At 45.8% G+C, this 72,089-nt stretch overlaps 2 protein-coding genes across 2 annotated transcripts; one reads left to right on the forward strand and one right to left on the reverse strand.

Annotated features, from left to right (window-relative positions):
• Window positions 1-6,389: 6,389 nt before the first annotated feature.
• LOC133347668 (venom phosphodiesterase CdcPDE-like) lies at window positions 6,390-43,586 on the forward strand. The gene is made up of 25 exons (XM_061560141.1): window positions 6,390-6,662; window positions 14,529-14,610; window positions 16,123-16,296; window positions 17,250-17,375; window positions 18,547-18,607; window positions 20,108-20,205; window positions 20,768-20,847; window positions 23,823-23,942; window positions 25,276-25,385; window positions 26,052-26,117; window positions 26,716-26,788; window positions 27,448-27,556; window positions 28,435-28,563; window positions 29,075-29,106; window positions 30,533-30,660; window positions 31,856-31,925; window positions 32,466-32,553; window positions 34,411-34,586; window positions 36,107-36,155; window positions 37,924-38,078; window positions 39,381-39,513; window positions 39,895-39,966; window positions 40,253-40,385; window positions 41,610-41,760; window positions 42,482-43,586. Exons 1-25 carry the CDS (start codon window positions 6,582-6,584, stop codon window positions 42,650-42,652), a joined length of 2,667 nt encoding a protein of 888 aa, XP_061416125.1. The 5' UTR covers window positions 6,390-6,581; the 3' UTR covers window positions 42,653-43,586.
• A 1,655-nt stretch (window positions 43,587-45,241) lies between these two features.
• On the reverse strand, window positions 45,242-51,708 carry CCN2 (cellular communication network factor 2). The gene is made up of 5 exons (XM_061560142.1): window positions 51,459-51,708; window positions 50,441-50,657; window positions 48,621-48,881; window positions 47,534-47,745; window positions 45,242-47,026 (listed from the first exon to the last, which is right to left on the reverse strand). The coding sequence occupies exons 1-5, from the start codon at window positions 51,663-51,665 to the stop codon at window positions 46,724-46,726; spliced, it is 1,200 nt and encodes a 399-aa protein (XP_061416126.1). The 5' UTR covers window positions 51,666-51,708; the 3' UTR covers window positions 45,242-46,723.
• Between the last annotated feature and the right edge of the window lie 20,381 nt (window positions 51,709-72,089).

The following is a 72,089-nucleotide window of genomic DNA, read 5'->3' on the forward strand; positions in this document are numbered from 1 at the left end:
GAGCCCAATGCATCTCCGACCAGGAACACATTTCCAGTGAACTCAAACACGTACGCCAAGCTCTTAAGGCTAATGGTTACTCCGACTACACAATCCGCAAAGCCATCACTCCAACCATCAAGAAGGATCCTGTTGAGGAGCCTTTCAAGACCATCACCTTACCCTACATTGCTGGGGTCACAAAAAAGATCTCCAAAATCCTGATTAAACACAAGATCCAGGTCCGATTCAACACAGTACATAAAATCCGTGATCTGGTACCGTCTGTAAAAGATGTGGTTCCAGACATACAGTACCCTGGCGTCTACAAACTAAGTTGCCTCTGTGGTAGCAGTTACATTGGGGAAACCAAACGACATGTCTCGGACCGCATCCGTGAACATAAAGCAGACCTGAAACACGGTAGGACAAACACCTCAGCCGTGGCAGATCACTGTTACAACTCAGTGGGCTCATATGACATTGACTTCTCCAAGACAGAGGTTCTCTGCAAGCCATCTGGCTATCATGAGAGATTCGTTCATGAGGCGATCCACATATACAAACACAGAGACAATTTTAACCGAGAAGATGGATTCTGGCTTAGCAATCATTGGAAGGACGTAATAAACCATTTCGGATCTTAACTGATTGTGTTCACGTTTACGGTGACTTTCAGACCGCGTTCCACTCACTGGCATGGTGCAGTGTGCAGAGTAATGTATGGTGTCGTAATTGTATAGTAAATATATAGCAGTGTGATACACATTAAGGTGGGTAGAATAATACATAGTGTTATATTAAAAATGGATAAGGCAGCAACTGCAGCAGCAGCAGCAACTGCAGCAGCAGCAGCAGCAACTACAGCAGCAGTAGCAGCAACTGCAGCAGCAGCAGCAACTGCAGCAGCAGCAGCAACTGCAGCAGCAGCAGCAACTGTAGCTCCCTTTGATGCTGTTAATCCTGCATAATGCACATGCATATGCAGTACTAATCACATTCCTGCATTTGCCATGAATATGCTAAATTCCTCTTGATATGCAAATTCCTTTGTTAATGCGCCCAGCTTATATATATGCTCCAAGCTCGTGTGCTGTTTCATTCAGACTCTGTCGCCTCGACGGACCTGGTTTTCACCTGAGGACGGCTGCTTGCGTTGTGGCCGAAACGTCGTGAGAATTATTTTATTATGTTTTATTTTTATTATTTTATTACTTCCCTTCTACGTGACTTTACCGAAAGAACCAAGAAGATGAATTCCTGCATTCACGAAAGCTTTAAATCGAAATTTAACCGCCTCTACGGGGAGGGTTTCCACATAACTTTGAGATCCTTCAACAAGCTCCGTGATAAGAAGGCTCAGCTAATCGAGTCTCTCACCTTTCTGAAGAGATGCCGCGACTCTAAGGTAATACCAAACGCATTTACACTAACATCTGCTGCTGTAACTTCTTCTAATGCGAAACGAATTCTGTCTAGAACGAGCTTAGCTCTCATCTCAGAGAAAATCAGACTTACGCGCACCGAACTAGATCAGTTAGACAAGACACTCTACAAATCACACTTATCTTTGAGTGCAACAATGTCCACATCGGATTGGGAACATGTAGAAAAAATGACTGCCTCTTCTGCTGCCGCTATGTCGACTAAATGTAAGGAAAACTTGATTTCCAAATTCAACCGCCTTTCAAACAAGAAACCGGACCCACACATTGAAAAGCTAGATGTTAACAAAGTCGTAATTAATCGCAGTAACAGTTCTATTTCTGAAGGTCTGAAATCCGTTTTAGCTAAAGGACTAAACTTTGCAGTCACACCTAGACACATACCAGTTAATGATATAATTGCTCGAGTAGATGTAGCTCTCAAGGGCTTGAGTCACATCGCTGCAGACGTAGCAAGATCTGAAATCTCTGCAACCCTCAAAAACGCTAAGATGCCAGCTAGGTTAGCTTTTGGCTACGAGCCTTCGTCATAAAATTCCTAACAAGCTTGACTTTCGGTGAACATTACATGCATATATGATTTATTAACCGTGGACATACCCCCCGGTACGAGTTTAAAGTTAGTAGAGGTGTTTGGTACTGCTCCACTCTCATGCCCGTTGAGTCACCGGTGGGAATTCTAAATTGCTATGGTAGCGGGCAGCCTCGTCACTGGAAATCCACTGTTGGCTCGCAATAAAGCGGCCGTCCATAAATGACGTCACGCACCTGGGGGGGGGGGGGTTGAGAAATGTGACGTCACATCAAAATGCGCAACTTTGAATAAACATAGACAACACGTTTTACTTAATTAAATATACTTTTTAATAAATGTTTTCTCCTACAACATCAGAGTGCAGCGCCACATTAAATACGCACCACAATGACAATAGTTTAAAGCGATTTGAAGCGTGTTTTATATTTTTTGGGGGGAGGGGGGGGGGCAGAGCTGTGTGACGTCATATTTGAGGGGGGGGTCTGACTTTTTGTGACGCCGTGTGACGAAGGGGGGGGGGTCAAACATCGTCCAAAATCGCGTGACGTCATTTATGGACGGCCCCAAAGTCGTACGGTACTCATTTGATTAATCCCCTCCACAACCATGAACAACAGTGAACTGGGGATTTCCCAGTTGATGCACACGATACGTTTAGGGGTAAGTATTTGTGCACTAAGTGAGTCAGTGGAAAAACGGTGGTGCAGTGGTTAGCGCACTGCACTCTAAATCTGGCAAACTGAGATTGATTCCTGCACCATGGTTAACATTAGAACTGCCCCCACACCTCCCACACCCTCATCACCAACCTACTCTAGGCCGACATGGTGAAGTATAGTAAAAAATATGTTTGGTATGGCATGGAGGCCTTCATACATCGGTATACTGTACTGGTAAAGGGCTTGTATATTTGCGTGAGTCAGTCATGATATTTTGCCTCATAGGTGTGGCCAAAACTTGAACTTCCAGAATCACCACGTATTGTAAGGAATTCCTTTGAGAACATGAGGACATGAAAGTAATGCTTTAAACCGAAAGTATACCGTGTTTCCTTATTATGCATGCGTACAGGCACGTGTGCGTTCCACAGGTTAACTGCATTGCAGGTACAGCAATTGTGGATCTTAAGGTATATGAGCCTAGTAATAGTTATATTACGTTCTATTTTATATACCCACGAAAGCCTCGCCGAGTATCAAGGATAAACGTTATGCAGGGCCCCACGTTGAAATTTTTGACCTCTACCATTAACCACCGAGGAGGCACCGACAAATCCATTCGTGAAAGACTGAACCGCCATCTCATGACCATCTTACAGCGTACAACCTCAAATATAAAAGGCGTTATTCACGCCGTACGCGCCCGATGATTGCTCAACAACGCCCCAACTGGCGTAGCAGCTTGCGCTAGTTGGAAATGAACACGGTGATATTGCGCGCACGTGTGAACGTGTGTGTGTGTGATCGCGTGTGAACGTGTGTGTGTGTGATCGCGTGTGAACGTGTGTGTGTGATCGCGTGTGAACGTGTGTGTGTGTGATCGCGTGTGAACGTGTGTGTGGGTCATCGCGTGTGTCACGCGTGTGTGTGTGATCGCGTGTGAACGTGTGTGTGTGTGATCGCGTGTGAACGTGTGTGTGTGTGATCGCGTATGAACGTGTGTGTGTGTGATCGCGTGTGAACGTGTGTGTGTGTGATCGCGTGTGTCACGCGTGTGTGTGTGATCGCGTGTGAACGTGTGTGTGTGATCGCGTGTGAACGTGTGTGTGGGTGATCGCGTGTGTCACGCGTGTGTGTGTGATCGCGTGTGAACGTGTGTGTGTGTGATCGCGTGTGAACGTGTGTGTGTGTGATCGCGTGTGAACGTGTGTGTGTGTGATCGCGTGTGAACGTGTGTGTGTGTGTGTGATCGCGTGTGTCACGCGTGTGTGTGTGATCGCGTGTGTCACGCGTGTGTGTGTGATCGCGTGTGAACGTGTGTGTGGGTGATCGCGTGTGTCACGCGTGTGTGTGTGATCGCGTGTGAACGTGTGTGTGTGTGATCGCGTGTGAACGTGTGTGTGTGATCGCGTGTGAACGTGTGTGTGTGTGATCGCGTGTGAACGGTGTGTGTGTGATCGCGTGTGAACGTGTGTGTGTGTGATCGCGTGTGAACGTGTGTGTGTGATCGCGTGTGACGTGTGTGTGGATCGCGTTGTGCACGCTGTGTGTGTGTGATCGCGTGTGAACGTGTGTGGTGTGTGATCGCGTGTGAACGTGTGTGTGTGATCGCGTGTGAACGTGTGTGTGTGTGATCGCGTGTGAACGTGTGTGTGTGTGATCGCGTGTGTCACGCGTGTGTGTGTGTGATCGCGTGTGAACGTGTGTGTGTGTGATCGCGTGTGAACGTGTGTGTGTGTGATCGCGTATGAACGTGTGTGTGTGTGATCGCGTGTGAACGTGTGTGTGTGTGATCGCGTGTGTCACGCGTGTGTGTGTGATCGCGTGTGAACGTGTGTGTGTGATCGCGTGTGAACGTGTGTGTGGGTGATCGCGTGTGTCACGCGTGTGTGTGTGATCGCGTGTGAACGTGTGTGTGTGTGATCGCGTGTGAACGTGTGTGTGTGTGATCGCGTGTGAACGTGTGTGTGTGTGATCGCGTGTGAACGTGTGTGTGTGATCGCGTGTGAACGTGTGTGTGATCGCGTGTGTCACGCGTGTGTGTGTGATCGCGTGTGTCACGCGTGTGTGTGTGATCGCGTGTGAACGTGTGTGTGTGTGATCGCGTGTGAACGTGTGTGTGTGATCGCGTGTGAACGTGTGTGTGTGTGATCGCGTGTGAACGTGTGTGTGTGATCGCGTGTGAACGTGTGTGTGTGTGATCGCGTGTGAACGTGTGTGTGTGATCGCGTGTGAACGTGTGTGTGTGATCGCGTGTGAACGTGTGTGTGTGTGATCGCGTGTGTCACGCGTGTGTGTGTGATCGCGTGTGTCACGCGTGTGTGTGTGATCGCGTGTGAACGTGTGTGTGTGATCGCGTGTGAACGTGTGTGTGTATGTGATCGCGTGTGTCACGCGTGTGTGTGTGATCGCGTGTGTCGTGTGTGTGTGTGATCGCGTGTGAACGTGTGTGTGTGTGTGTGATCGCGTGTGTCACGCGTGTGTGTGTGATCGCGTGTGTCGCGTGTGTGTGTGTGATCGCGTGTGTCACGCGTGTGTGTGTGTGATCGCGTGTGTCGTGTGTGTGTGTGATCGCGTGTGAACGTGTGTGTGTGTGTGTGATCGCGTGTGAACGTGCGTGTGTGTGTGATCGCGTGTGTCACGCGTGTGTATGTGATCGCGTGTGAACGTGTGTGTGTGTGATCGCGTGTGAACGTGTGTGTGTGTGTGATCGCGTGTGAACGTGTGTGTGTGTGATCGCGTGTGAACGTGTGTGTGTGTGAACGCGTGTGTCACGCGTGTGTCACGCGTGCCGTAGCGCATGCAGTGTGTAACGACTTGAGATTACATGCCGAACGGCGAGGAGTCGCTCTAAAGGTGAAGGGAGTGAGGAGAGGCTAGAAATGATAGAAACCCTGCTTTTAAAGCTGCCAAACCACCACCCGCAGCCACGACTATACCCACCCCCCCCTCCCGTGCCTACATAAAGCCACAACGGCAGATCATTATTTCTCACCTGATGACAGGACGCTTGTCTTGCGACCGAAACGTGTTATTTTATTATTATAATTTTTTCTACCTACGTGACTTTACCGAAAGAATCAGAGAGTATGGATTCCTGCAGTCACGAAAGCTTCAAATCCAGTTTCGTTCAGTTAATCGATGGCTTTCGGGCGCCGCGAACCTGCCCTGAGTTGTGATGCTCGGAGATCACCCATCAGTCCGAGTAGTCTCCGAACCGGTCCTGGTGGGAATTCCAAGTTCACGCAATACTCGGCCTTAAACGAGTACCTGGGTGCGCTGTGAAAACATCGGCACTGGGGCGACAAAGGCGGCCGACCTGGATACTGAATACAGAATAAATAGGTGTTTGCTAAGAGCACTTTTCCCAGCGTTCTACGTATTTGACTGCACGTGGAATTTCTCTGTTCCTGCAAGCTCGCATGTGCATACATGTGTGCAGTAGGGCAGGTGTGTGTGCGTGTCAGTATTTATCGTGTGGATGTGTGTGGATTATTATTTGAACCCGTCCAGGGTCTCAAATGAGTACTTGGCACGGTATGTAAACATCGCCACTGGGGAGACAAAGGCGGCCGGGCGTGGTGCTGGCCAGCGCACCTCCTTGTGTGCCGTGCCAGCCTTCAAATGTGCTCCCTAACAGCACCTGCCCCCAAAAAAGTCTGTTGAGGCTATACGGGGGAACTTTGTCTTTGTCGGAAGCACAAAGGTTTCGGAGGCGGGGCAGGTGTGGGGGAGGGTGTTGCGGGCAGGGTTCATGCCGCATAACCTCCGCGGGGAGAGCAGTAACGTGAGGACACCGAGGGAGGGGAGACAGATTGTGGAGAGACGGAGAGAGAGAAGCCGCAGAGCTGACCGATTTGAGATGCGTGTTTGCTGAGTATTGTTTTGTCGTTGGGGCTGCTGCTGCTGTTGTTGTTGTCACTGCTGCTGTTGTTGTTGTTGAGAAGCTGTGATTCGGTTTCGATGCTGCCATTGGACGAAATCGATTACCAATCGGTGACGCCGACCAAGGACAAGGTTCGACCCTACAAGATTGGTGTACTGGTGAGTACAGAGGCATGGGGGTGGAGCGGTGGCGCTGTGATTAGCGCACCGCGTTATGGATTTGAATCAAAGCTACGGCTAATAATCGCTGGCGAGTGATATGGGAGCCGGTACTGCCCCCCCGCCCCTCCACCGCGTGACCAGTACGTTGAAGTATGGACAGGGCGCGAGTTGCTTGACTGTAAATGGGAAAGGTCGTCTCGAGTACTTCATCATGAGACGCGTCGTTGATGAGCGCCTTGCCTGGAGCGTGCGCGCACGTGCAGCGAGCGAGTTCCCTGCGCTCACCTGATGGACTCCGCTGTCAATTGAGTCAATGCAATGTGCAGGGTGGTGCAGATTTTTTGTGAATCCCAATTAATTGTGACCCCCTAACTTTTTATTTTATTTTATATCGTTTACGTTACATTACACACCCGTATATTACGTTTCAGAGAATGCAATGGGGGTGGGGGGGGGGGGTTCATAAGACACCTGGGCCACTCTGTAGAAGAGTATGTGTTCAGTCATCCTCATCAACAGTAGCCAGGATCTATCCGCCGCAGGATGAATGGCTTCCCATCTTTCATTGTCTTATTTAACCCTTCTAGCCAGGATGTGTGTCCTGCTCAAGCCCACGCACCTTCTCTTCACACTCGATACGATGTCACAACCTGCCTGTGTTCCGTGGCCATGTTTGCTCTTTCTGTCTCCCAGCTGTAGTTCCACGTATGCACTTTCCCCGTGAATATGGACACGTCAATTTGTAAACACACTGTTGGATTGGGGTCCGCCCACGACGCTCCGGGTCGCGTGGGCGTCATTGAGCCATACGTACTTCATCATGTTGATCAGCGCGGGTTGGTGACGGTGAGAAGCAACAGATGTGGGAATACAGAAGCATATTGCTGTACAGTCGTGGATTGAGATGCACTGCCCTCTGCTGCCATGACATAGCGCAGCTGCGCAGACGCTCATGGGAACCTGTGATGCTGCTGTTGTTGGCAATGGTGCACAAGGACAATTCACAACCAAAAATATCAACACATTCGTCTGCAGCACTGCCTTAAAATGAACACATTTAATCGGCGAAGTTTTGGGCAATGGCCATTCTTCATAACACACAAATGAAAGTGGATAGCATCATTTATGGGCGCCACGGTGGCGAGATGTTAACCACCTCGCCTAGTATACAGGGGATCATGGGTTCGACCCCAAAGCTAATGCAGTTTGCACGTTCTCCCCGTGGTCGCATGGATTTTTATCCGGGTCCTCCGATTTTTCCTTTCGCATTGAGAAGCGTGCATTTAGTGGATTTGGCTGCAATACATTTTTACATGATAAGCCACTATTTTGAGCGATCATTTGTGCCCAGGGTGTTTCTGAAAAAGAGATATATAGCTCAGTGGGCCTTACCTGGTAAAAAAATGTTTAAAATAGTTTGATTTATCCACGATGAAGTGCCAATTCCTAAAACGTCGGCGATATTTTTTTTAAGCCAACGTTCATGACGAATGTGAATTTATCTGTTTGCGAATGGTCATCGCACATCCAATCATTATCCAGGCTGAAACCTTCTCAGCTTCTGAGTTCTCGAGATAGAATTTTCTTTTTTGAACGGCTTTGTGTGTTTAGTTTGTTGACTATTTGGAGCGTATTCTGGTTGATCTGGCCACAGGCCACCTCTCCACGCTTCTTAGCAAAGGGTGCAAAGAGCAAGTTAAGTGCACGTTATGAAGAAACACTTGCCGATCGATGTGTGGATGCTGCCATGGTGTGACGGTTAACCACAATATTATCGATGATTTTGTAGAATTCTTTTATTTGTCCTTGTCCACCACTGCCAATGCAGTATCACAAAATAATTAGAATGGCATTGGCCGGTTGGCTGAAGTCACACTTTTAATCAACATGGAGGATTGGCAAATGCATGGTGTTAAACCACTTTAAAATAATACTGTATAACAAAAGTTTTCTAATGTGAACCGGTTTCCAGAGCAAGTGAATTACAACATATTTGTAGGAGGGCTATTTGTTTATAAATTTACACACGATCAACTCACATTTGGAACTCCAGTTAAGCCGTCACGTACACACGTGTGCAAAGCGAATGTTGCCACTCCGAGAAGTTGTTTTGATATTACGCGCACCATGCCATGTTGTGGCATTGTGGCACGTCACAATCCTCACCGCTTCACTGACTCTTCTCGCACACTGCCATCACTTTGATTTGACGTGGGCAATTAAGCTCCCAGGAAGAGAAAACAACCATCGTGATAGTCACAGTGGCGCGACCGCTTGTTGTTGGATAGTTTTGACTTAAAACTTTCGTGACTGCAGGAATTCATATTCTTTGGTGATTTCGGTAAAGTCACGTAGATAGAAAATAAAATAAAATTAATTTAAAATAAAAGCAAAACAACCCACGACGTTTCGATCGCAACACAAGCGGTTTTCATCTCTCCGCCTGATGAAGACCGCTTCTTGTGTTGCGATCGATACGTCGTGGGGTTCGTTTTGCTTTTATTTTTAAAAAAATCTATCTACGTGACTTCACCGAAAGAACCAAAGAATATGTTGGAAAGTTTTTTTCAAGATGTCCTACCCCGTGCAAAACACTAACTTTCAACCGTCACGTCATGTCTGACGACGAGGCCAGACGAAATTGTACACTCCTCCCTTTCTCTGGTCATGGCGATCGCTTTCCTGTTGCCCCATATTGTTCTCTGTTTAGTCCTCCTTAATGCCGTCAATCCACCTCCTGCATAGATGACCTCTACATTTTGTTCTTTTCATATGGCAATGCAAGAACACTGATGGTAACAGTGTTTGATCTGCGTTTTTTTTTTTCTCAAAATCGAAGAATCCTGCATCTTTGTACATTTTGTACCAGCCTCCTATTGGCTTATGTCATTCCATTTATTCTCTTTTCTTATTTTTTGAAGCCTCGATACTGTTTTATTATAACTCTTAACATGAGATCTTTGTTGAGTGTGGTACCATGATGTAGCGAGTGGCAACTTGTTTATGATAGGGGCCATCGAGTCTTTGTTGTGATGCGCTCATAGCTCCCATGATTTAATGCGGACACACAAACAGGAGTTTATCTCCTTTGGTATTCATAATCCAGTGGTGGAAATTCCACATAACTGTGGTGGACCCCAGTCTGTCAATAGCATGCCACTGGAAACATCTCACAAAGTGGCCCTAATTCTATTGGCAGTGAACTGCATTTTGACACATTTTAAGTAGTGTATTTTAATGCATACTTGTGTAATAAAAGGACTCAGACACTTCTCTCTGACTCCGTGTCCTTTATTTGGGGTTCGCGTTCTCCTTCCCACACGGCACTCCTCCTGAGACTCTCTCCCTGGCAGCCCCACATCTGCCTTCGCTCCCGTAGCCTTCCACGCTCCTGCAGCTCCGCTGCAGGCTCTTGGTACAGCCCTCTGGCTGCTCCCCCAGCAGCTCCATCGCTGCTCCCTGTTCCTCCGTGCGTGGCGATCTCGCCACCTCCCCATGTCAGCCCTTCGTGGCCTCTATGGCTATCTCGCCATTTCCTACCTCAGCCCTTCGTGGCCTCTGTGGCTATCTCGCCATTTCCTACCTCAGCCCTTCGTGGCCTCTGTGGCTATCTCGCCACTTCCTATCTCAATCCTCCACTCTCTCTTCCACCCCGCTGGCTGGCGCCGTCATGAGCCCCTCAGCCACCAGGCTGAGGCACGGCGACCACCCAACGTGTTCACCACCCTTCACTCCCCCGACTGACCCAGATAGCTTCCTGTCTCCCCGCTATAACTTCTCCCCCACGTCACCCTGACTCCTCCCTCTCGGATCGTCATATCCGCCCCGCCCATTTACGCCCGCATTACACTACCCTCCCCCGTAGAGAAAATCCCAGCCGTCCTCGGCTGAAACAGAACAAAATAATGCGGGCGAAGGCATCACAATCGGGAGTCCCCCAGACACAACGGAGATTATAACAACAACAACACAAGCAACGAAAGGGGAGGTATCAGGAACTGGAACAGAACACCGGCCTGTCCTCCGCGCAACATCAACAAGAATAAGAATGGCACAATGAACAAAAACGGCAACTGACACGCAAGAACGGCCAACGCGCACAACCCAGAAATGTGATGTTTTAGTGCGTGTCCATGTTGCAGTTCCATCCGCTCGGCTCAAGTCCAACGTCAAAGAGCAAGTGGTAGAGCAGAACGACGAACGGCGCTCAATTGCTCCTTCAAGTCCTCATCCAGCTAGCACACCAGGTAACACCCAGTGCGACGGGAGCTGAAGAATCTGTGACGAGAAGGAGAATCCAATCCCCTGAGGCACAGCACAACAACGCACATCCGCATGTCGTACACGACAGCCACCCGGCCTCAGGGTAGTGGAGATGATGTAAATCCAGCCCGCTTAAAAAAAAAACTCCCCATAAATACCCAAAATAACGCAATGGATGCCCCAGTATTTACATTTTAACAACAATATTATTTACACGTGACAACAACAACAACAAAATTTTCTGCTCTTACCCACCAGCAGTCCTCCCTTGAGGACCAGCACAGACATCGCACGTACACAGCATGTACCCACGGTCACTCTCAGCAACCCAACAAAACGCCTAATCGCACACCCTCGCGTGGAGAGAGCCACGCTCCCCAGCGGTAATGTTTAACTCGCCCTAACCCCCACCGTGGTCGTCAACCCACAGCAACATCCACTGACCATACTCTCAGCTAGTGCAATTTCGGGGATGAGCAGCAACTCGGCCACGCTCCTCCCTTACTATCCCATCAGAGATGGACACACACCAGCCTCGTATAGTCCGATGCTTTATAGCCCAGGGAAGGTTCATCCCCCAGCAATGCCAGACCCCCTGTACTCCCCCCACGGGGCAATGTTCTCTTATAGAGACAATAACACCCTAACCCAGATCCCGTGAGCCCCCGGCACACCAGGTTCAGTCTGCCACCGCACAACTGAACCATGACTCCCCGAGCCATATGAGCACATGGCCCATTAATTTAAGACATACCACGGAGGTTTCGCCTCCGGGCTGTCAGGTCAGCCATCAGCCATAGCCCGATGTGACCACAACTCGTGCATCACCCAATCAACAATGGCAGGCATAACAGATGGAATATTTGCCCCACCCCGGTTTTTCCCGCGCGCTCAAAATGGCGTCCCCCTTCGCCCAGCGCGTTCGCGCAATATCTCGCGCGCACTCAAAATGGCGGCCCTTTCCGCAAAGCGCATCGTCGCCATACCCCGCGTGCGCGCAAAATGGCGGCCCAACGTGCGAACACGTGGCCAGTTTTCTCCATTCGTGCACCCCAGCTTCCCTTAGCTGGGGGTCACAAGACGCATCTCCCGTCACATTATAACAACCCCACCAACGATAGACGCACAGCCCCAGCTTGCTGCGCACAGCTGTCATATCGTGGAATTTTTAACCAATATTTTACCAACCACATTAGTTACACAACCCAACTCGCCAAGCAACTCGTGGCTGCATGCGATCAACCGAATACGCTGACGCCACTTGGCGCCAATTTACGGTCCCATTAGCATTAACCTTTGAGACACCCACAACGGCGTCATCACGCACCCTCAAAGCGCGCTCTCTCTCTCAAAAAGCGCAATTACCCATAATATACACGAAATCTCGTGTGCACAACACCAATACAACCGAATTTTAGGGTCCCCCTCTATAATATACACGCAATCTCGTGTGCACAACACCAATACAACCGAATTTTAGGGTCCCCCTCTATAATATACACGCAATCTCGTGTGCACAACAACCATACAACCAATTATTTGGGTCCCCCTCGAATTTGTTACCAATTTCCAACAGGTACGCACAATATAATAACAATCCCAATTCCAATAATCAACCACTGCATCGCACCCCATAACCATACAGAACGGTATAACAGCACATGCAATCAGCATATCGCGATCACACGCGCACATTTAAGCACAATAGCAAGCAGATCTGCAGGCAACCAACACACCATTAATCCTGTCGTAACTTTGCAGCAACAACACAATTATTCTCTCTTGCAACAATCGCATCGCACACAGCACCTCGCAGCACAATACACCAAAAAAAATATATATATATTTTTTCCAATTAAGCCCATCACACAAGGTAACCCACAAATAATACAGCGCAAGATACCCGACGCTCCCAAGTTAATAATTAACTTCACCATCAAGATAACAACTCCACGCAGCAGCGCACACACACAATTTGACACTCAGCAAATACAGCAGACTCTCCGTCCATTCTCAACACACGCACACACTTATATTGACACCAAGCAACAAGCAGATAGCGCGTTCATCGTTATTACACACACATACAGACAGTCCGAACCGCGCTCCGCACAATCGAGTCATAAGAGAAAACCAAAATAGCCCCCCCCCGGCCCTCGAAAGATGAGTGAGGTGTGTGTTAAGGCCGGGTGCGTATCGTTATGACTCGCCCGGGGCTGCAGCAAGAAGAGGACGGCAGGGTGGCAACTTGAGACGCCTCGCAGAACTCGTTCGGCGACTTGACGGCTCCGTTGTCACGCACCCGAACCAGGACGGGAAGCTCCCGCCCCAGCAGCTGCAGCATCGGCGTCTTCTCCTCGCAGCACCCCCTCGAAAAACAGCAGCTCACAGCAGGCTGCTCACCCCGCGGCACCTCCAGATGGCAGCGCAAGGCTGCCTCTCCGCCGCGATGTTGAAGATGGCGGCGTCCTCCCGCCGCGGTGAAGACAAGATGGCGGCTTCCCGCCGTTTCTCCCCTGCCACGCCCAAGATGGCGTCTTCGTGCCACGTGGCAATGGCGCTGGCAGCGCAGGAAAGGCAGAGGCCTGCGGATCACCACCGGGCCTCCCCGACGTCGTCCTCGGCGTGGTGAACTCACACAGTCGCGCCAGCACGATTTTCAAGGTCCCCATCTGCATCACCATCTGTCTCCATCGTAAGTTGGCATCCTCCGGCACAGACAAGTCCACCGACGCGGCGACACCTTGCTCACCCGGACCCGTACTCGTTCCAGAACGGATCTCCTCTTCCATCGCAGGCAGGTCCACTGTCTGAGGAAGGTCGTCGTCGTCGGATGATGTAGCAGGAATATTTTTTTCTTCTTTCTCTCAGTTGTTTTGAGATGCCGTTTCACTTCTGACTCCAGTGTAATAAAAGGACTCAGACACTTCTCTCTGACTCCGTGTCCTTTATTTGGGGTTCGCGTTCTCCTTCCCACACGGCACTCCTCCTGAGACTCTCTCCCTGGCAGCCCCACATCTGCCTTCGCTCCCGTAGCCTTCCACGCTCCTGCAGCTCCGCTGCAGGCTCTTGGTACAGCCCTCTGGCTGCTCCCCCAGCAGCTCCATCGCTGCTCCCTGTTCCTCCGTGCGTGGCGATCTCGCCACCTCCCCATGTCAGCCCTTCGTGGCCTCTATGGCTATCTCGCCATTTCCTACCTCAGCCCTTCGTGGCCTCTGTGGCTATCTCGCCATTTCCTACCTCAGCCCTTCGTGGCCTCTGTGGCTATCTCGCCACTTCCTACCTCAATCCTCCACTCTCTCTTCCACCCCGCTGGCTGGCGCCGTCATGAGCCCCTCAGCCACCAGGCTGAGGCACGGCGACCACCCAACATGTTCACCACCCTTCACTCCCCCGACTGACCCAGATAGCTTCCTGTCTCCCCGCTATAACTTCTCCCCCACGTCACCCTGACTCCTCCCTCTCGGATCGTCATATCCGCCCCGCCCATTTACGCCCGCATTACACTTGTATGGCTAAGGCTTGTAGGGTTTAAGCAATGACAATGCTGAATTAATCTTCTGCTTCGTTAAGACTCAAATTATCGATTGTCCCCATTAGGTGCTTGCTGCATGTCTTGTGGTGGTAACATTGAGTTTGGGACTTGGTCTTGGAGTACAGTTAAACCACTATAAAAATAAAGGTAAGGCACCCAACACAGTTAAAGACCCACTCGCCTCAATCTAAAAAATGTGAATGCGGTGTACATATACACATTGTGTTATCTATCACAAACACTTTCAGTCAACGGCATAGTTTTTCGCGGTTGTGCTTTATTGCTCTCCGATGTGTCTTCAGGGTGTGCCGTGCGTTGCTTGGCACGATGCTTCCAGCACGTGGAGCGAAACGTCGGACCTTGACTCCGAACGACACGTGGTACAAACAGGAAAACACTTAGGAGAGCTCTGATAGATCATGCATGTAGAAAAAAGCTTAACAGAGGATAGAATGTGTTAATTTGTAGTTTCCGCAGTAGTTTTAGATTCGTACCTTATTTTGAGTAGTTTTTTTAACATAATGTAACATTTTTAAAATAACATTTATATTGTAACAAATTCTGTGTTATAAAAAAATATAACTGACCGAGGAATAAAAAATGCACCACTGCCAAAATATAATTTGATTCCTGTTAATGGCTAACATCAGTGGCAAGTGATATCTGACGGTTCCTGGGCCTCCCCTTCACCAACCTGCACTGACCAGCGTAGTGAATTACGATTAAATAATCCCAACATGGACTTCATGCAGCAGTTCACACACAAAGGGGCTGTAACTATTAGCAGGAGCAATCCAAAAGCCTGAACCAACACACTTCTAGAATTGAGCGAGGTTATGCGAACTTTGCAAAAGGGATAATCGGAGGGAGTTCAAAAGCTGAGCATTGTGATGAAAATCGAAGCATTCTGTCTTGCAACATGGTAGCTAATTTTCACTTTATATTAGAGGAAACAACCAATCTGGTGCAATCGTAAAGGGTTTTCACAATAAAAATGATGGTAAAGTTGCCGAACATTTGTGTAGAGGAGTAGTGTGATGACGTCATGTCATGGGCACCGTACGGTGTGATGACGTCATGTCATGGGCACCGTAAGGTGTGATGACGTCATGTCATGGGCACTGCAAGGAGACACCCTCAAGAATGGGGGCTGGTCCGAGAAAAGGGAAGGAGCCGCGCAAGGGAGTACTTAAGGGGGGACCCCGTGATGAAGGCGAGGTCGTTGTGGGAGCTCGGGGTGCGGATCGGCTGAAGGAGGTCTCTCCCGCTCGTGACCGGACGGTGTTGGCTGAACCCCCGTCCCGACCCGAGTGAGAGAGCCCAAGGGGTAGCCGAGGTTAGGACGAGGAGAGCCTGGGGGTCCACGGGAAGGACCGAGCATAGCGAACACCTACCTTTGGTGTGAGCCGAGTGTTAAACCTTGTTAATGAACGGCGAAAGCCCTTACACGAACTTCCGTCTCCGCGTGGTTCCACGCCTCAACATTTGTAAGAGTATGAAGTCAATCGGTGAACAAATCTACTCGTCGATAAATACCAAATTGACATGTTTATTTTCAACAGAAATTGCATTCAATATACGTAAAGTATTCGTTTTTGTCTCCGTTGCATGTTGAGCCTTTGACACTGGAGCTGACGTTGTTGTACGGCTTCTTGACAGTGGCAGAGTCCTCCCAGTCGTCCTCGCAGGCCACCCCGAAGCTGCCCGCGCAGTCCTGCCAAGGCCGCTGCAATGGGCGAAGCCGGCCAGCGTCGCTCGACTGCGTGTGCGACGCCTCCTGCGAGGACGCAGGCAACTGCTGCCCAGACTACTACGACCTATGCCTGCTGCCCTGTACGTATGCCTTCCAGTGTATTGCATTTTTATTATATACATATGTAATGTAGCACTCAGAGATGCTGTCTTGCTTAAGTTATATATATTATATATTACAGTCCACCCGTCTTGATGACATGTTATCAGGTGGACGCAGGTTGACTATATACAACTGCGTGACTCTACGTAGCTGCTACACGACGTTCACTACATAGCTGACTCGACTATATAGGTGTCGTCGATGTAGTAGCCACGGCGAAGACATATAACTTCTTTCCCAGCCTTCCAAGACGACGAGGGCGATCCACCGTGATGACAGCGACGACGGTCCGGACCCCGAATCCCCCACAGCAGCCCCGAGCCCCGCTCCGCGTTGCCTTTTATTTCCCCTCGGCTCTGCCACGCCCCATTTTCACTAAGACTCTCCTTTGCCTCACTATAACGCCCCAGGGGGTTCCAGCTCTACCCCTCACATTGACTTCTCACCCAGTTACCTTACTTGACCCTGCCTGTCCTCATCGCTGCAATCATTATTTGCGGCCACTAGGCCCCGTATTGTCCTTACACATATATAACACTTTCTATTTGTCTGTCTGTAACGTGGGGTCATGACGATTCTCAGAAAGTTCATCCATGATGATTTAAATGTTAATGTAAGTTGTGTTGCGGTTTGGGACTTGTCCGCTACAAAAATGGCCACATTGATCAAAGCGTTGCCCTTAAGTGATGTCATGACGTGCGATGTCATCGCTCAACATCACATGCCATGCACCGTGTGACATTGTCTAGTTGTACAGCTCTTAATGTAATGGTATTATCGCTGATTAAATACTTCTGAGGGCAAACATGTTGGAGAGTGTTACAAAATCCACAAATGTGCAGGACTTTTCTTGTTCGTTTTTGATGTATTTGAACGTCTGTGCGTCTGATTATAATTGTGTCTGGCTGCTACTGCCACGCCGTTGTCACAGTGACATCCTGGGAATGCACGCGGATTCGTTGTGGGGAGGAGCGACTTGCGAACAGCAGCTGCCACTGCTCTGATGACTGCATGGAAAAGAAGGACTGCTGTACCAACTACATGACCACCTGTAAAGGTAATGCAACGTTGGCTGGGTGGAAGCACACATGGAGTGAGAATCGCAAAACGTTTCCAAGGCAATAACTAATGCACGGGAGTTCTTTAGAACTGCTTTTTGTACCGAGTTTGTTTTTTCCCCATCCTCCCCATCGCAACTCCGATAAGCACGGTGGGCTACGTACGGTTCGAAAGAAATTCGACATAAACACGTACAGAAACTAACAGAGGACAACTCGTGTATAGTGACATCATTGTAGGCTGGAAATAACTGGTTAATTCACATTATTTGAAATACAAATCTAGTATTTGTGTAAAAATGAGCATACAATTTGCAGACTATTTGCATAAAAACTATTTCCACACACGAGGCTCAAGATGAGTTTGAGCTGCACTGAGTTCCCCGTGTCTTTGGGGCCAGGATGGCTGCCGGCAGAAGGGCCTCTACCGGAGGGAACTCTAGAGAGCCCCTCTAGAGGGTATTTTGGCCATCTCTGCTACGCCGGTCAGACAATTTGGAAGAGATGAGATTACCCACCAACACAGGTGAGACAACCACAGCAATACATTTGCTGTGGTTGTTTCTTGCTGTGGTTGTCCCACGTGATGACGGACACGTGTGTTGCGCCCGGAACGTCGTGATTTAATTTATTTAATTTTATACCTACGTGATTTTAATGGAAGAACCAAAAAGTATGGATCCCTGCAGTCGCGAAAACTTCTAATCTAGACGTAACCTACCAATACGCTAACTGTGGCATAACCATTTATACTGCTGGGTGGACAGAGTCGGGAGGATATAAGAAACGTTCAAGCGTTGTTTCAAATGGCCTGCGTCAGGAGATTAAACCGGCGACCTCCGGGTTGCAAGCCGAGCGTGCAACCATTATACCGCTCCAGCATCGATTCTTTATCGTTGATGAATCGGTTTAATTGATTGACCGTTGCAGCACTTCATACATTGCATAGCTCGCAGCTCTTGTAGGCTCATGAAAAAGTATTTTTTTGTTTCCCGACGCAAACCCCCTCACTTTTGTTATATTTGTTTTTATTGTGGTTTAAATCCCACACTTTCTGTACACATTTCAACTGTGGACATATGCATACGACGGTGTATGTATATATATTTAAAATGTGAGCTCTTAAGTAATTTGTGGTTTTTGTTCCCGTGTCCTCCCAATAATGGACAGGTGCCAAAACGTGGGTGGCAGAACCCTGTGAAGATCTTAGCACTCCAAAATGTCCCGCGGGGTGAGGATGCATAATTTCAATACTTGCATTGGAAATTTTCATAATGATGTCTGCACTGTTGTTTTATTTTATGTCAAATACATTTTTATATTTCAACAACATACAGAAACACAAAAACTGTTTACACATTTCCGACATATAACAAAGTTACACGTAGCAGTCTCCAGCTGTCGGCTAAGGAGTGACAGAGACGTAGGAGAGAGAGAGAGAGAAGGAAGAATAGAGGAAAGAGAGAGATCGGGTAGGGGACATTAATAGAAAAGGTAACACGATGGAAGATACAACACTTGTGTGTAGTGTAAAGAGGGGGGAAATATCTAAAACATTCTGTTCGACAGTGAGATTAAAAAAAAGTTAGTTTTAAAAAAGATGTATTTAGTTGTTCACTTTATATTTATACGAGAAAAGGTTTGTTATACACTTTCATTGTACAAAACAATCATGGAAAGCGCCCATTGGACCTGAACATTTTTTCGTGTAAATAATGTTAAATGTTATTTGGTCTTTCGGTAAAGTCACGTATATAGAAAAATAAAATAATAATGAAAATAAAGTGAATATAAAAAATAAGAATACATTAACATGCTAATCTCTCTCACTTTAACACCACTAGCCCCACCCACTTCGTTTCATGACCCTTGGGCTGGGCTACACCCATTTCAAACCTTTAAAACAGCCTGCCTCAGCAGCTTTCCCCCCTCTTTTTTCACCTGATGACGATTGCTTGTGTTGCCATCAAAAGGTCGTGATATTTTTATTATTTTTTATTCACTTTATTTTTATTCTTTTATTGTTCTACGTGACTTCACCGAAAGACCCAAAGAATATGAATTCCTGCAGTCACAAAAGCTTTAAGGCAATAATGTTAAATGTTAACACTTTTTATTAGGTGTCATGCAGTAAACCTTCATACACACTCAAATTTAGAAGACAACAGTTATTTAAGTTTACGGTTGGAGAGGTAAAGTTACCCTTCCCATGGCTATAACCGTGTTTAAACTGCCGCTTAACAGCTCTCGCGATGTACAACAGGCTCTGCAAAACAAGACTTGTGTGATAGCGATAGTTACGAAAGCATATGTTGTCACAGTTGTGCTGCACAGCTCTCAGATGTGCTTTCAGGTTGTACCATGTGTTCTTTGCCACCATATCTGTTATTTCGCTCCATGATCCTGGAACTTCCTCAGGGACCGAATTCAGTTCTATTTTTATTTTACACAATGAAACGAAATTTGGCTCCTAAAGAAGCATCCTGTACGTGGATCAAAACATCAGACAGCATGCTGAACAACACGTGGTACAACCAAAAAACACATTGGAGGACCATACTGATCATTTTCTTGGTTCTTTCGGTAAAGTCACGTAACTTTACCGAAAGAACCAAGAAGATGAATCCCTGCAGTCACGAAGGCTTTACATCAAAATATACTGATCATTGTTCACTGCTGTCGGTAGATTAAGAGAGTTATCTTACCCTCTGTGCCATGTTTGATGTCGCAGGTTCAAGAGGCAGCCTCTCATTTTGTTCTCCCTGGATGGTTTCCGTGCCGAGTACCTCCAGACCTGGTCCGCTCTTGTGCCCAACCTGCAGAAGCTCAGTGAGTTACTGTCACTTTATAATTTGCCTCACCCTCGAAACATTTTATCAAGAGCCAACGACGCCGTACAGCCAGATGGTACCGTGGCTAAAGCTCTCGACTCGCAAATCAATGTTGAGGATTGAGCCATCATCGTGGTGAGGATCAGTTGAATGAGTTCCAACAAAGTGGCTGTCCTATGTGTAGACTGGCCCCTGTCATAGGAAAGTATCATTTTAATCACTAGCTCAGAGTCACCAACAGAGATGAACACTGCCACACATTAACATAAGCAGGGAGACACTTACTAATTGGCTGTTTCCGGTGGTGGCGGGTTTAATGACGCATTTATATTTACGCGAACTTACCGAAAACAAAAACTTTATTCTGGACAAGTAGGTTAGCAATGTACTTTTTCTACTCCCTCCTTCATGCACCTCCCAATGCGTCTCTCATGATCATAGCACAATCCACCAACCCCGGACTCCTGAGTCACCAAGTTACCAACGTGTGTCACCACACTCGGCTGTAGAGTGTGCATCATGAATATCGAACCTGCTGTCTAATCTGTTTATTCGAACAGGGTCCTGTGGCACACATGCCCCATACATGAGGGCAATGTACCCGACCAAGACCTTCCCCAACCACTACACCATCACCACGGTCAGTGCTAGGACTATATTCCTGCTCATGCCCTCTTCACAATGGAATTTACAACGTAAATATTGCTTATTTGTGTACTTTATCGGTAAGTTACACAGTAAAACACCCCTCCCTTAAAGTACATGTGACGCACATGCAGATGTTTTATGAAGCTTCACAGCTCTGCAATGAGCAAATAAAATCACCTGAGCCTAATGGCATTGTAACGTTTGCTTTCCTCAAATTAGTTTGCTTAGAGTAGAAAGCTTATTTGAAGTGGTTTTTTGTAATGATTTTTGCATACGCGGGGTGTCCGTAAATATGTCATCGTTGTTCATTATGGGCCTTACCTGTTAAATTATAATTGCGCAGCATTTTTCGCTTGGTCTTTTAAAAACGACGCACACGATCACACGCTCCTGGTACGAGTCCCATCTCTCTCGACCTCCGCTTGTCCACTGTGGCGTTGGCGCCACGACGTCGCATTGAGAGTTGAGAGAGAGGGTCCCAGTTGTTTCCCGATGTCTCGGAATCCTTCTGTCACGTCCTGTTGAAGATCACTTCAAGCTTTATGATAAAAGCAAAACCTTAAGTATACAATCTTGATTTAAAGTTTTCGTGACTGCAGGGATCCATACTCTTTGGTTCTTTCGGTAAAGTCACGTGGGTATAAAATAAAAATAAATAAATTATACCCACGTGACTTGTATTATTATTTTTTATTCACTTTCTTTTTATTATTTTGTTCTATCTTTGTGACTTCACCGAAAGACCCAAAGAAAAGGAATTCCTGCAGTCACGAAAGCTTTAAGTCAATAATGTTAAATGTTAACACTTTTTATTAGGTGTCATGCAGTAAAGCTTCATACACACTCAAATTTAAAAGGGAAGAGTTATTTAAGTTTACGGTCGGAGAGGTGAAGTTACCCTTCCCACGGCTAAGTCACGTAGGTATAAAATGAAATATATTTTTTTATACCTACGTGACTTTACCGAAAGAACCAAAGAGTACTTAACTATACAAGTAACTAGTGGCCAGCATTTCAACCTTGCATTTCAAGCTGATGTTTACTTTAAATATTCATCACAAATGACCCTCAGTGCCTACAGGTGAGAGGTTATCTTTAAGTTTGCAACTACCAAAATACCTGTAGCGAAGCTTTCGGCTGACAGAATCCCAGCACATCGTCATGGGGCTTCTGGGAAGCATTTCGTTGCTTCCGCTGTGTTGTGTGATCGCAATGCCACGCGACTCCATCGGGAAGGTTTGCCCTTTATTTCGTGGTCATTTACTACAGAGAAGTCCGTTCTTGTGGATTCGACTCGTGCACTCAACTTACACACACCAAGAAGCCCGTGAAGGAAAGGCAGAGCTCTCCAGAAAGAGTGACTGTATACGTATTAGCGATACATTGAAGTTACGCAAACCATAACAAGCCAGTGCGAGATCTGTTAAACACAAGTCAGCCCTGTGCTGTGGGTGACAGGAGTTGACTTTGGCGATCCTGAAAGCTTCCATTATATTTGTGGAAGTTGTGAGGAACCGTTTTTTGAAGCCAACCTCACACCTGTAGCACGGAGGTGATTTCTGTTTTATATAGCTTGTATTGGCTTGTGAAGGCCTCCATTATGGATGATGATAACATTATTGACACCATGTGCTGCAGTGGAAGGAAAATATCCAGCTAATTGGCATTGTGGAATGGTGGTCGACTCAAAAATGTGTGTAAATAAATCGGGGTTATTTAGCATAGGCTTAAAGGTGTGTCATACAAAATTGTCAGCAACCAAGAGCAGCCATATGAGGTAATCATTAATACATTTTGTGGAATTGTACAGGGTTGATAGGAACTTGAGTAAATAAATGATGTCGGGGAGTTCGAGGAGAGTAGGACGACGATTAATCTTCTGTCCTGCCAAATGGTGGCTTCATGGGCATAAAGGATATGAATCTGATTCCTTGACCTTGGTGAAGTTGTTAAGATGTGACGTTTACGTGAACAGTGGCGGTGGTTGCAGTGACAAAAGATTGACAAGGAAGTGACTGAATGATGGCGAGAGAGTGGCTGGAATGATTCGGTGGTGAGCAAAGCAGTGTAAGTCGACCCAACGTCTTTACGTAGCCTTCTATCAGTGATCGGATAACAGTTTTCCGTCCAAGCCTTGTGTAACACTCGTAAATTATAAATCAGAGGTGTGGAACGGTTTTGGCACAAAAAAGGAAAACCAGACTTTTTTTTTCGTCCTCAGTTAATCTTCAATTGGGTAGGGAAAGGGATATCAAGATTATGGAGGGAGCAGAGTGCATAATGAATGATCTCCCACTTCGAAAAGGTTGACTAGGGGTCTGAAACAGCCTTGGTTGCTGGAGTGGAAAGTGTGTGGTGGAGGTTAGAGTGCGATGAGTGTGAGAGAGGTGGTCATGGCCCAGTGCATGGAAGTTCTTAAAAACGGTGGGGTATTACATGTATTTCACAGACCATTTCAATGTATGCTCTATTCCTACATGGGCATGCCCATTAACACCTAAAAATGTTCATTTCAAATACAGCACTTCAAATTATATTAAATAGTACCAAACTCCCATCGAGAGTTTAAGTGACCCATATTGTGCCTTGTATGAGCTATTGTAGATCTCAGTGCAGTTATCACTTGGCTAACAAAAGGAAATGTAATTTGATTTGAGATGACCGCCATTGATTTAAAAACAAGGAGTCTGACATTTATCAATGTGTGCATGAAGTTCGTGTTTTCCGAGGAACATTTTTACGCCTCGCCATGTGCACACTGCTTGAAAGGCCCCCTTTGCGCTGGGAGGTAATACTTCAATATCGCAACGCGGCCGATGATTGGACAATTAAATTAAGAATTGCAATTACGGCGCATATTATGCTAAAACTCACAGTTCTGCCATTCAACTGCATTACTGCGAGGTCGATAACCCTACAGCCAATTAAATTTTCTGTGATTGTTTTGTTTTTGTAACCTGACATCAGGGCATGTATCCCGAGTCCCATGGGATTGTGGACAACAACATATATGACGTGAAATTCAATGCCAACTTTTCCCTTGGCAATGAAGAATCTGCCACACCGAAATGGTGGGGCGGCCAGCCGGTAGGAAACCCGTACATGCCGCACACACAACAGCACACACAACACACACGCATGCAAACGCACACACACACACGTGGTACAACCACCTCAGCCACTGGCCATAAAATCTCAACTCACGATTTGGAAGTCACAGGTCGAAACGGAAGGATTCGTCACCCTCGAGTTTCGACGACCTGTCATAATTCAGGGTTGGTTACAATTCAACTCCAGAATTTGCTCCTTTGTTATGCCATTGTGGTTGATGTAGCAGCCTCCAGCGACTGTGTAGTATACATGAACCTTTTACACGTGCGGCCGTTTTTTTAAAAATCCACTGCTGGATGAGGTCCTCTCTACGACGTGTGAGATTATTTGATGAAATGTCACTGCTGGTCCCAGTGTGGGTTGGCGAAGGCTGGGAGCATGAATGTGTTGGCACATAAAGGGTGCCACGGTGGCAAGATGTTAACTATCTCGCCTGGTATACAGCAGGTCTTGGATTCGATCTCAACCCCTGACACCTGTATATTTGGAGTTTGCGTGTTCTCCCCGTGGTCGTGTGGATTTTTCTCCGGGTCCTCCCGTTTTTCCCCTCGACATTTAGAAGCATGCCTTTTAGAGTATTTGGCTGCTATACAATACCACGTGACAAGCCACTTCGTTGAGCTGTCATTTGTAGCCAGATCGCTTCTGAAAAAAGAGCTATGTAGCTCATTGGGCCTTACCTGGTAAAATAAAAAAAAATAGTTTTTAGTTTTAAAGCACAGAATGTTGCTGTACTGCTCTCTGCTGACCACCGTGTAGCCCTGCAGCAGCCTACAATAACCTAATGTGTGCAATGATAGTGTAGAATGTTACTATCGTAAAATGATGCATCGTTCCACATTGAAATATGAGCGCATATAGGGCGGGGAGCGTATGTGATAAAAGACTGTTACTTCTTCAACCATTCAGCATCATCATCAGTCCTGATGATCAGTCCTGATGATGATGCTAATCCGTGATTTATCCACTGTTAGATGAAGGCTCCCCATACCTAAAATGAAAACGCATCTCCAAAATGGCTACGTATGGTGCAAAAGAGGTTCAAAATACATGTGTACATAAACGCGTACATACATACACGCGTAATACATACACACGTACATACACACGTATGCCACCGTCATCTCCCATGCCCCAGCGATGGAACAATCCATCCAGCAGCTGTTGAACACGAGCTGATCGCACTATTCTTAAACGTTGACCAGCAAGCATGTCCTGCCATGTTCACTTACTTTCACTATAACCAATCAATGAATGAGTTAATAAAGTAATGAATTAATTTATTTGAAATGCACTTGTTACTTTTCAGATATGGAACACGGTAACTTACCAAGGGTTGAAGAGTGGGACCTATTTTTGGCCTGGTTCTGACGTTAAAATTAACAACACTTACCCTGACTACTGGGCAAAGTACAACACGTGAGTAGCCAGCAATTGCAAGGCTTTGTTTGGGAAGTCTCATTGATTCGTGGTCAGAATAAGGGGGGCAAGGTGGAAAAAGACAAAAATGTTGTAATCTAAAAGAAAAGCAAACTGAATTCAATATAATATGTAATCTGAGTCTTTTCTTATAACTAGGCTTGGCGTGGCAATTGTTTCAGTTAATGCCCTAATTTCTGGAATCGGTTGGCCTTCCAAATGCATCTAAAATTAATCCCGACCATAGCTGAGTTGGATTATAAATCTATGAATCGGCTTCGACCTAAACTTTCGTAAATGTTTTGAATGCCTATTTGTTTGAATGTTTTAGGACTGCCCAAGCCAGTTTGTTGGCATTTCGTCATATTTTGTGCAATGTTGTCCTTCACCTCTACATGCCAAATCTCGTCTTTTTTCCTATCCTGCATGTAGGTGTAATTTACCTTTTTTCTGAGACTAATTCACAAGGCTCTGCAATAATTTATCATCAAATTTAGTTTACATTTCTAAACTGTGAATGTTTTTTATATATTGTGCTCTTAAATGTGTATTGATGTCACCCAGGTTGCCCTTGCAAAAGAGGCAGTGCTGTTCCACGACTCGCAATGGGTTTGTTTCATCTCCTGTTTATTAAAAGGCTACTTTCAAAACCCTTTCTTTCTACAGAAATGATCCGTATGAAAATCGGATTAAAGTCGTTTTCCAATGGTTGGACCTGCCAGAAGACCAGAGGTAAACACCTTCGTTTTTATTGTGATGAATGATAAATATATAACATTCAGCAAAAAATCCCAAATCTCTTTTCATTGATCAAGACCCAGAGTTATCTTTGTAAATTCCTAATTTGAGACTCTTAGCCTTGGAGATAAAAAAATGGCTAATTGAACAGTACAAAGATGTGAAACTTTTAACATGTTTTATGGAACCGTCCAAATGTTCGTTATATATAACATTCTCTTTGTCACGAGATTTCATTTATGTGCAGAGACTTAAACTCAATTTAACATCCTGTAATTTCAAAGATACATTTTCCCCCTTCCTCTCTCTCTCTGCGTCTTCCCAACACGCACCTCTGCACGCTTTTTGGTGCACTTTGCAGCTTTTGCTCCTTTGTATTTGTCACTGTTCATAGCAGGTAACATACACTGATTAAAGACTGTCTTCTCTAGCCACGTTGGTATGTCGCTTTTCATCACTAAGTTCAGTGTTACAAAGATACTTCAACCTAAATGGATTGTTGCATTGCAAGACGGATGGTTAGTGACTGTGCGAGTAGACCTTCATCTAACAGTGGATGATTACTATTATGAAATTGTGTCTTTCTGTACAGGCCCGATTTTTACACTCTTTATCTAGATCAGCCTGATGGACAAGGTCACAATTTCGGCCCCGTGAGTGGTCAGGTGAGTGCAGCATACCAGATGCCTTCATATCAAATGGCTTTACATTGCATATTTTTATTAATTATTTGTGTCGAATTAATCAGTTTGCTGGTTAAATTTTAAAGTTTTTTTTTTTTTACATTTTTCTACTAATTTGAGAGAGTTTATGCGTTGGCTCTGTCCAGCCCTAACGCAGGGGCCACGATAGTGCTCGTGGACATAATCCAGCACGAGGCATTCTCTTCTTTAATTCTCTCTTGCTAAGTTTCCATGAGCCATATCAATTTCTACGTACCCCATGAACTGCGGTCACCGCATCGCTCACTTTTGGATGTGCTTTTGCGGCCGTCTGGAATGTTCTTCCTTGCGATATTAGGAAGCCACTGGCGCTATGTACTTTTAAACAATCGCGATTGAAAATGTATTTCTTTAGAACTATCTAGATTTGAAGTTTTCGTGACTGCAGGGATCCATACTCTTTGGTTCTTTCGGTAAAGTCACGTAGGTATAAAATAAAATAAATTAAATCACAATTTATTTTATTCTTTAGAACTGATTTTTTTGTTTAGATTGTTGTCCCCCACCCCACCGCCGATGAGCACGGTTATCTACGTGCGTCAACAGCGCTGGATCCTTCTGCTTGTAGCAACTGTGATTCAATAAATTGTCCTCCCCTGCAGGTGATCGAGGCGCTGCAGGATGTGGACCGCATCATTGGGATGCTGATGGACGGCCTCAAGCAGAGGGCCTTGCACCAATGTGTCAACATCATGATTGTGGCAGATCACGGTGAAATGAAACACACTTTAATTATTTCTGCCAAACACACGAAGCACAATCAGGGAGGTGGAGGGGGGGTGGCAATTCAACCCATCATCCGTCTGGTGTCAATAAAATTACTACCAGGTTGTGGAATAAACATCGCCGGCACGGTATCGCAAGCAGACATGAGCACCATTATAATGCGGGGCCAAGTGTGTATTTCGTTCTGTAAATGATCATTGAGGGGGTTTGATACCCAATGTATGTGTAGCTTCTGCTATTTGCATTCTTCAGCATCTCTCGTGTAATTTTAGAAACAAAATAAATAATAAATTAGCACCCTTTGCCTGTCTACTGCTGGATGAAGGTCTCCCCATACCGCATCACCAGGGTTGTTTGGCCAAATGTCACCACACTGCTCAGTGGGTTTGTGAAGGAGAGTTCCAGGTGTGGCTGGGAAGCTAGATCACCCAGTTCACGGCACGGTGTGCTAACCACCGTACCCACCACTCCACCCTGCAATATGTTTAAGTGTAAATATGAATTGTATTGCATGCTAGATGCGTGCTCCTAATCTGTCACTCTTTAACCGAATTGGGTTCTCACGGTTTTGCTGTGTAGCCCTCCAATATTATTTTCAGGTTTTAACGCGTGTTGTTCGGCACGATGTCCGACGTTTCACTCCATATGCTGTGAACATCTTTGTTGGAAGAAGTTCGCAGCTTGTGGAGCGAAACGTTTGGGCATCGCACCAAACAGCACGTAACACAACCCAAAAACTCATGGGAGTACACTTGTCACAATCACAGTCACATGATTTAAAGAGTACTTCTTAAATCATGTGACTATTCATATGCACATTTATTAATGGTTGCATGTGTGTGTGTATGCGTGTGTGATGGCAGGGATGGATAAGATAAGCTGTGACCGTGTGGAGCTTTTAGATCAATACATGTCTCTCAACAACATCTATGTCTATGAAGGCCCCTATGGTCGCATCCGTGCAAGAAATATCCCACAAGACTACTACAAACGTAAGTGTGTTCGTTTGTTGTCAACCATGCGAGGATTAACGGAGTTGGCATGATGGTTTAATGTTCGCTGACGAGATCAACAAGGTATTGTGGTTAATTTGTGGCAAGCACTTTGTGTGTCATGAGAAGAATGTTTACGGATCAAAGGTAGCGTCTCGGATATTTCCCAATGGTTTTCCCATTATCTGAGCCATTGTGTGGATAAGAGGAAGTGGTCGGCAAATTCATCTTATTATCTGAATCTTTGCACAGACCACTCCACCGTGGTCTCGTTTGAATTCAAGCCATGGGGGGAAAAAAGGACGTGTTATTGTAAAGCCATTAAGTGATACATTATATTACTGATGTCCGCGCGTAAAGTTCAAAGTTCTTTCTTATCTAGAGTTAAGTATATGCACACGATCATTGGACTCTTGTTCCTGAAATGTTTTTTTTTCTAGAAGAATGCATACTGCTGTGGTCAAGGTTGTGTGATAAATCATGACTTTGTCACTTTGTGTTGCCATTGCAGTGGACAATGAGGGCATTGTGAAAAACCTGACGGTAAGTTGCATAAATTAATTTACAAGCATGAAAACATTGAAGTTAAAAAAAAATGTCGGTCCCTTCTGGAAAATAACACCCATCAATATATACTGCAGCACAGTACTGTATTAGAAAGTGGCATTTCTTAAGAATAAAATAACAAATGTATTGTTAGAATAATAACACTAAGTAAACCGATTTTGTCTCTGGGTAGTACGTTTAAATTTGTTTTATTGTTTATCCCTAAAAAGTATAGAAAATGGCTATTATTCCCCACAAACTTTGCTTTTGTAACCAGGACTTTATGTGAAGGAATGACACAAATGCACACGTTTTCTCATTGAAAATAGGTACATTTCAAAATATCACTGTCCTGTTCACAAAAGCAAAGTTTGTGGGGAATAATAACCATTTTCTGTACTTTTGAGGCATAACCAATTAGAAAATAACACTTACTACCCAGGAACAAAAATAATAATTGTTACACAGTGCAATCAACAGCCACTCTGTCGCTCCACTGCTGAATGAAGGCCTCCCCTACACCATTTCGTTCATGGGGGTCATTTCACCATACAGTGCTTCGCCATGCTAGTTGGCGTGGGTCGGTGATAGCAATGCCCCGTTGAGATATCACTCGCCATTGATAGAGGTCGCAAACGGGTTTTGATTCCTTACCTGTACCCGGCCGCACCAGGGTCGCAAACGGGTACCCGATACCCGTACCCTACCCGATACCTGGCTACCCGTACCCGGCCGGGTATCGGGTAGGGTACGGGTACCTGATTGCTACCTCTGGGATGAAGCCATGTTGCAGGCGCGGGTGGGTTGATTCTAGGAACTTGAATTGTGAGAAGAGACAAGACGTTGGGAAATGAGTGACAAACGGTTACTCACCAGTGACTCACGTCCTACCCTTACCCGTACCCGGCCGCACCAGGGTCGCAAACGGGTACCCTACCCGTACCCGGCCAGGTACGGGTAGCCGGGTATCGGGTAGGGTACGGGTATCGAGTACCCGATTGCGACCTCTGCGCCATAGTCAGTGATCAAACTCTGGTGCTCGGGTTCGTAGTAATATAGAGCATTATCCACTGCACAACCGCTCCAGAGGACTGCATATACAGCTTATACTTGTGGATACTTTAACTGACCATTGTTTTAGATTGCCACCCCCTAATGCAGTAATAGTCCTTTCATGTATTTAATTTACACAGGAAAACCAGAGGTAGCTGGATGAAGCTGCCCGGTGGACAGTGGAAACAGTGAAAACCTTATTTTAATCTCCCCACTTCTGTCGAAAACATCTGGAAAATCCTTCCACCAGCAGTTGAATGAGCAAGCAATTCCAGGGCTGCTACTTTACCCGTACAATATGTCTGCATGTAGTGGGCCAATTCTTTATTTTTTAAATACATCAATGTTTATTGTGTTTCTCACATTTCAGTGCAAGAAAGAAGGGCAGCACTTTAAACCCTACCTGAAGTGGAATCTTCCCAAGCGATTGCACTATGGTGACAGCTACCGCATCGAGACCATTCATTTGTTTATGGAACGGCAGTGGCAGGTTGCCAGGTGAGGCATTGCATTTAACAAAAAATAAAACTATTAAAAACTATATATTTGTAATTTGATCAGATAAGGCTCACTGAGCTATGTAGCTCTTTTTCAAAATTGACCTGGCCACAAACGATAGCTCAACGAAGTGGCTTGTCACGTGGAAATTTATAGCAGCCAAATAATTTAAACACATGTTTCTAAATCTGGAAGGCAAAGCCGGAGGACCCAGAGGAAAATCCACACGACCACGGGGAGAACATGCAAACTCCAAATATATATAAGCATCAGGGTCGGAATCAAATTCACGACCTCCCGCATACCAGGCGAGGCACTTAACATCTGGCCACCGCAGCGCCCCTAAATAACAAGCATGTTGAAGCCGCTTGTCTCTCCACTGTTGCAACAGCGGCATAGCCAACTGTGGGCGTCGTGGGTGTCCGGATACCCCCAACACAGATGAAGGACTGCGCACATCATGTCAGTCATGACGGTTGTTTGACCAAACTTCACCATGCTGGTCAGTACGAGTTGGTGAAGGTAGAGGTTACCCAGAACCACTGGCGGAGCAAGTGGGGGGCGGGGTGGGGTGGTACGTGCTCCCCCAATGATCTGATAGAAATCCCTAATTTCGATCGGATTATTGGTAATAAATCGGCATTTTGTGACCCCCCAATGCCTCTGTGTAGCATATTATTACGTGCCATGGACTCTATGAGATGATAGGACAATAGTCTGAGTCCATAATTGGCAATGAGTAACGGCAAAATAGTTATAAGTGACTCAGAATTGTGCGCAGTTGCGTATACAGTACACGACTTCCCTGAAGACATCAACACCTTCAGCGAGCGCGATGCCGATCACACAACGCGGTTCGAATTTGACCCTCGATCGATGGCTGCGCCATCGCCGCACACGCGTCGAATAAAAAGCAAGGGACAAGTCCTTACTTACTAACTACTCCTATCATTTTTCATTGCTGGAGGGGTTGCCCCCCCCTACCTGAAAATCCTGGCTCCGCCATTGCTCAGGACCAGTTCGGATATCACTCGCCACTAATGATAACCGTGGCTGGGAATCGGACTCAGGTGGCCGGGTTCATCGTGCAGCGGGCTAACCACTGCATCACCGCTCCAGCCCTACCATACGAACGTGATCACACTCATAAATAATCTGTGTTGGTGCCTGTTTCTTGGATTTGTGATTTGTTCAGGCAATATTCGCAAAATGCAAGATGTAATGGTGGGACTCATGGCTTTGACAATGAGTTTATAAGTATGCAGGTACGTCATTTGAGTGTTTTATTTTGTTTATTATTACTGTAAAGCCACGCTGTACTGTTGCTTGCATTCACATTGCCTTATTCTCTTTAGTGCTCTGCCCAATGGCAGGACTTTGGCTCAGATTCTCTCCATCCTGTCTGATTGTGAGCGTAATTCTTTATTTCACTGTGTGGACCCCTTCCTTCCAAGTCGCCAAGCAGCATCTTTCTTTGTCTGCCTCTCGGCCTCTTTCCCAACATCTTTCCTTCGAGAACATCCTTCATCAATGTCTCACCTCTGAGAATGTGCCCAATCAACGCCTCTTTTGGATTGTTCTCATGATACTTCTTCCCTTCTGAATATGATCTTAACTTCCTCGTGACTTTTTCTCTCCATTCAATGGATTTTCTACATTTAAGACCTTCTAATATAATTTCCTCCTGAGCACAAATTTCTGTCGAATACAACATTGTGACCTAATATTTATCCATTGATGTATACTGTATTTGGAAATGCAATGATTATGAGTAAACAAAATACACATTCTGTTTTTTTTTACAGGCTATATTTATAGGATATGGACCTAAGTTTAAGAACCACACAGAAGTTGAGGCATTTGAAAATATCGAGCTGTATAATCTGATGTGCGGTAAGCAGAGTAATTATCTGTTTAACACCAATGCTTTCGTGACCAATATTACCCGTAATGAAGTTTTTTTGGGGTAGATCGCGTAATTCGTTGTAATCGCCAGCAAAACATACATGTTGTGGGTTTATTCTACCAACACATCGGTGTGAGCTGAAATAGTAACCAGTGGGCACGTTCTGTTTCCGTGACCAACCTTCTAATTGGCTGTGTCAGGTGGTGGGGGGTTTAACGACACATTTATAATTCTAGATTTGAAGCTTTCGTGACTGCAAGGACTCATATTCTTAGGTTTTTTCGGTAAAGTCACGTAGGTAAAAATTTAAATTGAAATTAATAAAAGTAAAATAAAAAAAATAAAAAAATCACGACGTTTCGTAGGCAACACAAGCTTCCGTCTTCAGGTGGAACTGTCACAGCACGACAGCTGTATCAAGTAAATGAGAGATTTCAAGAGGTATCTCTTGAAAATGAGAGAGCTGTCGTGCTGTGACGGTTCCACCTGAAGACGGAAGCTTGTGTTGCCTCCGAAACGTCGTGATTTTTCTTTTATTTATTTTACTTTTATTAATTTAAATTTAAATTTTTACCTACGTGACTTTACCGAAAAACCTAAGAATACGACACATTTATTTTTACGCGATCTAACCGAACCCCCCCCCCCCCCCGTTATTATGGATGATAATAACAAATGTTATACACTGTTACAGGGGCCAGAAACCTGCAGCTCTGGAGCGGCATGTGGCTCTTTAAGGACTGCTTCATGACATTGATTTATTTCAGGGGCCGTCCATAAATGACGTCACGCGATTTTGAACGATTTTTGACCCCCCCCCCCCCCTTCGTCACACGGCGTCACAAAAAGTCAGACCCCCCCTCAAATATTACGTCACCAAGCTCTGCCCCCCCCCTCCAAAAAAGCTAAAACATGCTTCAAATCGCTTTAAACTATTGTCATTGTAGTTCGTATTTAATGTGGCGCTGCACTCTGATGTTGTAGGAGAAAGCATTTATTAAAAAGTCTATTTAATTAAGTAAAACGTGTTTTTTATATTTATTTAATGTTGCGCATTTTGATGTGACGTCACATTTCTCAACCCCCCCCCCCCCCTCTTGGTTCTTTCGGTAAAGTCATGTAGAAGGGAAATAATTCAATAATAAAAATCAAACAATAAAATTACTGATAATTTTATTGCTTTTTTTCCCTTCTACTTGACTTTGCCGAAAGAACCAAGAATATTAATCCCTGCATTCACGATAGCTTTAATTAGAAATTTCCCCTCCCCCCTCGTCACACATCGTCACAAATGTCTGACCCCCCCCCCCCCATAGGTGCGTGACGTCATTTATGGACGGCCCCTAACGACTATATTGAGTTCTTTTTTACTGAATTCGAAAAAGATTGCCGCTCTTGTTATTTGGGTTGCCGATCCCTGCACTGTTATATAATTGCAGCACGCCCTTCGTCAGACGCACGCATCTTGATGATTAATTACAAACGATATTAGAATGCAGTCATGGTACACAATTTTGACTTATTATAATCATACTCATCAGCCATGATCTATCCACTGCTGTATAAAATCGTCTGTAAATTGCCATCATTCCACAAGGTCACAACATGCACCATGCAGTCTGGCCGACTTCATCACTCCATCTTCGTGCTAGACATCCATCGTGGACATTCCCTCCTTTGGCTGCCATTTTGTCGTTAGTCTCAGCCACTCGCCATCATCCCTGCTAGCGATGTGCCCTGCCTAAGCCCACTGAATTTTCTTAACGGTAAATAGGATTTCTTTGGCTTGCATTTGTTTATGATTGTTACATAATAGACTCAAAGCATTGCTCGTCTTTTTACAGATATTCTAGAAATCACACCATCGAAAAACAACGGCACACACGGCAGCCTCAACCACCTGCTAAGAAGTCCATTCTTCACCCCGTCGTTCCCTGCCGAGCAGTCAGATCCCTTGTCCTGCCCTCTGACCTCCCTCACTTCCACGAACGACCTTGGATGCACATGGGACACCACTATGGTACGTATGCATTTCAGCTATTGCTTTGTGAAAACATTCACAGCATGATTAGATAATTCAGCACAGTTTATAGCATTAAAACATTAATATAGTTTTCCCCCAGCTATATTTCGATTCCGTTATCAGCATTAGGTCATGAGACAAAGCAACCGATTTCTCGCCGAGCAGTACACCCGTTCGCGTTAAAGAATGGTCCACGGAAGCGGATATCACAGAGCTCCTTCTGAGAGTGCGCTCTGGTCCACGCATTCTAGGCAGAGCTTTCCCACCTCCCTTGCTACCGAGACTTATGTTGTCACGTGACACTCAAAACTGATTTCATATGATGCTTATTTGTGCATTCATAGGTGACCAGGCTGAGACCATCAATTAATCACACTTAAGGACCTGGTGTCATGTAGAGGCAGCTGTCTGACTCAAACTCAGGATGCCAGTGGTGCTGGCTGAGAATTCTCTCTGAGCCACCTGGCCACCGCGAAATATTTTATTTTTTGAAACTCTAACGAGCATGAGAGTCTTGGTCCCATCCATTGGTGATCCAGAGCCAGTGGTGAAAGTTCCACATTCCTGTGGCAATGGCTTGCCTTTCCATATGACAAAAATTGTTGATATTCTAAAACATGACATCAGAAACATGGTGGGCTCCGTTAACCTCCAACAATCTCCCAGCTCATAGCCTGGCTCATTACAATATTTGCACAGGTGAGCCACAGACTGTTTTCGTGAGGGTTTTACTTTAATGGTTAATCAATCTCGTATTGAGTACTTTTTTTGTCCAAAGAACACTCATCTACATAATAGACAAAAGTACACCCAGATATTCTGCATGTCTACTCGCTATACTGTCTTCCCACAAACGGTACAGCAAGTAGATATGTGGGGGATCAGCTCAACAATGCGAAGAACATAATCAACAAATTCGATTTCATTCCTTTGAAAACTCCATTATGTACTGTAGTTTTCAATTACATTGCTTGTAAAGCATTGACTTGTCATAAAACGGACACCGACATACAGATATCATTTTCTAGACTCGCATTTACCCCGGCTGGGTAATTTTCAAAATCATTCACGGCAGCCACGTGTCAACACAAACTTTGCTTTTATTTTATATTTATCAAACACATCTACACGTGACTGATACAGAGAGCCAGATATGCAAGAAAAAAATAAATTCTCCTGAGACAGATGGCATCAATATTGTGTGAAGTGGCTTATTCATGAATGACATCACGTTTAGCCGCAGATAGTCCTTCCACATTTGAGCTGAAGAACCCGGAGTGCTGGCCCCACCACCCTGGAGCCTGCCTAAGGCCTGGACTAGGAGGTGTAGTCACGTGTTGGCCGGGATCATGATGATTCGGCCGGCTAGCTGCAGCTTTGGTTTCTCCAGACATGGTTAACGTGGCTGGGTACCTGCAGGGGGCATGACAAGGACGTAGCTGCTGTGTTATTGGCCTGTTTGTGTTTTGTGTGTGTGAGGCCTCGGTAAACGTTCAACCCCACTGTTTCTCTTACAGGGCGAAGAAGCTGTCGTGAACCAACGGTTAAATCTGCCCGCCGCTGATGGTAAATGGACTGCAGCCCCTCTTTAGAGAACATGTTTACCATGTCCACACTTTTTAATTCACAAAATGTCCCAACGTTCAGCACAGTTTTTGTTTCCCAAGTTTCAGAGCATTCACCTTAAGAACTATGCCAGTGTTCCTCAACCGGGGGTACTTCGCAATGTCCCAGGGGGTACGTGAGGTGATTTGCGTGAAATTATATCATACATGAGAGTCATTGATGAATAATCCTGTATGAATTTGGCAATATTAAATAACTACGATAAAATTGAAACCCGTATGGTAACCTTAGAAGGATTCAAAAGATTTTTATAAACTCATGGATCATAAACAATGTGGTTGCCAAGAGTAACCAGCGAGCGAAAAAAATGACGTCATGCATGCAGAGCCTCCGTCGATTTGTTTTTATTTGCTTGTAATTACAAGCCAGGTGGGATACCTCACAAAATTGGTTTAAATATTCATGATCATTATGCATCCATTTTTTTTTTCAGAACCACGTTGGGTTGAAACAAAATTCAACAAGGGGTACATTCGCCAATTCAAAAGTGTTGAGAACCACTGGCCACTTCGAAAGTGTTGAATCAGTCGAAGTTCCACTTTGTCTGACAGCAACAGTTGTAGTCCTGTGGAGATAAGGGCCCTTGCCATGGGAATATAGAATTTCAACCACCGAGTTCAGAGCCTTAAATATACATCAGCATTGCCGCCGAGCTCGTTTGCATGGGGGAACATTTTAAATGTTGACTGACCACCATGGCTATCGCAGCACTGAGAACATCAATGTTCTTTTCGGTGGGGCATCAGGGCTATGTCTCCCCACCAGCTTGGCAGGCCCGGAATGGGGAGGCAAACAATAGAAGTTCGCACCCCACTCCAAATTATTATGTGGCACAGGGGTTAGGAGCGAATTGGCTTAATTTCAACAGGAAATAATAATAAACTATGTGTTATTAAACCTGAAGACATTGAATAAAAAAATTGGTAAGGAATATGTTGTGTACCGCTGTACACAGAGGGAGAGTGGCTCGCAATTGGAAGGTTATGATTTCAAATATTGTTTGGGGGTTGACTTGACACATTATCCCTCCATGGTCGATACAATTTGTACCACTTTGTGGGGAAGTGAACAGTGGTGGTCCTACGAATAGACTCGCTCATGCCATAGTTACGTGGAATCTACGGACTTTTGGAGGCGAGGAGGCAAACAATAGACGTCTCTTTCACTGAAAAAGCAATGCACAGACACACTATTTTATTGTTGAATAAAAAATGTAATGTACTAGAGACTCCTTAGGCTATGGCTTTGCTCGGTGGATAGACGCTGTAGCCGAGTGGTCCGTTGTATAAAAACATATGTATTGCAATCCTAGTTATGGATTCCAGTTGGCATTCTTTGCAAATCAAACCAATGCACCTCTTGCTGATTTTCCTCTACCGAAACAAACGAATGTTTGTGGTTGTACATTTGACAGCGGTGCATTTGCAAAGAAAAAAATCAACACATTCTGCTACGAAGAAGAGCCATTGAACAAAAGGTCGCCTATTATCTTTTTCCTTTTAGAGCCAAAGTGTTATTGATGAATGTGTTGAACTCCCTACTTAATATCGCCTAAGTCCTGCTGCCCAGTCCCGCAACTCTGTCCCCCCCCCCCTCCACCAAAGAGTCAGTTAGCCCCCCAAACTTGCTAAGTGGTGGCGCTTACCCAACGGATGTTGTTTGTCATGCAAAGCCCTGCGATTGTGCGTGGTGTTGTCGTGTCGCGCAGTTCAACTCTCCGAGCAGCAGCATTTACCCCTGGGACAGCCTGCGCTCACGCTGAGCAGCAAACGCTACTGCCTCCTGCACCACAAGAACTTTGTGTCCGCATACAGCCACGACATCAAAAGCCCGCTCTGGAGCTCCTACACCGTCAGAAAGCCGGTGCATAGCCTCCACATTGATAATCACTGGGCAACACACTTCTTTTTCTGACATAGGGTATTCCAACGGTTTTAATGTAATTTTGGGGGTGCTGATTCCAAATCTGGCATCAGTTTTTGTCTATCACATCAGGTTTTTGAGATATCAAATATTGCATTTTCAATGAAAACTGCAGAATAAAAATATTAAATAAATGTGGATATCTACATTAAATTATATTATAAACACAATATCCTAAAAATACAGCACCATATTTTAACACTAAAGCAGTCACTGACTCGCAACAACTTGCAATCATAAGTGACAGAGTTAATCTCGGGTAAAATGAATGAAAATGGGGTATGCCGATAGCATAAAAATGGGATGTGATAGAGAAAATCTGAGATCAGATTTGGAATCGGCACTCTGAAATTAGCCTAAAACAGCTGCAAAAGTCCAGGCCAGAAAAAAATGTTTTTTTTTTGTTGACCAGTGTAATCGAGCACGTTAAATCAATGCGCTTGGCAGTTGGGGGGAGAGGCGCAGGGGACCGGGGGTGACACGGCCATCCTCTGTCGGCGTGTTTGTGCTTGGGTATCCCCCCCAATTCGTCTTCACTGTGAGCTCTCTCAAACGAAACGTCCCAGTGAGTGTTAGCCAAGTTTTGGAGTGCTCACGAAGAAAGGCGAGTTGGCTACCGCTCTAGTACACGATGCAATACAACACAGTTTGTTGGGATCTATGTAATACCTAAATGCAAACGCACCCCCCCCCCCCCTTGCGAGTAATGGTTTGGGTTCATTTTAGTTTGTTTTGCTTCTATAAAAAGCAATTTAGATCTACAGAGCCGTTACAATTTCTCACGGTCTTATGATGCAACATTCAATCAAGCTCCTGTGCAGGAGCTCAGGTTGTCGCTCCATCTCTGCTGTGGATGTGCTCTCGAGCGTATTCCCTCCATGCGACGTTTAGGAATCAGAACACGTCCCTCTTTACACGCATTCCAATGCATCTTTTGTGAGATTCAAAATCAATATTAATCGATACATCGTTCGACGATTTTAATATTAGGGTGAAATGAAATTGCATACATTTATAGTATATTTCAAACACAAATGAAAATTTTGCATTTGAAATGTATAAATCCAATTCTGGGGTCAAGCATCTAACTTGCAAGTGCTCAATGGACCGTTACGTCACAGGAAAGGGAAGAGATGAAGCCGGCTCGTGGAGGCCTTTATTCAGCAGTGGATTGTTCATGGCTGACGACGATGTGGTGAAGCAATGCAATGACATTGTTGTATTGTTGCTTCGCCCACCCAGGCCAACAATTCTCCGCTGCCAGACTTCATCGAGGACAGCATGCGTCCAGATGTGCGACTTCCCGAGGGTGTTAGCGCGAACTGCACTTCGTACAAGGCCACAAACATCACCTATGGCTTCCTCTTCCCTCCCAGTGAGTGCCTCTTCTAAACTTGCTGTGTACACGTGCAGACTCGAAGTCGGCCTGACACACGCGGTAGGCTGCCGATTTTGTTGTATATATTATTCTATTTTCTTTCTTCCCAATTGTGCTATCGTGCCCTCTCGGGCAGAGCCGTGACCACGGTACGTACTGCTGCTAACAAACTACTTCGTATGTTGGAAAGCGTTGCATAATCCACGTGCACGCAATATTTTTCTTTCTTGTTTTATGCATACCGAACGCGAGCGAAAACTGACATTTGATTTGTTCCGATGCGCGTATCAGACCCCAAAAGTAAAAGAAGCCTTCCTCGTACTCCACGTTATTGCTTTCAGTTGTTTCGTTCGTGAGCAAAAATGTTTCTCTCTCTAGATTTGGTGGTGAGTGATATTGCGGATGGCCTTACAACTGGAAACATCGCTCCCATGTACGCTGAATTTAAAAGTAAGTTCCCGAGTGATCAGTCACGTCACATAATGGATGGTTACACGTATTGGAATGCAAACACCCAATCAAATTTAAGGCTTAGTGGTTTAAGTTATTCTTTGAATTAAATGCTATCTTTTGTCATACTGTTGAACGTGTAAATATTGTTGAAGTGCTTTTTGTAAAAAAAATAGAGATTGTTAACATGCAATGTTCATCTTCTATGGCAATTGATGCAGTTCATTTCTAATAAACATATGTTTTGAGGATACTATTAAGTATAAGCCAATTTCACTCTTTTCAGAGTTATGGAATTTCTTCCACAAAGTCCTGCTGGTCAAGTACGCTGTGGAGTCAGATGGGCTTAACGTTGTGAGCGGTCCCGTCTTTGACTACAACTTCGACGGCATCGCTGACAAACCAGAAGATATTGCGGAGTAAGCACATCCCCCAGATTCAACTGACCTCCCTGCACCATCTGAGAAATGCCAGATATTTAAAGCCCTTCACTCCACCGCTGGATAAAGGCCTCCCCACACACCATCTCGGTCATGGGTGTTGTACGACCATACGCAATGATCTGTAAGGCTCATTCGTGGATGTTTAACAGGTGTGGTTATGGTTATCATAAGTTGTGTGTCTATTGGCGCCACCTCGTGGCGAACGTGTGGTAATTGCGTAATAGCAACGAGTAATATTGGGTGATGATTGGCCAAGGGCAACTGAGTGGTACTTTTTAGACCCAACCTCTTCCCCCCAGATCCACTTGGGCAGTCATGTGACTCCCACGTCAGAGGACGTGAGAGGTGCATAAGAAGGCACTGTGGGGGGGGGGGGGGGGGGGAGTTGTGCTGTCCGGGGTGTGTCACGACATGGGAATTATCACGGTGTAGGCCCTGTTAGTGTGCGGGTGTGTTAGTGTGCTGTCGTATTGGTGAGTCTACGATTCGATGGGGCGCCACGATGGTTCTTTAACAACGCCTGGAGGCTTCGTGTCTGCGTGGTGGCTGATGAGTGAGAGGTCGTGGGGCACCCTGCAGCCCTCGAGTAAATGCGGAGGTGACTTGGGGCCCTTGAGTGACAGAGACACGTAGAGCAGAAGCAAGAAGACAACGCGTGTGTACGTGCGAACTTTGACAATTTGATTGAACGATAACCAACTCTGTGTTCTCGGTGAGGATCACGGCCAGAAGAACGTGAGACACGGTGGGCATGGGTGACAGATGAGTGAAATGTGAATTCATTTGATCAACTAAGCAACGCTTTACTGCCTGCGTTATACAGCGACTCCTCTACTTATGAACGAGTTAGGTTCCAGAGGTCTGTTCGTAAGTCCAACGTTACTCCTGTCGATTACAAACATGTTGTACGGCATGTACAACATGGCTGTAAAAGTTAATAATCTCATGCAGATGTAGATGCCACTGGCTCTTCATGTTCTGCAGATGTAGATGCCACCACCGCCACCTATTGCGCAGCGGTTGAACTTACGACTCTCGGTCCGAACAGGCAACCGGACATACGGACAGGTTTGTTCGTATCTCTGAAAGTTCGTAAGTCAAACGTTCGTAGTTCGAGGAGTCCCTGTATATGCATTGGTCAAACTGCATTCGGAGTGTTGTGCGTGATTGCCGTGCTCGCTGTGCTTTTTCGAGTGGCAGGTTTGTAGAGGGCACGGACATTCCCATCCCCACGCACTACTTCGTGGTGCTCACAAGCTGCAAAGGTCAGCCTGCTGGGAACTGCACGGGCCAAGTAGTCAACACCGCCTTCGTTCTACCACACCGCCCCGACAACAGCGAGAGTTGCCAGGTAGCCCGCTTGGCATCTGCCAGACCTTCGTCAAGTGCTGGGTAAAGGACCTCTGGTCCGTGTCGGTCATTGGAGATTGTTTGACCATGTCTCGCCGAGCTGCTTGGTGCGCGAGTCGGAGGAAGAAGGGGCCCGGGACAGGTTCATTTGCCACACTCGCCACTCGTGTTTGCTGCGGCTGAGAATTGATTTCGGGTCGCCGGCAGTGGCGTAGCTATTGCGTGTGCAGGTGTTGCAACTGCACTGGAGCCCACAGGCCGGAGGTTATCAGGCGACAGACTATTATCCCTTTCCCGTTCCGAGATGACTGCAAGTTGCAGGTTGGATCCCGTTCACCACTGAATCTCGGAACGGTTCAGCGTTAATAATATTTAAAGACACTGTACTCACCGCAGAGAATTGTAGCGACACCACTGCACTCTATGATAGCTGGTGCCAAACTCGGTACCGATAAAGTTATTTTATTTAACTTTTTCTTCCGGTTCCATTAAAATGATGAACACGTACCTCATCTAAATGGGAAAGGGTTAAGAGGAGGGGAATTGGGAAAGGGTCACACTCTTTCCTTTCTTGCACCAGGACCCATGCCGCATATGCGAACGCCGCTGGTCGCCGGGCTCATAGCACAATGTGCTCGCTATGCCACCTTTTCCCCACACCATGCCAGCGCAGCCTGCCAACATCAGTAACCTTGCGTATTGTCCCTGTGGTTTTGCTGCAGACCGGAGCGGCTCAGGAAGCATGGGTGGAGGAGCGAATGAGGACTCACACGGCGCGTGTCCGCGATGTTGAGCTTCTCTCTGGCCTCAGCTTCTACCAAGATCCCAGCCGTGACCAGAACCAAGTCCTCCGCTCCAAGACTTACCTGCACGTCTTTGAAACCGAGCTCTAGTGCCATAAGTAATGTTGTAATTTTAATTGAAGAATGTACAATTAACTTTTTAGAATTTTCAGCCAAGCAAATTTGAATGCATGGGCATTCTAAAAAAAAAAAGAAATCTCTAATTATATTAATCGTGTGTTGTTGTTTTTTTTATCATGATACTGACCGTGAAATCGTGTTGTCTGTTCAAACGATCGTCTACAAGTTCGTTTTCAATTGAGTGTGATTTTAATTGAAAGATTTTACCGAACACCACCCACTGCTCCAAAGACTTAGACAAGTGCTGGCAATTTGCTTGGAAGTGGAATATAATTTAGGAACACCCGATTGAGCGGCCTTCATTTTGTGTGTGAAGGTAGAATGGAAATCGTCAGATTAATCTGAAAACCATGTGTTTGTATATCAATCATGTGACACTCAATTTGGATCGTCTACAGTGCTAAATAATACAAGTCCTACACATACACTCGCTTGGTAGCACTGTGCTAAAACGATTTGATGCACAATCTAAAGGATGCCAGCTCAAATTCCGGTCGACATCCATCTGGAGTAGACAAAATGAGTACCACTTTGTGGGAAGTTTACAAGCAGTTTATTGCAGACAGGCTGACCCTAAATTTGAAATCTCTTGTCCCAGATTGCTCGCCCTCCCAGGTCGCCCTTGCTAAAAAAAAATCACTCTGGACGTCTCACTGGGTTTTCTCTCTCCTGGTTAATAGGGTAGTGCATTTTATGCTACAGTGCCATCAATTAAGATGGATTTTTTGACAAGCTATGACACTGCCTCTTCCTGACCCCTCCACCCACCCCCCCCCCCCCCAAAAGTGAGACACCTTGACTGTCCCTTGGTCTCCCCGCTGAGGCTAAGTTCTTGAAGCTTGCGGATGTTCATCGTCTCTAAACCTGGGTCTGTCAATAAAAATCAATCAAATGAGTGACTCAATATGTTGTAGATTCTCGGCTTTGAGTATGGGCATCCGTCCATAGAGGCCTGTATGGGTGTATATTTGTTTATGTTGAATTTCTTTCGCATGGTACGTAGCCAACCGTGCTAATAGGAGGTGTGTGAGTATGAGTGGTGTAGTGATTGACGCAATGCGCTACAAATCTGATTTCACTTCCCAATAGCAATCATTCCTGGGCCTCCCCTTGGTCGACTCACCCTTAAATTATTTGCCGGTGCACCGTGTAAACGTTTTCATAGAGGTAAAGACAAAGGCGTCCTGATGTGGTGCTGATGTAGTGCTGGTGTGTTTATGGACACGTGTGCATGAATGTCTTATGTGACGGTGTTTCTGTGGCTGTCTTGTGTGTGCACACATTTGTGTGTCCCTTTGAATGAGAGTTTGGACCAGTGGATCATGGTGTATTCATGTGGATATGTGCGGGGGTGTGGGTGTCTTTCCATGCGGACATATGTGGGTATATGCATGCCTGCGGATTTGTGGTTGTGTATCTGTGGATGTGTCTGTGTAGGTATATGTGTGACTGTCCATGCCTGTGGGTGTGTTGATGTAATAGGGAGAAGTAGTGTAGTAGATAGCAGAGGTGTGGACTCGAGTCATGTGACTTGGACTCGAGTCAGACTCGAGTCATGAATTTGATGACTTCAGACTCGACTTGGACTTGCATAACAATGACTTTGTCCCACCTCTGAGGTGTGGACTCGAGTCATGTGACTTGGACTCGAGTCAGACTCGAGTCATGAATTTGATGACTTCAGACTCGGCTTGGACTTGCATAACAATGACTTTGTCCCACCTCTGAGGTGTGGACTCGAGTCATGCGACTTGGACTCGAGTCAGACTCGAGTCATGAATTTGACGACTTCAGACTCGACTTGGACTTGCATAACAATGATTTTGTCCCACCTCTGGTAGATAGTGCACTGTGCTATGAAGCCGGCAAACCCAATTCTTGCTCACAGCCAACGTCGGTAAGAAATATCTGAACCTGTCCTGTGCCTCCCCTAGGTTGACTCTTCCTCAAATGAGTATCTGGTGCAGTGTGTAAACGTCAGTATTGGGAAGATGTTATTGAGATAAAGGCGGTCGGGCGTGGTTTTTGCCATCCACCTCCTCGTGTGCCCTGCCAGCCTTTATATGAACCTTATGGCGGTACCCCGGGGTTCCATAGTGCCCCGGCTCTCGCATAATGTCCGTGATGTAGTCATTTTTAGTCTGTTGATGGTCGACGATGCGGCAATCGACTCACCTCGACGAGCTGTACACGATGCACCACTACGGTGCGTACCGCGAGCGTTCAGGGTCTCGACGCAATCGTCCTCGCTGCGTTTCGACATCGTGGAGTAGCACTGATTTCGGATTGATTGGAACCCCAGTCGCAGAGTTAAGTACACCCCTGGAAAAAATTGTGTCCCAGAAATAAAATATTTAATTGCCCCAGGGCACCGCCATGAGGATCATGTTCTCGCTCACAGGGCTTGCCCCAACAGTCTGTTTAGGCTATCGGGGCATCCTTTTCTTTCATTTAATGAAAACATTTTGTCGATCTTAGCCCAAATATTCCCACAGGTTGACCAAGTCAGGTTTTATTTTTTTACAGAAACGTGGTCAATGTCACAAAAACTCGGCGAACTGTATCAAAAATAAACTTTATGGCACAAGTGCAAATGCATTCAATAACATTGCAAACATAGGTATGCCCTATAAGCTGCATATTAATACACTGAAACTAAAAAGCACGTAAACAAAAGAAATGAAACACGACAGCAACATGGTTGATATACAGCATAAGTTAAACATTGTACAAGTTATATACAATATGTACAACATGTCACTACATCCTGAAAAGGTAACCAATTAGAAATGCATTATCTGCACTCGATTAACCAAAGAAAGGCATGAGAAATATATTATTATATCAGAGAAAACTGTTAAGATATGAATTGGCTACACGTGGTGCCAAATGATCAATAACTTATAAGTTGTCAAATATCGCGGAACTTGAAATGAATGTCAGACCCATAAACGTCACCATACCACACTTTGTTAACACATAGATATGTTTACATTTACATTATATAAAAAAAAAGGTTGAACTTTATAAATAAGGGACTATATGAGTTTGCACAAAATTATGCTTCAATAATTATACGTTGTACGTTTAATTAGTATAAACTCAAGAGTAGGAATATTTACAGTCGTAAAGTTGTGTTCTTAGAGGAACGCGTTCAGGTGCACTAAAGGCAATTCTGGCCTAAAGATCGTCAATCATGATTAAAGATTACGTATTAACCCATCAATGTGCATTGATTTAGTTTTCTATGTACGCACCACTGTATCTAATTATTCACCACATTCATAAGTAGCCAAGTTCATATTTCACACAACCCCCGAGACAAGTTTCAAGGTTTTTCGGAGGGTAGAGTCACATACATCAATTACAAATTTCACTCCTATCTAAAGTGGCCTAGGACCATTCACTCGGAACGCGCCCGATCTCGTCAGATCTTCGAAGCTAGCATCTCAGAAGCCAAGCAGGCCAGAGCCTGTACAGCACTTGGAGATGTGATCGGCCACCATGCCCAATACTGCACCAGGCGCTGTGGGCAGTAGAGGGCAGTGCAGCAAACTTAACTGCTGTATTGCACCCCCACCAACCCCCTAACTTCACCAACCCGCAATGACCAGCGTGGTGAAGTATGGTCAAATATCCCTCGGCCTGCAACGGCGTGAGGGAGGTCCTCATCTAGCAGTGGATTGACAAAAACGGGTACATGCAACACATCCAAACTGAGTTACATAATGTAAAGCCATACTCGAGGGTCTGCCCTGCCAGTAGAGGGCTCTCGTTTCATCCACGGGCCCAGGCCAGCTGCCACTCCAGCTACACTGGGCCACGGCAGGAGGTCGCAACCGGGTACCCGATACCCGTACCCTACCCGATACCCGGCTACGGGTAGGGAACGGGTACCCGTACCTGGCCGGGTACGGGTACCCAATTGCGACCCTGGTGCGGCCGGGTACGGGTACAGGTAAGGAATCAACCCCGTTTGCGATGGGGTTGGGGAATGGTTGGTAACACTTGTCCGTCTCGTCTCCGCCGGCAAAGCCCCGTTCACTTCCTGGCCATGTCGCCGATCATGTGCCGCTGGTAGGGCGAGTCGAAGACGTCGTTGGCGCCGGGGCAGTTGTAGTGGCAGGCGCACGTGTGGATGACCATGACCTGCCGGCGCAGGCGCTCGCCGCCGGGGCAGCGGAAGTCCACGGCAGCCGTGCTCGTGTGGTGCGGGGTGCAGCAGCGGCCGTCTGTGCACTGCCCGCAGTACTTGGGCCGGAACGTCTTGACGCTCGTGCAGCCGGAGAACTCGAGGCGCTTGGGTTTGGCCGCCTTCGGGGTGCGCATGCACTTCTTCCCCTTCTGCGGACAGGTTGACAGAGGGAGAGGGAGAAAGAGACGCGGGTCAATGCGTGCGCAAGCGGGTTGGTCGCGGGTACTACTGATACGACCCACGGAAAAAAAGTGTCGTTCCGGACGCACCGTTGAGATTCTGTGTGGCCGCACACCGCTGTTGCTGGGCAGCTACCGATGAAGGCAGCAGGGTTTACGGCACACCCAGGGGGTTGTGTGGCCGGAAACATTGCCCCGACTCAGTGCTGATGTTTGCACACTGTGCCAGGTACTCATTTAAGGCCGAGTCAACCTTGGGGGGAGGCCCGGAACCAGTTCAGATAATAATCAAATCTCGGGTGGCAGACGCAGTGTGCGGTGACCCACCAACACGAGCGCCTTGGACGATTCTCGTGCGCCCGCTAACGCAGAGGAGGAGGAGTGCGAGTTGCATTCGCGTGCCATTTGTTTCCAATTCTCCGGCTGACCCCCCATGCGTTCGTAACCCGGGGCCCCCTTGCCCCAAAGCAAACGTACCTTGATGACATCCTGGAGCGGCACGTCGCAGGGTCGCACCGTGCACAGGCGGGTCTGGCGCTCGAGGCGGCACTGGCGGTTGTCGTTGGTGACGCGCGACGACACCCCGAGGCCGCACGTGTGCGAGCAGGCGCTCCACTCGGTGGTCTGCACGATGCAATTGTCGTGCACCGACTCCGGGTCGGGGCCGTAGGTCTCCTCTTGGCGGTACGCTGCGCCGCAAGAGGACGGGGAGGAAGGCGATGCGCGCGTTAGTGCGTTGTTGTGATTTTCATCGCCGCTGTGAAGTGTGGTTTAAAACAAATCAAGGCCGTAGCCATCGAGTCAACATTGGGGGGGCACCAAATCTTCCAGGGGGTCTGGGGTTCCCCCCCCCCAGAAAAAAAAATCTAAATTTTAATAACTAATTTACTGTCATTTCTTGTCTAAAATATTTAAAAAATTCACTAACACATAGGATGGTCTTTTTAATTATTTATTACAATAATGTCTAATAGTGTATTGTATTACATTGCTCTGTTTTTTCTTTTTTTACCTTTTCTTGTTTCATTGTATGTAATGGCAGAGATTAGGGATTAATAAAGTACAACCTGTGTCCCCACCAATATACATTATAATTACGGCCTTGAAACAGGCAAAAAAGGGGTGTTGTGCGAATGCGTTAGTGTCCAGTGGTGGGTTTAAAAGGGGCTGTCAAGTAAACATTGTGGGTGTCGTTGGCGGAGGGAGTGTGCGGAGCCCTTGAGCGGTAGGCGAGGTCAATATCAGAGCGGTAGGCGAGAAGGGCACCACGCTCACTGTGTGGGCGGGGCCAGTGACGGAGTGGGCGTGGCTATTTAGAAGTGGGAGGGGCTGATGAAGGGAGGGACTGCCAGCTCACCATGGGTCACGGTTGAGCCTCCCATGAAATTTGACAGATTGTTAATGCCATGGGCGAGTGAGTATATCGTGAATACAACTCTAGGTCAATTGGGTGTAGAGGTGGGACGATTAGTCAATTGGCACGTGCAAATCCCCCCATCATCTCCCCGCCACCCCCACCACTGCACCCCAATCCCCACGTGTTTATGTTGTTGTTTATATTTACCGGGTAGGGCGAATCCCCCGAGTGGCGTGGAGTTGGGCTCCTTGCGTCCGTCGCACACCCACTCCTCGCAGCACTTGCCGGGCAGCTTGACGTGCCGTGGGTGCGGGCAGTCGGCGCTGGGCAGCCGCACGTCCTGCGCGCACAGCGGCACGCAGCCGATGGCTCCGTCCACACACGTGCAGCGGTATTTGCAGCTGGGCTCGAAGCTCTCGCCGTTGAGGTACACGGTGCCACCCAGCTCGCACGGCACTCCGTCGCGAGCTGCACGGTCAAGAGGAAGGGGTAAAGGGAAGGGGTTAAGTTCAATCTTGACTTAAAGGTTTAGTGACTGCAGGAATTCGTATTCTTTGGGGTAAAAATGTGAAGGAAAGCCCTTTATCTAGTAAGTGGATTGTGAAAAGGCTGTACAGTAATTTTACTAATGCGCTGTTAGACGTCCGCTTGTGTGTCGTGCAATAGTGAACGAGTGCCCTCTCGAAAGATGTGCTGGAAATGCTATATTTGGCCAACCAAGCGTTGTATTTGTACTCAACAGTGATTAACAACACATCATCGCCAATGACGGTGATGATGATGATAATGTAAGTGCACCATTCTAATCGCTAGATGGCGATGGAGGACAACAACATTCGCAGTTACAATTCTGGCACTTTACCATTTTGACCACTTTTTATTACGTTTAAATATAAATTTCGTCGAAGGATGCGTTCGTTTTCCACCACATACTTGGAGATTGTTTTTGCCCCGTAAATATTAAGTTTGTTTACATTTGACTGACAAGTGTTGCACTCTTGCACATAATTCGCGCTCGTGTTGTTTACATTCTCTCCTCAATGTAAGAGCAGCTGGTACATTTTTTTTTTTGCACAGGATAAATACGCGCACGAATGAACACCAGAGGTATCCATTGGAACGCCCCACGATTAATCCCTGTAGCTCCCAAGCCTGGTTTGAGAGCGTTCGGTCTCTCAGCCCGCTTGCTGGATTTTGTTTCCGGGTCCTCCGGGTTTCCCCCCCCCCCCTCCTCCATGCGTTCATGATAGAGAGTATTTCGCTGCTTTCAATTTGCACGTGATGAAGCCACTTCGTTGAGCTATCATTTATGGCGAGGTCGCTTATGAATTTTTTTTTCTATATAGCTCAGTGGGCTTTACCTGGTAAAATAAAAAGTTTCGTTTTGAAATAAAAAGTTTAATTTAGTTTTTTTTTTATAAAGAGAAGACGCCTCCACCTTAACCGTGCAGCACAGTGAAGCTACAACGCGCACACTCGCCCTGCAGGTGGAGCCCATAGCCACTGTCTTCTCGTTACGCAAGGTGTGAGTGAGCCAGATGTGTTTGTTCCAGGTGTGCAATCCCGACGATGTGTTCCGTGAATCTGTGTGTGCGTAGCGGTTAGCGCACTGCGCTACAAAGCCGGCGACCCGAGTTCCATTTGTGCTCACGGGTCAACGCCAGTGACGATTAGGTCGTCTCCGCCTCGAATGAGTGACTGGGGCGATACGTAAACATCGCCACTAGGGAGACAAAGACGGCCGGGCGTGGTGTTGGCCACCCACCGCCTCGTGTGCCGTGTCGGCCTGCGTAAGTGCTCATCAACAGCACTTGCTCCAACAAACCCGTGGAGGCTATATATACGTGTGCGCTTCAAGTTTTTGCGTCATCCAGATAAGAGAGTGTGACCCATTACATGTGTGAGCCATGCGTGTGTGAGCCACGCGTGTGCTCCAGGCGGTATATGCCACGTGTCCCACGGCGTGTGTGTGCGTGTTTGCGCGCGCGTGTGTCTGAGCGCTCCGGGTGCGCGTTCACGCCTCTCACCAGAGCAGACGCCGATCCTGATCTGCAGATCGGTGCTGAAGGCGCAGTAGAGGCCGCGGTGCGGGTCGCACGAGTCCGCCTCGGTGCACACGTCTCCCAGCTGCTTGGCGCACACCTTGCAGCAGCCGCAGCCGTCGGCCACCAGACTCACGCCCACGGGGCACACGGGGGGCTCCTTCGGGCAGCGGCAGACATTGGAGCACTGCTGGCACGCAGCCTGTGTGTGTGCGCATGTGTTGTTGTTGTGGTGCACAGACACAGAGACACACACAAAGTTAGAATTTGCAAAGAAAATCCACGCAATGCAATTTCGTCACCGCGTTTAAAAAATTAAGTGGCTGTCCCATGGATATACTGGTCCTTCCCTCCGCCCCCGCCTGTCTGCCATAGCAACGTGGAATCGACATTTACTCGCTCGGAACCTTGCAAAGCAGAGATGAGCATCGCTCAGCGATCGCTTGAGCGCGGGGCATCCTACACGGCATTCTTTAAACTCACAACTTAATCGGACGTTGCGTTTTTCAAAATTTACAAATCGCCCACGTAATCTACAGGGCGCACATGTGTGTGTGTGTGAAATGTATAAAAAAAACATACAACGCAACACCTGGACAAAGGCGCCTTGCAATCTCGCAAACGTCCGTCGTAGTAAGTCTCATGCTTGTTTCCAACCAACAATTGCCAACGCGCTAGCTACCGTGACGCCTAAAAGATGTGCACTCTTATTACCACCCGGACAAAAAACGTCACCAGAAAATAAACTCAGCAGAGCCCCATAACCGCTGTCAGACAGAAGGCTGCTTACCTGATAGAGGCTGGCAATAAGGACCACGCAGAGGAATGATGATTCTTGCCATGACGATCTCGAGCGCAAGCGGAGGCTAAGGTTGCTGTCTTTTCTTTCACACACTCAGCTAAGACTTTGCTGATGTAGGTATATATATAGAGAGAGAGCTTAGAAATCTGAACCACTTCTTTCTTGCTTCTTCGACTGGGTAGGAAAGACCGATTGCTGCACGGAGGGTTCCCTCTCTGCATTTATACCCTTGAGCTCCCTACCCACCCCTCTCATTCCCCCCACCCCCGCTCTCCACGGGGAATGAGGGGGTGAACGAGGGGGTAGGGGAGTGGGAGTTCGCATTCCTTGGCTCGGGCTGTGAATGCTACTTTCGCACCGATCTCCCTGGCTCGGAGCACCAACACCCGACTCCCAGACACGCACCATTCCTCCGTGCCGCGAGGGTGAGGAGGGAAATGACTCAATGCGCCGCCCAAAAGCCGTAAGCCTCCGGCCAGACGGAAAAATCAACTTTGACTGCCTGTCTGCCTGCACGCACGCGTGTGTACGTGTGCTTTGCGCATGTGTGTGTGTGGGTGGCCGTAGCGGTTAGCGCATCGTGCTACGAAACCGGTGATTTGAGCTTGATTCCTGGCTCACGGCTAACAGCAGCTGGTGATTATCTGAAGCGTTTCGTGGTTTTCCATAGGTCGACTCAGCATTGAACGCGTATACCTGGTGCGGTATGGAAGCATCAGCATTGGGGAAAGAAAGGCGACCGGTCTTAAGAAGAACGTCGCGAACAGCTATTGCCCCAACAACGTGGAATATGATTGTGTGCCCATGCAAACACTAGTGTTGCAAGCGAGACAATGTCAACAGTGATCAGTGGGAATAGAAACATCTATCCTGGATACAGGTTTATGTGAGTCATGTGCCTACATGGTGTGATGAGTGAAGATCAGCATTGGGGGTGATGTGAGTACGTATTAAGGACGTTAATAGGTGCTCGCTAACATAACTTGCCCCACCTGGATGTCAACACGGAGGATTTTGGGCATTTGTGTGTTCGTGTGTGCACATTTTATTTTGTCGATAAGCAGATTTTCTCCGTTTAGTAAAAAAAAAAAGTGATTTCCCCACAAGAAAGTTTCAGGGCATCCCTGACGCAAATCTTCGCCGGTGGTGTTGAGCCAGTGCCGGCAATTCCACATTCCCACGGCGTGGTGGCATTCGATAAATGACGGCCACCTTTTGGCTATTTCACAAATGTGCTACCGAGTGGTTAGGTTTTAAAGCCGAGGACTAAATCCTTCTGACTACCACAGGATCACGTGCGGTCAGCGAGCACCTATTAATGTCGGCGTGATAAGGGCAAGCATCCACGCATAACTGGCCGCCTTTATTTACTCGGTATGAATCTTTGCACTGCGTTCCAAGTGACCATTTAAGGCTGAGTAGGCCGATAGCAGAGTGCCTGGAAAAATAAACCACATGTTACTCCTACAACATCAGCAGCATCATCATCATAGCACTGATAACGCCCACGCCAAATGCATTGTCTTGAATGTTATTTTAAAGTCGGCATGTAACGCACAGCACTGCATCGTCATCAGCATGCACAATGACCGCATATGCCTCGTGCATCGGGAAACACCTGGTCCACGCCATAGCAACGTCGAATTGCCACGACTGTCTCGGGACCACCGACGAAGATACAGCGCCACCCAAAGCTCACGTGAGCAGGTAGACTTCACTCGCAATGTCAATAATGTCCGTCGGTTTAAAAATCCATCATTGTAACGTGCGCAACGCTCACGTCTGCGTTGCACACGTTATGCTTTCAACAAAAAAAACACAACAGACAAGCAACGAATTGAACGAATTCATATGATGCCACCATGCCTCTTATGCAACCACGACTGCAATCAATGCGGGTGGGAAAAAAAATGTTCAGACGTTCCATGCGAGCCTGCATCGACAGCCTTACAATAACTTTCCGTTGGCGAGAGTTGTACGTCGGCGCCGCGAAAGCGGATTGCACACGGGGGCGCTGTCCAAAAATGATGGAATTCCTATGGCAAGCTCCAGCCCGGCTCCTTATAAGGACTTCCTACAGAGGAATGTTGCCGCTTCGTGAGTCACCCGTGGAGGCAACTCGTGGAAACCGTTCGGAATTAAACCATGCTCCACGCATTGCTCACATACCTGCCGCACACTTCGGTAGCATTCGCCGACTTATTAGTGCATGCCAACCAAATGTTGGCAGCCAGATGCTTGAGACGTTAATGATTAACGTACGGGTCCGAGTGGCTCCCCGCCAGTGGAATGTGGAATGTTTCACCACTGAATCTGGGCCGGCAAGTGGATATGAGCACCGCTCCAAACTTCGTTTTTGGACATGGGGGATTTTTTTTATTTCTTCCTGCTTGTTTAGAATGTATACGTAGAAAAGCTTGATTAAGTTTCGAATCGTTTCAAAGGACTGCATGCCATGTCCAGCTTGCGATTTGGAGCCAATTGCCTCGAGAATAATCATAGAAAACCCGACTGCGTTGGTGGTAGCGTACAAGCACAAATAAACCATTCTTAATAACACTGCCTTCATCATCGTCAACCATTTATCCAATGCTGGATGAATGCCTCCTCAAGCCGCCATCTCTCACGGTCACGTGATGCAACAATCCATCTGGCTCCTGCACACGAGCTAATTTCATCACTCCATCGCCGCAGTGGTTCATCCACTCGGGTGTGCTCCCATCCCTTTGGCTGTCATTCAGTCATTAGCCTCGACCACCCATTCGGTCAGCACGGTTGGCTGCGTACGGCGCGAAAGAAGTTCAACATACATAGTGACGTGCCGTGTCTTGCACATGGCAGATGGCAACTGGCCGAGTCCTTTCGACGACAGTACTCCAACTTTGTACTTTAGAGTACTCTGACGAGTACTTATAGGTATATTGCAATAGTCTTGCCACTTGCCAATTAGTAAACCATACGGCATAGAATGGAGTTGAGCGGTGGTGCAGCGGTTAGCACATTGCATTATTTAATCTGGCGTCCTGGGCTGTGATTCCCAGGCATTGCTAACATCAGTGGCGAGTGAGATCTGAGCCAATCCTGGGAGAACACCCCCCTCCCCAGCCCCGAAGACCAAGATCTCATTTCGCCTTGACAGACTGTAGGAGCAAGTGCTGTTAGCGAGCACCTATGAAGGCCGATATGGCACACGAGGGGGTGGGTGGCCAGCACCACGCCGCCTTTGTCCCTCTAGTGGTGATATTTACACCCCGCATCAGCTACTCATATGAGACTGAGTCGACCTAGGGGAGGCCTGGGACCGGTTCAGATAATCGTCACTGGTAGTGGCCGTGAGTGGGAATCAAACACGAGTCGCTGGGTTCGTAGTCCAGCGTGCTAACCGCTACACTAAACAGCCCCCACCCACTCCTTCACCAAACTGTATTGATCAACATGGTGAAGTATGGTCAAATAACCCTTATGACTGGTATAGCAAGGAGAGGACCTGATCCAATGGTGAATCGATAAAGATATCTCAATTATTAGTTACACAATAGCTTGACATATTGACATAAGCATAATATATTACATTATATTTTTTATACCACACTACTGTTTATCAGAACAAAAAAAACATGCATCATCAACATTGTTTGCCTATTCAAGTGTTTTTTTACGTAATCAGTTTTTGGTGATGGATGGGTTGGTGTTAAAATGGGGTGCAAATTATTTCCAAATTTGGCTCTCACGTGGGAAACGCAAATTCAACTTGAGCAATGTCCTGATTGATGTTTGAGTGGAATAACCCACGTGCGGGGCCGTGTGTGCCCTGCTTGCAACTCAACTGGACCACACAATGACAAGGCCGTGCAGGCCCCAATGAATCATTGTCAGGAGGAATGGATCATTGCTTGACAGTGACCATGTAGAAGGGCCTTAGAGGGGAAAGTGGTGAACTCTCCTTTCGAACCTTGACCAAATGCTTCGTTAAGTGCGAACGTGCATATTTTTTCACCAACCCTTATTTAGAATAAATTCAAGGAATGCGGTATGATTTATTTCCCAACATTTTTTTAAGCAGCCCTCCCTGTATTTATCCAACGTTCCGCAAAGACTCTCACATGGGCTCTGTGTGGCTTTTGTGGTGTTTGCTGGTTGGGTTATTGTGGCCACGCATTCCGCTATCATCACCAGGGCAGCCGCTCTGCGTTGGGCCCCCACTCCGTCCTCTTAACGCCCACGTTGTTCTGAACGATGCGTAATGGAATAGAGATGGGATCTTTGAGAAGTGCCAGCACCACTCTCTCCCCCCATCCCCCACGCATCACTTGACCCGGACTGTTCACAAAAGCTCGTTGAGACCTGGGGAGTCATGGGAACTTGGTGGGATGATTGTGCTGCTGCTGCTGGGATGGCTGTAGTATTGGCAGTGGCTGTTTTTCACGATTTTTTTTACTTTAATTCAGGATTGGCGCTGCAGTATATGAGAGGAGAGAGCATTTGTTGTAATTAATAATGCTCGCTGGGCGAGCAGATGCAATGGACACAACGATGGGGTGGTTTCATTTGTGCTCTCGAGAGGAGCAAACACGCTCTAATGAACAGCATTTACGAGCACTTGCTGTTCAATAAGGAGTCAGATGGGCTGCGTTAAGTGGATTTCCATACGCAGTTAATTATACACAAATGTTTGTAGATGCTGCAAGCTCGGTGCTTCTCAAGTGCCTTTAACAAAAACAGTTCCTAGAAAGGAGCCAAGATAACCAATTATTACAATATATGGAATGTGGATTTTATTTCAGAAGTGATCAAATATATAATTAATTAAATGTGGCTACATTACTTTACACTCAGTTCATCACGAAATAATCAAAATAATTATGAAATCCCTTGTCAATCCTACTGCTGCATAAATACCTCCCCATTCCGCATCAGTCAGAGGAGATGTTTGACCATATTTCACCATGCTGGTCAGTGCAAGTTGGGAAGGAGGCCCAGTACATTTGAAACATCACTCACCACTGAAGTGAGCCATGGCTTTGAGACAAACCTGCTAGGTCATCAGGTTCATAATAGCGCAGCGCACTATCCACACATGCCACCGCTCCACCCTAAATTTTAATTCCCATAATTATTTATCAATATTGCCAGGTGACACTGGAGTACAGCACCTGCATCACACTCGTGAATTAAAATCTTTCTTATGAGTCAACTAATTCCATCATCTCTCCAGAGGGAATCACATGAATACCGCTTTTCTGCAGGACAAAATGTATTTGTCTTTTGGAGAGATGGTCCTCGCCATGTGAATGTGGAATTTACACTCCTGGGTAAGGGCTACCAATGGAGATGTGCACCGATCAATGCCCATTTGAGCATGGGGACACACCTTGTTTTTCTTAAAGGTAACGATAACGAATAATAGAGTAATAACTACGAATCTTCATGGCATTTAAAAACTATATATTAGTTTTTGTAGCCCTTTGACCTTTTATGCTGTTTGGAACATGACGGATTCCTTCACTGGAATCTCCTTGCCAGCACCTTTTCCACTTCTTTTTTTCCATCCAGTCCAATGTTGGATGGTTGACGTCCAGTCAGACCGTGGTCTTTCCATACTTTACCAGTCTTTGTAGTATTTATATTTCCTAGCTTCGCGCATGGCGCACTGAGATCCCTGGATGAATTGCCCCTTATAAATGTAATTTTTTATTAGCCCTCCATCACTCTCCTTTGCAGCCGGTTACTATTCATCCTAGTAATTCGAGGTTCGGGGGAAGGACAACAAACGAAACATAAACAGCAGTTCTAAAGAAATTATTTAAAATTTAGATTTAAAAGTGCACAACTCCAGTGGCTTCCTAATATCGGGATATTGCAGTTACCTGCACGGGATCTGACTTTGCAGTATTATTTCCAGGACTTCGAGGTGTGTTGCATGCTCTTCATACAAAGTTTTCAATATTATCTGGAAGGCTTACGTTTCGAAGGCAGCGATTCTCCTACTTTTTTTTCTTGCCAAGTTTTCACCACCCCCCTGCATTTGGCCACGAGTATATGAAACCACATGCTGTCTATCCTTTTGCAAACTGTGCCACTCATAAAGCTAAAAAATCCTCTGCCTCGCGCAACACCGGATGGCCAGGAAGCCCATTGGCACGCCGTGTGTGAATCGCACTTATGTGCCAGAGGTATTCCCCCCCTCCCTCCCTCCGGCATCGCAAGTGGGTTAGGGGCATGCTGTGAATTATAATGGGGCACCTCGCGGCCGCCACTTGACGTCCGCTTCTGGGCAACATTCACGCCAAAAATTTTACGGCCCCCAAACAAGGAAAACAATTCAACAGTTTAGCTTGAACACGAAAAAAAGAGAGAAACCTCTAAATGCCAATTAGCCCGAGCGACTTGCTCGGCAAATTCGAGGTGAAACAGGAAGAGGTGGAGTAAGGCAAGACGCGCGTGTTTAATCAAGGCCCCACACGTGAGACTAACGAACAAGTGGAATGAGTGTGTGCGTGGAGAGGGGTCATTGCAGAGGGGGGGGAGGGGGGGTGATTTGTATTCCATCGAGGATGCTCATCAGGGAAGTGCACAATGAGAGGCGGTTTACTGGGTGACCTTTAACATCACGAGGGATTTTTATGGCGTTTAACCCGAGCACCCTCGGCACGGAAAGCCGAGTGCCCGCGATGCGACGTTTGCCGTTCGCATGCCTCCCCGTCTCTCCTCCTTCCCCGGTGCGGGGCTTTTGCAAACATCGCACACTCTGGCGAACGTTTCCGCTCACCCGACAGCGTTGCGAAATGCGCACGATTCAGGAGGTCGGTGTAGCGCTTTGGGAAGTAAGTAAATAAATAAATATCGGATTTAGATTTTTTTTTTGTATGTGGAGGGAACAAAAAAGGACTTGTTTGTGCCATGTTGCCTCTTAGCCCTTGGATTAGTGCTGCTGCTGCTGCTGCATGTATTACACTGGAATATATTACTCGTTCTATGTTTGTACCACTTTTATGTGAATGTTGAGTAATGATTGATTTTACAATGTGTTGCATTTATATTCTTCATTTGCATGTTTTTTGTTTTTTATTTCTTCTTGAGACACTGATGTTTAAAAGCTGTATGAAAATGCAAAAATAAAATACGTACAAAAAATAAATTTTGTACGGCACTTTGTTAGTCCACTGCTGGATAAAGAGCTCTCCACACCTTTCGTTCATGGGGGATTGTTTGACCATACTTCACCACGCCGGTCAGGGCAGGTTAGTATAGGGGCGGCATAGGACAGATTCAGATATTACGCACCACTGATGTTAGCCACGGTCAGGAAATAAACTCAGGTTGCTAGATTCATCGTGCGGTGCACTAACAATTGTGCCACGATTCCATAACAAGTGAAACGTATTTGTTGAAAACCACTTGTAAATCCGTGGCTGCATGAAGGTGTATAGATACCGTGTGGGTAAAAGTGGTTGTCTGACCACACTTCACTAGTTGGGTGAGTGAAGCTTAGTGACTGGGTAAATTGACAAAAAATGTTTTATTATTTTGCAAATGTACAATCTGTATTTAGGCAATGAACAAAGCTTTTTTCCCCACTCTCAAAGCTCCTGTGACAGATTGACTACCCCATAAAATATGTCATGGGAATTAATCCAGTATCCTTCAATGTTAAGCTTCACATAGCCACCGTATTATTCGGTGATATACTTGAGAGAGTGATTCCCTCTGCACCTAATTGTCAATTGTATACAAATCTGGCTCGCCCGATTGGACGAGGCTCAATCGTGAAAGCAAACTACAGGAGCGAGCCCGGGTCCATCAACTCACAGCGAATAAATACCTCGTTTGATTTCGGCCGTCTGATTAGGCAGCGCATCGCTTAGCACGCGGGAACAAGTTCTGGCGCCAAGACCAACTCAACAGCCACTCTTTTATTTTTGTCATAATTCACTGATGTAACGCGACCCCGTGAGTAAAGGAGAAAGTGTCCCCGAAACACATAACAAAAACACAAAAATCAAAACGACACCCATTCAACGCGGTGCAACCGCGTGGCTCGACACCGCGGGGACTGACGGACGCGCGCGAGCCGCGATGGCCCAGAGGAGCACACGTCGTAAACATTGCAGCCAGAATAGCGCAGGAACGTGAGGATTTGTTTTCAAAGCGATTAACCTTACAGGGAAATGTAGCTCTTGCGGCGGAAAGTGGGGGGAGGCGGGGGGGGCTCATATGGTTCTGTTCAGGACACGCGTTTGGAAGTCGATGTAATTAGCGGGAGGCACGCGCGCCGGGGAAAGTTTGCGTCGGGACACGCTGCCGCGCGGGATGGTTTCCACGCTCTCGGCTCGATTCGCTTCCTTGAGCCGCGCTGAGTGCGAGCCGGTTGCGCTTTTCTGCAGTGAGCGATTAGAACGTGGGGTTTAACACAAAATGTACTTGACATGTAAACAACAACAACGACGACGACGACGTCATCTCTGTGAATTTACATGGCGTGTCAACGCAATTGCATCTCAAGAAACTCTGCAAAGCAATTGCAACTCAAGAAACTCTGCAACCAATTGCATCTCGAGTTCCTTGACCCCCCCCCCCTCCAACCCCTTCACCAAGCGGAACCAGTCAGTGTTGTAAAGTTTAGTAAAAAAAGTGACATAAATGACACGCGTCTTTTGGAGGCCTTCATATAGCGGTGGAATGACAGAGGGATTGTAGATTATTACTGTTAAGTCATTACTACTGCCCTATGGGCAGACTGGTCCCTGCCATGGAAATGTAGAATTTCCACCCTTGTCAGGCAGGACCCTCCAATGACGACGAGCATAGGAGTACATGTTATTTGTTTGGCGAAATGCGAATGAAAGGTGTTAAAATGTAGACTAATATAAAGACATTCATTCAATAAGGTCAAATCCATAATTTACTCGGAGGCTTTAAAATAACACCCAAGTGTCTGGTGAGTGTTTTTGTGGCTTGCGTGGCTGTCGCGTGTTAAATCCAGCCGTGTGGGCAAACCGCCACACAGAGGAAGAGAGCGGCAATGGACGAACACACAAGGGGCACGTGGGCAGTGGAATAAGGGGGGCAGTCAGGATGTGCGTGCCTGTGTACAACGTCGTCTGTGCGCGTGTGTGATGGAGGGGGGGGCACTCACGCAATGAGACGAGACATCGTGCGTCTGCACATGGAAGAGAGAGGAACATTCACATGAGCGAGTCAGCTCTTGTTTTGGTTTGTTTTGGCCGTGCAAGACTGCAGCAAGTGTTGGTAAAATAATATTATTTTGGTACAATTTAAAAGGTGACTTTGTAGCAGCTGAACGACCTAAATTAAATTTTGAACATTCCTGAGCCGCTCGTGGTTTAGGTCCAACGCTTGTTTGTGCATACATTGATCTTCCATAGCAAACATGATTCAGTGTTTTCTTGGAAAATATTAATACAGGTATGCATAGAGCATATGCACACCTTGAAGATGTTTGCAACAAAAGAAAAATCACGACGCGACTGAATGATATTGCACTGTCGATCGGTGTCTGTTTATGACGGTTTATTCAGATTCATAATCTAAATATGTATCTATCCTGGAGGATTCCGATGAACTATAAAGCTCTTTTTCACAAATGTCCAGTAGGGGCGCGTCAAAACGTTACAACAACAACCAATACAAAAATACGATAGGAGTGCGAAGTATAGGAAAGGTAAACACATCACTCTAAAATATATATACAAATAAAATGCCACTTTTTTAAATAATATCTTTTCACGTAGCATAGACCAGTGGTTCCTAACCTGTCGGTCCACGGAACCGATGTAAACGAATGCGTTGAGTTTATTTTCGTTGTCGATATGATGCTTTTCACAAAATACCACGTGTTTTACTGCACGGTGGTCCGCTGAAACTGCTTGAAGGTTGACAGTTGGTCCGCGGGTCCAGAAATGTTGGGAATCACTGGCATTGACAAAACATCGCACACATTCGTAAATATTGCTGGGTTTTTGTCGATTAAAATATAACATATTTCAAAAAAAAAGCAGACAACTTAATAATACCGACATTGTTATTAAATATATATGCAATATACACGCAGACAAAAGCAACCTCTATTGTGTAATATTGAAAAAAAAATTGCAGTTGATTATTCAAAGTGAAGTTTTGTTAGTGAACCAGGTGGAGAACTCAAGAGACCCTGAGACGAGTCTCAATTTACTAGAGTGATCACACCCAAGAGGATGCCCACCTCAAAGGCGGGATTTCATGAGATCTGCACGTTCTGCAAGTGTGGGCTCGATTATTGCATCGCGGGTCTGTGAGGGGATGCCGATGGCTTGGGAAGGTCCTCACCACGGTTGAATTTGATGGATTGTCAAAACAGTGTGTTGCGCCAACAGACCTGGTCTTCACCTGAGGACGGCTGCTTGCGTTGTGGCCGAAACGTCGTGAGAATTATTTTATTATGTTTAATTTTATTATTTTATTATTTTCATTCTACGTGACTTTACCGAAAGAACCAAGAAGATGAATCCCTGCAGTCACGAAAGCTTTAAATCGAAAAATAGAATGTATTCCTCAATGCTTTTACATTGCATCATAGCAGTAAAATAATGATCACCATTGTGTTAAATAACCCTGTCGCTCCCAACACTTGACAATATTGGCTCTTGCCTGGCAATCAACGTTAGAAACGTGAATATCAACACACGTGTACAGTTGCCACGACTGGAATGTGCCAATTAGGTGAAAACTTAAAGTTCGCCCATGATAGTGTTTTCTTTTTTTTGCCTTGGATCAAGGCTGATTGTGGTCGTGAAGTGATTTAGCCTCCAAAACATTGCAACTGTATTTTTATTTATTTTCAGGGCTTTCGTGGTTGAATGCTCTCCACATCGGCACGACCGCGTGTTTACCGCCGCGTGCATATGCGCGACTGTGTGCGCGTGTGCGTCTGGACACGTGAGCTTATGAACAAAAAAGAAACCGACACATTGATGTAAAATAACATGGGTTTTGCATTCTGACAAATTCCGTTAAGCCTTTGGCTGAAGGCCATCGGTTAGGGAGATTTCGGCGTTGGTGTCAGCCACACCACCCCTTTGTGTGCTGTGTTTGGCCTTTATATGTTTGCGAACAGCACTTGACTCAACAGTCTGTTCAGGCTATTTGGTGGATCTTTGTCCTTGTGTGTGTGTGTCAGCCACCGGGGGGGGGGGGGGGGGTAGTGTAGTGGTTAGCGCGCTGTGCTATGAACCCGGCGACCCGGGTTGGATTCCGGCCAACACCAGTGACGATTATCTGAACCGGTCCTGCGCCTCCCCTAGGTCGACTCAGCCTCAAATGAGTACCTGGTGCGGTGTGTAAACATCGCCACTGGGGAGACAAAGGCGGTCGGGCGTGGTGCTGGCCACCCCCCACCCCTCGTGTACCGTTCCGGCCTTCATAGGTGCTCGCTAACAGCACTTGCCCCTACAGTCTCTTAAGGCTATATGGGGGATCTTTGTCTTTGTGTAACCCACTGAATGTGTGTGAGTATGAATCTGAGTGTGTGTGTGCTCCGCTGTGTGTATGTGTGTGTGAATCTGAGTGTGTGTGTGTGTGTGCCACTGTATGTATGTGTGTGCGAGATTGCGTGCGAACAGGGGGAAGTTGCCACCACTGTGCGAACTTGACCCTGGCAACCTTGGCAAGGCTAATTAGCACATGGGGCATCACTTATGGCAGCACAGGTCAGCCGCTCCTTGCGAGAAGTCGCATGCTGGCAAAGAGTTAAACATACATACGTACACATCTATACTCACATTCAACAGTCACATCAAGTTCCTGCCACACAAAAAAACCCATTATGAATACATCTCCAGCCTCAGAATACCAACACGTAAACATCTGCAACCACAGAAACCCAAAATTAATACATCTCCATTCATATAAACCCAACATAAATAAATCTACAATCATATACACTCAACATGAATAAATCTACAATCATATACACTCAACATTAATACATCTTCAACCACAGACACTGAATATAAATACATTCAAATCAAGAATGTAGATATGTGTAGCAGCATCCAACCAAAAAATAAGATGCAATGAGAAGGGCTAAGGAGATGCCCACCGGGTACAAGTCAGAAGGCGTCGGGGGTAGAGTGAGGGGGAGATGGACGGATGCGGTGGATCGCGGTGTGAGGGACAGCGGATGCGACGAGAGAAGAGGCACGGAGGAAAAGCGCACGGAGAGAGCAAATCCGAGCAGCTGACCCCGTGCAATGAAGGGGCATTTGACTAAAAGAAGCCAAAGATTGGCTGCGTTGGTAACACAACGTGCCAACGAGCAGTCAAATTTCCCAAACCTTGCTCGCTTCGAGCGGCCAAAGCGTAAACATTTACAAGTCACCGGTAAAAGTGTGCCCCGTCTAATTAAAAGAAACAGCAACCAAAATTGGATGTGGATCTGTAGCATGGAACAAATTTCATGGCACGGAGCACAGTGGGTTGCGTGTGTTACAGATAACCACTGTCAGCAGACGGGGCTGGTATCTGACATCTCCCAGAGACTATTTGAGTTGAGACATTCCATAGCTGCATGCGTGTCTGTTCCGCTGCCATGAATTGCTACCTTTGTTCAACCCACATATTGGAAGGCATGTCAACTTCGTAAAACCGTCTAATAAATGTCTAGAAAAAGCAATAATTTATACGCATATATATATGTACAGTAGTCCCCGTAATTGTATTTTGCCATTTGTTTTGACATCAACACTTGTCAAAGGCATTGAACGGGTTCGTGTGCTGCCCTATCGTTTTAATCAATATTGGAATGCCGCCGAGCAAAACGAACACATTCATACAGGTTGCTAAACATTTGAGCAGCTGGCCCTCAAAGCCGAGGCAACATAATGCCCTGCACCTGCGACACATTTCGTTCCCCTGTATGACTCTGGGTATCCGGGGGTGCCGCAATTCTCAGCACAAGAATCTCGCACCGCCATCGTATCTGATCTATGTGACCCAGACATGTCAGTTAGCAAACGCTTGCCACATCCAACGACAGTTTATTATTTCTAATAAAGCAGGTAGCCCGAGTGGCATTTATGAATCTATTTAAAACTATGAAACATTTTTTAAACAATGTTTTTCTTTTGTATGCATGTTGAACTTCTTTCGCACCGTACGTAGCCAACCATACTAATGAGAGCCACGTGGTAAGGAGAACAAACGAAACACAACAAACAGTTCCAACTAAACAAATTTTACCAGGTAAGGCTCGCTTAGCTATATTGCTCTTAAATTTCGATTTAAAGCTTTCGTGACTGCAGGGATTAATCTTCTTGGTTCTTTCGGTAAAGTCACGTAGAAGGGAAGTAATAAAATAATAAAAATAAAACATAATAATATTATTCTCACGACATTTCGGCCGCAACGCAAGTAGCCGTCCTCAGGTGAAAACCAGGTCTGTCGAGGTGACAAAACCAGGTCTGTCGAGGCGACAGACCTGGTTTTCACCTGAGGACAGCTACTTGCATTGTGGCCGAAACGTCGTGAGAATAATTTTTATTTTTTTATTTTTATTATTTTATTACTTCCCTTCTACGTGACTTTACCGAAAGAACCAATAATATATATTGCTCTTTTTCATAAGTTACCTGGCCACAAATGATACCTCATCGTAATGGCTTATCACGTGGAAATTTATAGCAGTGAAATAGAGTCAAAAAAACATGTTTCTAAATGTGGAGGGAAAAACCAGAGGACCCGGAGGAAAAATCGATGCGACCATGGGAAGAACATGCAAACTCCAAATTTGCAGGCATCATGGTCGGGATTGAACCCACAATCTCCGATATACCGGGCGAGGTAGTCAACATCTTGCACCGCGGGATTCCATTTATAAACTTTTTCTAGATTTTTTAATTTTATTGGATACGACTCGGCTTGCATTTTTCTTCTTCCTTAAACCGCACTGCAGATGTCCAAGTAGAATATTTAACATTTTTCTTTCAACTGTTATATTCCAGCGGTAATATAAGTGTCGTGTTATGAAACAAAAATATTTCCATCTGTGATTCTAGCCGCATCAGTTTCCACACTGGTATTTAAAGGAATTTGACTTGTAATCAATGTGTATTACCTGCTATGACATATGGATCATAAACATGGTAAATAATAATGAAGAATATGGAATGAAATAACTAAAATGTGCAAAGAAGCATGGATATATACATGCTCGGGATAGTAATAAGAAAAAGAGGAATTCATGGAATACAGAACAGATGCAGCTTAAATAAATATCTGCGAGTAAGAAAAGTCAACTTTGGCAGAACAAGGGCTAATGTATCTTCTTGGTTCTTTCGGTAAAGTCACGTAGAAGGGAAGTAATAAATAATAAAAATAAAACATAATAAAATTATAATATTATTATTATATTATTATATTATTTTATTTATATTATTATATTATTTTATTATGTTTTATTTTTATTATTTTATTACTTCCCTTCTACGTGACTTTACCGAAAGAACCAAGAAGATGAATCCCTGCAGTCACGAAAGCTTTAAATCGAAAAAGGGCTACTGTAATTATTCTTTGGTTCTTTCGGTTAAGTCACGTCTAAAGATAAAATAATAAATTAAAATAAAAGCATATTACGACGTTTCGATTGCAACACAAGCAATCATCATCAGGCAAAAAAGAAATAGCAACAAAAATCTAACTAGAAAACTATAGATAGACATACAAGCAGACAGACATCACAAGGACACACAGAGAGAGGACACATATCGGCACAAAGAGAGGCGTCGTTTCTGTGACGGTCCCTTAAATATAGAGAGGGGGGCAGGGACGGAGAGAGGGAGGGGGCAGAGAAAATTAGCATATCAATGAGTGGCAAAGTGCTGCTGCTGCTCTAGTAAGATGACGACGTGGCACGGCACGCAAGCTTGTAAATTAGGAGAAAGGCACACTAAAATTAAATAACCTCGCAAAATATCGAAATGTGATGTAATACAACACAGAGAGTCGGTCAACACACAATTAACGCATAGCCTGGTTGATTACGTATCTCAAAGATTGCTAAGTTAGAGTTTAAGTGTGAAACTTCCAAAGAGAGTTCACAGGCAGAGAGAACAAATAGCCAGAGAGAGAAAAAAGAAAATCTTAAAACTTCCCCGTAGAAGTGGTTCAATCTTAATTATGGAGCTTTCGTGACTGCAGGAATTATTCTTTGGTTCTTTCGGTTAAGTCACGTCTAAAGATAAAATAATAAATTAAAATAAAAGCATATTACGACGTTTCGATTGCAACACAAGCAATCATCATCAGGCAAAAAAAAGAAATAGCAACAAAAATCTAACTAGAAAACTATAGACAGACATACAAGCAGACAGACATCACAAGGACACACAGAGAGAGGACACATATCGGCACAAAGATTGGCTACTGTAATGGCAGATAGGCGAGATGAACCACTGAGTGGCAGCAAAAAGGAGGGAACACACTCAAGAGGATGCCCATTGTGCAGATGGAGCGATGAGACGGGCTCGTTGCCAGGTGTTGTGGATTATTGCATCGTGTGAGGGATGGCAACGGCCTTCAGTCCAGTAGTCAATTGATCATGGCTGAAGATGGCGAAATTATCAAAATAGAACATCGCATGATGATAAATAACCCTGTCACTCCCAACACTCGACGATACTTCCTCTTGCCGGCTAAAACAATGTCATACTCTTAGTTCTTTCGATAAAGTCACGTAGGTAAAAAATGAAATTAAAAATTAATAAAAATAAAATAATGAAATCACGACGTTTCGGAGGCAACACAAGTCTCCGTCATCAGGTGGGACCGTCACAGCCAGATTTGCTGCACGGAGACTTGCGTTGCCTCCGAAACGTCGTGATTTTATTATTTTATTTTTATAAATTTTGAATTTCATTTTTTACCTACGTGACTTTACCGACAGAACTAAGAGTATGAATCCTTGCAGTCACGAAAGCTTCAAATCTAAAACAATGTTAGTCGTGGGAAAATCAACACACATGTTCAGTTGTCGTGACCGGTTCGTGTCGGATTAAGCGATGACAAATTCACCCGTTGTAGTTGTATGTCTGCACAGTCATTGGTGATTGAGCTGAAACCATCAATTTATTGCGTCGGAGAACCGTGGTGGCTAAAACCCAGACACAAACTTCTGCCGCGTCAACTCCGTGCTCTGACGTGCATATCAGCCCTTGAACCACCTCTGGGTTCTTGTTATTTCACGCCCTTGCAGAGTGCAGCATTACACTTTTAATTGCATGCCGATTATGAATACGAAAGGCAACAACATTGCGCCGTCATTGCATCGTTTGTGCGAACATTTGCCCTTTCATTGGCAAGACCTTGTAGAACACGTGCCCCTGCTGGTCAGACAGACGGCTGGATCGTGCGATCACGTACAGACAGACATCCTCTGGCAGTGGCAGTGTTGTTGCCAATGTAAGTTTCAATCGGGCGATATTGTATACATGCCGGTCTGGTGGCAAGCGGAACGAAACAAAGACAATCGCCAAATGTCTGCAAAGTTAGCAATGTCTCGATAAGGCATGTTTTGCTGTTAAGTCAGTGTTACTTAAACACGGTAAGTCATTGTTCTCCATCCTGAGAAGAGTCAACACATTTGTTTATGTTTCTCGCTTGGCTGTGACTGAATTGCCCTGAATACGCTTGATCTTGTCAAACCTGGGACGATAAGAGGAACTGAGTCTGGATAGTGATTGGATAAGTGACCACCAGTGGCACACCACCACGGGACTGTGAGGGCTGAAAGGTTCCAGAAGATAGTCGTGGAGCAAATGGGAGTGGTCCACAGAGAACTTCGGTCCGCTCACCGTATCGAGTGTGGGAATTGAATCTATTTGTGCGGAGCTTTGAGCGTTAACTCTCTCGTATACGTGGAGTTCTCTAGAGGTACTCAAGGCATGCCACTGTTGAACTTCATTTGCACCGCACCTCACCAACCATGCTATGCACCGGTGTGAATAAATGTCAATGACCAAACATTCGAATGCAGGGCCCTCCTAAGAATAACAAGAGTGTTAATACTTAGTGAAAGATTTCGGTTGAGACCCGCAGGTCCAGACTCTCTCTGGCACCATAAGTAATGAGGTTAGCAGGTTTACATTTGACGTGGGAGATTGCTCACCACGTTTTTCCTATTTTCCAAGCCTTTGAAAACTTGTGGAGTACGGTTTAACTCCAATTTTACATTTGAGACACGCACGGAGCGGACTAATGAGATCGACATTCTTTCACCTGCATAGAAGAGCTCAGGTCTCACAGGTGCGTACGCCTCCCTTTCTACAGGGCCTGGTCTGCTGTGTGATAATATCAGGAAGATGTGTAAGCGCCTTGTCTGCTGGAATTCCAAAGAAGCAACTGAACCGGCGACGATGTGTTCCGAAATTCTCGCAGCAAAAACTTATCTTAAAACTGTAATAAGTATAACCCGTAAAAACAAAGTTTTTCACTATAAATCCTTTATATGCGTGGCAGCGAACTTAATATAAAGGATTTAAAATATATTCGCCTGTGGAGGACGCAGGGATCGATCCCGCGACCTTTGGCATGGGAAGCGAGGGCGCTACCAACTGCGCTACTCCGCCACGGCCTGTGGAGGGGTTACGCTCTTGGCTCTTACACTCTGACGTTCAGCCAAAGCCATGAATGCGTTCTATTTGAATATATGTAAAATATTTTTTTTTTGCCTAAAAAGTGTAAAATTTTGGGAATTTTTTTTCACGAACAATAATTGTCTGGCACAACGAGTCTGTGTGAAAAATGTCAGCTCGATTGGATCACGGGAAGTGGGTTAAAAAACGACCGAAAGATTTGCACGGTCCTAAGCAAGCAAGCAAGCACGCGAACTTAATATAAAGGATTTAAAAATATATTCGCCTGTGGAGGACGCGGGGATCGATCCCGCGACCTTCGGCATGGGAAGCGAGGGTGCTACCAACTGCGCTACTCCACCACGGCCTGTGGAGGGGTTACGCTCTGGGCTCTTACACTCTGACGTTCAGCCAAAGCTATGAATGCGTTCTATTTGAATATATGTAAAATAAAAATGTTTTGCCTAAAAAGTGTAAAATTTTGGGAATATTTTTTTCACGAACAATAATTGTCTGGCACAACGAGTCTGTGTGGAAAATGTCAGCTCGATTGGATCACGGGAAGTGGGTTAAAAAACGACCGAAAGATTTGCACGGTCCTAAGCAAGCAAGCAAGCACGCGAACTTAATATAAAGGATTTAAAAAAACAAAAGCGATCATGTCACTCCCCGACTAATGTGAACAGGATTCCAGTAAAAAGATGTGGAGTTAAAATAACGGTTATTAACTTTTCATTTAAAGCTTTTGTGACTGCAGGGATTACTAGTCACGTAGAAAGGAAATAATAAAATTATAAAAATATAAAACAATCAAATCCTCACGACGTTTCGACTGCAACACATGCAATCATCATCAGGTGTTAAATCCACAGCAAGACAATTTAAAGAAAAAAAAACGCCACTTTTTTCTAATTTTCTTGCTGTGGATTTCACACATGATGATGATGATGATTGCTTGTGTTGCAGTCGGAACGTCGTGATAATTGTATTGTTTTATATTTTTATTATTTCTCTTCAACGTGACTTTACCGAAAGAACCGAGAATATGAATATTAACTTTTTAAGCTGCTGTGACACAACTCAGGGCCTCGATATTTGAAGTATAATTATTGCACAAATATTTTCCAAAAAGTAAATTACACTCTATTTGTTTATTTACAAGAAGAGTGAATTAAACTAAGAATTCATGAAGGAGCATTTGGTGTTAATGCACTAAAGTTGTGGAACAGCTTGCCCTGCAATTGTTGCTCATGTTCCCACAGGACATCAAAGTAAAACTACATTAGATGCACTCCTTGTTTTTTTTGGTAAAGTAACGTAGGTAAAAAAAGAAAATAAATGAATTAAATTAAATCACGACGTTTCGGAGGGAACACAAGCTTCCGTCTTCAGGTGGAACCGTCACAGCAAAATTACTGTAATTTTATTTATTTTTTTACCTACGTGACTTTACCGAAAAAACTTATAATCTAGAATACATTCGATGTATTATTTCCAGATCGCAAATGTACAACTCAAATGAGGTAGACAGCAAGGGAGTCTCAAGCGGAGTTTAGCTCTTAAATTTCGTGTGTTCTCGATGGGTGTATATATTTTCTCAACTGCATTGAACAATGCAATACTTTCCTTGCGTAGCAATTATATCAAATACCCATTTGTTCAAGCATCTCAAGATGCACTGCATGGGAGGCACGGTATGAATAATAAATGATGATGTTGATGATGATCACGATAATGAAGGAGGGATGTTGAAAGCCTGGGGAGGCCTTAATCCAGGAGTGGATAGATGATAGCTATTGGTGATGATGAAGAGATACATGTTGAATGGAGTAACAATGAACATTTGTGAGGCGAATTTAATCCGTAGACTCCAATGCACCATGTATGGAAACCAGGAAATTAACAGAACCAGGGTAAACAGCCAGAACTATGGTGTAGAGGCCAGTTCAAAGAGGTGAGTTTTCAAAACAGACTGAAATATAGCTAATGGTTCTGATTGTCGTATTCGCAAAGGCAAAGCGTTCTAAAGCTTCGCAACTGCAATGGCAAGAGGCCGATCACCCCAGAAAATTTGCCTCGACCTCGGCCTACTTGGAACAAGGCGATCTGAAGACGTCAGAGACCTCGTTGGTGGAATGAGTTCACATGATTCATCATCCAGCCACTGGATGCAGCTATATTTACCACAGTCTTAAAAATAATCATCGAAGTTTGAATCGAATCGCGGCCATCGATTGCAAGAATTTGCTTAATCACTCCATTCCAAATGCCACCACGGTTTTGAGCAAAGCGGAACATCTCATATTTACATTCGTTAAAAGCTTTACTAATCGCGATGAGACTGGTGGACACTATGACAATAACATAATTTCACAAAAATTTTGGGAAGATGTGTTCGAAGCTTTATGTGGCACTCGCGTGTGTCGTAGTTTAAGGTAAATTAGGACCAGCTGGGGTGGCTTCTCTCGATTCTTGTGGTTTCAGTCCGGCTACGTGAATTCATTATGAGCTGTGGGCAGAACCAGAGCCAACGCAAGTGGAATGCGCACTGCTGCTTGCACGCTGGTTTACGATTGTGACCATTTTTGTGGCGATTGAAGAGAAATGTAAAACGATAAAAGAGTAACATATTTGCAGGCCTTATGTCACTAAATTGCTGGATGAAAGCCTCCTCGTGGTGTGCCCAATCATGGGGGTTGTTTGACCATACTTCACCATGCTGGTCAGTGCAGGTTGCTAAAGGGGGTTGAGTCGCGGTGGTTCCCAGGCTGAATTTTGATGTCACTCACCGCTGATATGAGCCCTGGCTGGGAATCAAACTAAGGTCGACGGGTTTATAGTGTGTTGCACCAACGACTGCTCCATTATCTTTTACATCAGAACTTATTTCTATTGCCTTCATTATAAGATAATAATCATCATGAAGAGTGGCTGTTCTATGGAGAGACTGGCTCCCGTCATATGAATGTAGAATTGCCACCACTAGATGAGGGTCAGCATTGCAGGTGAGCACTGTCGCAATGCTCATTGGAGCATGCCGGCGCTTTAACTTTATTATTATTCATTTCATTTATGTGTTTGCCAATTTTGTATCTTATCCATGCTCTTCAGCATTACTCATACAGTCACAAGGTAAAAATTTAATTGAAAATACGATATCGCGTATTTGCGCTCCACATTGCGATATAAGTATGAATGCGTTTAGCCA

Source organism: Lethenteron reissneri, chromosome 26, assembly GCF_015708825.2.
Source record: "Lethenteron reissneri isolate LAM-NWPU_2019-01 chromosome 26, ASM1570882v1, whole genome shotgun sequence".
In the NCBI taxonomy this organism is placed as follows: Eukaryota; Metazoa; Chordata; class Hyperoartia; order Petromyzontiformes; family Petromyzontidae; genus Lethenteron; species Lethenteron reissneri.

Excerpts from the sequence above, each read along its gene's own strand:
- LOC133347668 (XM_061560141.1), top strand. The coding sequence starts at position 6,582 with ATGCTGCCATTGGACGAAATCGATTACCAATCGGTGACGCCGACCAAG. Across the intron at positions 16,297-17,249 it reads CGACCTATGCCTGCTGCCCT|TGACATCCTGGGAATGCACG; the intron begins GTACGTATGCCT and ends CCGTTGTCACAG. Across the intron at positions 30,661-31,855 it reads CGGCAGTGGCAGGTTGCCAG|GCAATATTCGCAAAATGCAA; the intron begins GTGAGGCATTGC and ends TGATTTGTTCAG.
- CCN2 (XM_061560142.1), bottom strand. The coding sequence starts at position 51,665 with ATGGTGCGTGTCTGGGAGTCGGGTGTTGGTGCTCCGAGCCAGGGAGAT. Across the intron at positions 48,882-50,440 it reads CAGGATCGGCGTCTGCTCTG|CTCGCGACGGAGTGCCGTGC; the intron begins GTGAGAGGCGTG and ends TTGACCGTGCAG. Across the intron at positions 47,027-47,533 it reads CGCTCCAGGATGTCATCAAG|AAGGGGAAGAAGTGCATGCG; the intron begins GTACGTTTGCTT and ends ACCTGTCCGCAG.